Source organism: Lactuca virosa, chromosome 2 (assembly GCF_052849685.1).
Source record: "Lactuca virosa cultivar CGN04683 chromosome 2, Lactuca_virosa_CGN04683_v6, whole genome shotgun sequence".
Lineage (NCBI taxonomy): Eukaryota > Viridiplantae > Streptophyta > Magnoliopsida > Asterales > Asteraceae > Lactuca > Lactuca virosa.
Window position 1 is genome coordinate 152,069,100 of NC_136427.1, and position 72,089 is coordinate 152,141,188.

Sequence of the window (72,089 nt, forward strand, 5' to 3'; positions counted from 1 at the left end):
TGTCTTCTCATTTCATAGATCTTCTTTTGGGTTTGTTCTTAGTCATTTTAGCCTCTGTTGGGTGGTTCTTGTGAGTTTTAGTTGTTTCAGAAGTTGTTATTGTGGATCTGGACGTTTTGGGTGTCCTAAAGGCATAAAAATATGATCTTTATGGTTTACTTGGACTCATGCATGTGTTAAGACCTTTCATTAAGCTCTTTTGAGCTCTAGCGTCCCACTAAGCCATGTATATAAGTAAAGTTGCCAACTTTACGTATTAAGTCATCCATGAGAATCAGATCTGAGAGTTTGGAGCAATCACTTAATTTATTAAGTGCTTTTGGAGATGGTTGGGATCCAGAGGAGTACATTGGGCGTACCCATCTGGTATGCTGCGCGTATTGGCCCCAAGGGGTGTACGTTGGGCGTACCAGCTGAGTACGTGGGGTGTACCCGACCAGGTTGGACTATCTTGTTTTGTTGACCTTTTGGGCTTTGGACCTTGGACCAGGAGTTGACTAGGGTTGACCATTCAATATTTCAGGCCTTTTTGGATATTGGGCCTTCTTGGGATAGGTCCATGATGGATTTGGGCCTTATTGGGCCTTGCGGTGTCATCTCGTGTTTGGGATATTATTTGGGCTTGTGGATTGTTGGACCAGCTCACGATGTAGGTTTGGATTGGGAATAAGTTATTGGGCTTTAGGGTAAGGCCCATGTAAGGGTTAAGCCCAATTTGGAAAATTGGGCCATTAGCAGACCTTTATGGATCTTAGAGTTTTGGTTCATGTTGGGTCAGGGGTAAAATGGTCATTTTACCCCAAATATGGATTATAGATCATAGTTTGGAACCCAATCGCTAAGTGGGTGATATTTTGGTATTGATAGCTCGGGAAGTCGCCAGGGCAGCAGCTAAGGATCTATTTTTGAGAGCTTCTACATTCGAGGTGAGTCTCCCTTCGTAGAATACGTGGGTCGAAGGCACCAAGGCTGGCCCACTTATTACATTATAGTTTGATGATTGTCTTTGTGATAATTATCGGTTGTGCATGTATTTCCTCATGCTTTCTGTGTGATATTATGCGGTAGTGGTAGGGGTGAAATAGACCCGACATCCGGTTGAAATAGACCGAAGGGGTAGGTCGGGCTCCCAAATATGCATGACAGTATGTTATGTATGATATTATGTGGTAGTGGTAGGGGTGAAATAGACCCCGTAACCGGTTGAAATAAACCGGAGGGTAGGTTGGGCACCCAGATATGCCTAGCAGGCTAGGTCGAGCACCCAGATATGCTCTGAAGGTAGGTTGGGCACCCAGATATGCCTGACAGTATGTTTGTTTGGTATGTACACCAGCTTTCAAATGAAAGAGCTCGGGACGATCGTAGCGCGTACACCCATGTTTTCCGCAATATGTGATCTTTGGGATCGAACTCTGATAATTTTTTTATTTGAAATGCTTTTCGATGTTTTGAACAAAGATACAACAGTGTTTTGATTATGATAAAAATGAAATTTTACCTTGGATTTTTGGGTCGTTACATCTCCCCCACTTAGGGTCCGAACCCGAACCAACTGCTGCTTACAGTCGATCACTGCCCCATTAGGGCTCAACCAATCCATGCCCACGATAACCTTGTTCCCACGCAAAGGAATGCGAACCAGATCCACCGGATACTGCTCGCTGAATAACTGGAGAGTACAACCTCTATGAACCCTCGCAACCCGAATAGACCTATCATCAGCAATCTCAACATCTAGCGGACAATCCAGTTCCCCCGGAGCTCAATCAAATCTCTTGCTAAGCGCAAGAGATACGAATGATCGGGTAGACCCCAACAAAATAATACTAAAGCAGAGATACCGTTCACAAGGAACGATAAATAAAACACATAAACATAAGCAATACTTCAATATAAATAAAATAGATAACGAGAAGATACATACCCGTCACACCATCGGGAGCTGCGCGCGCCTCCTCTACTGTCAGCTGGAAAGTCCTGCTCTTCGCCGCAGGCGCATCTGCCCGGCCCTGGCGGCTGCCAGTGATCAGAAGAGTCGTAGGAGCAGGTGCTGACACCGGTCCTGCTGCAGCCAAAATCGGACAATGAGCATTCTTGTGTCCCCTCTGATTGCACTGAAAGCAAATCAGATCAGCTAACAGGATGATGGTGGTGGTAGCAGTACAATCCCTATTGATATGACCAGTCTGGCCGCACTTGAAGCAACCAGAACCACCCACTCTGCACGTCTCCTTGTGCGACCTACTGCACTTGCCACAGCAGCCTCGGCCCTGCTGACCCTTCCCCCTCGTATCAACCACCTTGGGCCTCTTGCCCGAACCCTCAACACTAGACACAGAATCTGGCTTCCTCTTTTTCTCCATCTCCAAATCAATCTCCTTCTCTCTAGCCTTCACTATCATGTCTTCCAGCGTCTTGCAACTGGATCGGCTAACAAACTGTCGAATATTACTCATCAGCATCTCATGGTACCGTTCCTTCTTCATCTCCTCATCCGCCACATATTGCAGAACGAGAAGTGCCCTCTCCCTGAACATAGCGGTGATCTCAGTCACCGTCTCCGTAGTCTGGCAGAGATCCTGGAACTCTCGCACCAGCTGCTGCACCTTAATCACCGGTGCAAACTCAGCTCGGAATCTAGTCAAGAAATTACTCCATGTAATTGAATCAATAGCATCATCATCTCTGATAGCATGTCCTACCTCCTCCCACCAATCACACACCCTATCCTTCAAGAGGCAGGAAGCTAGTCTGACCTTGTCCCCCTCGGGACAACGGCTGGTACGGAAGGTGTTAGTAACATCTGCTAACCACTTGCTGCTCGCAATGGGGTCCCTCGCCCCATGATAATCTGGAGCTCCACATGCCCAAAACTCCCTGAAAGTCAGAGAGAGTGTCCCGACCAAAGCCACAATCTCAGCGCGAAAGGCGCTCAACCGCTCATCAAGAATCTCCAAAATGCCCTCCTTAACCGATCCAAAGATCACAGGAGTCTGCTCAAGGATACCTGCACGTAATCTTGGATGAGATGAACTCCCTAGTCTGGTCATCAAGCTGCCCGGCTCCAGAACCTGAGCCTGAACCCTCCCCAGCACCGGAACTGCCCACTGGCCTGCATCGCAATACCACCATACTGAAAATAGACCATATAAACCATCAGAATACGCATCAAATATACACATTGGGGAAATCACAAGTCCACAAACTCCCTGGCTTCATTACAGCCCTCCTTGAATCGAGTACGGATCCTCTGCTTCCAGTAGTACGGGCCCATACTACCTTCCACATCTATCCATACTTTCCTTAAGAAGTGCCTTAACTCAGCCAAGTTACTCTATATCCAACAATTCCCTCACAGATAAGGCTCCCATCACTAAATCTCATCCTAGGTTTTCCTAGGGCAAACTCCACACCACTCTCCGCCATCAGCTGCAGAAGGAACTCCCGCTAACTTCCTCTAACTAGCCCACGAATACAATTACATATTACAAAAACTAGATAATGCTTCGAATGAGAGGTCTCACACTCGGTTGGACTCAAACAAGAGTTGTGCAATAGAATTAAAACCTAACCCTCTAAAATTATTTTGTTTCCATAATATGTAACTTAGCATATTTGTTTACTAGTTAGTTAAAGCTAGTTAGAATTCCTAAAAGCACAAAGCAAGCAGCATTTGACATAAGTTACTTGAGCTCGGCTGATCGGTACTAGCATTCAAGTAATCAAAAACAAGCATAACCTAATCAGGCCATTCTATTACTGACCGATCAGTACTAGTATGCAAGTCTATAGGCTCATACAGCAGGCATAAAAAGGCATCTCTCCTAGATCCTTAGCCCTAATCTAGCATGCGATTCACAAATTCGCAATTCAAATAATATATAAATATGTATGGGTATTTTGGGATAACTTACTTGAGCTCGGCTGATTGCACGCACCTCACCCTTCTTATTTTAGAAAACATTTTCTTAAAATTATTTAGCTTTGAAAACTTTACCAAATCCTGGGTTTGAGTTCAGACACACCTGAGAGTGTGCCCAAATACCTCAAACCAAGTCTCTGATACCAACTTGTAACATCCAAAAATATGGTCCTAAAAATTTCGTTTTTATAATAATTAAAATAGTATTTTCAAATATCATCCATACATCTCAACAAAACCAATGTATCAAATGTTATCAAAATCAGAGTAAATATCAAATGTGGAATCCTAATGGTGTGTGCAATGCAGTTAACTCGAGCTCTTCCCATTGGAACCAGAAGTACCTGAAACACAAACTAAAATCCGTAAGCACAAAGTTTAGCGAGTTCCCCAAGATACCGCATACTAAACATATCACATAATGGGCCCCACCCAAAGAGATACGGGCCCCATCCACACTCGCATAACGGGCCCCACCCAACAAGATATGGGCCCCGCCCACACTCGCAATACGGTCCCCGCCCAATAAGCATACATATACAATCACATACAAGTATCACACAGACAACAAGTATATCAATATAATCATCAAGGGTCGGCCTTAGTGCCTTAGAACCGCTAAACCTGGTGAGGAAAACTCACCTTGAAAAGCTAAATGAAACGAATGATCCCTGACTGCTGGTCCTACAGCTCCCCGAGCTATCAATTGCCAAAAACAATTAATTAAAATTTGGGATCTACATCATAACCAAGACCCCTACTTGGGGTAAAAAGACTATTTTACCCCTAACATCACTTTGTCCAAGAATGAAGTCCACAACCACAATCCAATGGGCCCAAAGCTAAACAATCCAACAAGGCCCAAAATATGGCCCAATTCCCAATTGGGCCCAATCCTTCCACATGGGCCCTAGCCCAAGGCCCAATAACATATTTGGCTCAAAAACTACCAAAAACAGATGGCCCAACTAAAACCTAACCTTCCAACCCCAAAACAAGGCCCAAACCGAAAGTCCATAACTGAAATGCCATCAGACTGAGTACGTTGGGCATACTCAGCTGGTACACTAAGTGTACTGCATTGAAGGCTTGTACGCCCAATGTTCTCAACCAATTCAGCCAACTTCGAGATTAAGCTCCTACTCCGCTAAGACTTTGCTCCATAATGCAGATCTAACCCCTTTAAGCTGAAATACCATGTAAAGTTGCTAACTTTATGTCCATGCATGACTATAAGAAGCTATAAAGCTCAAAGAGGACTTAATGAAGGACTTAATGGATGCATGAAGCCCTTGAACTCCATAAAGTTGGCACCTTTAAGCCAAAGGAGTCCATGAAGACCTTAGATATGAAGGAATAAGCATTTGGGACATCCTAATCCCAACATCCATCCAAAACATGGCTAAAAACATACAATCTAACCCAAACAGATATCTAAGCATCTAACAAGCAAGATGATAACTTGATACCTCAAAAGCTTGGCAAATAAGGTAGAGTTTCTGGATCCAAGACCTCCTCTTCAGGCTTAGCAACTTCTAGCTTCTTCAAATCCTTCAAAATGCACAAAGATGAACACCAAAAGCTTTCCAAAAGCTCACACACTCAACAATGGAGGATATGACTCGATTTTAGGGTTTCTAGACATAAGAGGCTAATACTTGGGACTTAATGACATTATATAGGGATTGCACCCTAAAAATTAGGGTTTTTGGTAATGACCATGTACGCTGCGTGTACCGCTTCGTACGCTAAGCGTACGTGCATGCCTCCGTATTCCTTAATGATTTACTTACTCCCCGCGTTCACCAGGCTAGGCTTACGCCGAGCGTACGGCCTCAGCAAAGCCCGCTCAATAAAACCCAATTCAACTAAGCCCACACAACTTGCATAATTAGAAAAATAAATAAATTATTAAATAATTAAATAATACCTTGGAACGATTGGGCGTTACATACACGGACCACAAGAGTTTGAGATACCTGATGGATCAGCAAAATCTGAACATGAGGCGGTGCAAGTGGGTTGATGTGGTAAATGATTATGATTATAAGATACTTTATCACCCTGGGAATGCCAACATGGTGGACGATGCTCTTAGCTGCAAGACGGTTGGCTCACCAATCAAGGATGTTTGTTTGATGATGACTGTGATTACCCCACTCTTGGAGCAGATTCGAGAGGCTTGGGTCGAGGCTATGAAAGAGGATCACCGAAAGAGTGAGCGCATAAAGGGCTAGGTGTCCTCTTTTTATTATGATAGCTAGGGATTATTGACCCTTTCATCGAAGAGTTTGGGTCCCATACTTCGGGGGTACGTGACAAATTTTAATGGAGGAAGCGCATAAGTCGAGGTTTTCTATTCATCCGGGAGCAACGAAGATGTACAGAGACCTCCGGCTTGATTAGTGATGGCCCTGTATGAAGCGAGATGTGGCCTAGTATATGGAGAGGTACTTGACTTGCAGGAAGGTCAATGTAACGCCCGTAGATCCGGGCTAGTCAATTTAGAGATAATAGGGGTCAAAAATGACTTTTTGACAAAAGATCATTTAGAATAAATAATCTTAACCAAGTTGTAGAATACGTCTCAAGGGTTCCGTACATATAAAGAACGTTGAAATCCGAGTTATAACGAACAAGTTATGGTCCGTCGAAGTTTTACGGCAAAACCGGCACGACACCGGGAGACGTAAATAGTGAATTTACGATGGAGGACATTTTAGCCTTAGAAATCTAAACAAAAGTTGTAGTATACTTTAAACCGAGAACATACAAAAAAAAAAAAGAACGCCCAAATCTGACTTCGTATGAGGAAGTTATGAATTTTCTAAGATTTGGCTATGCAGTGCACAGCCCGAAACTCGAATTTTAGATCGAGCGGTTTTTGGCCTACGCGACCTAAATGAGAATTGAAGATCTCATTAATAGGAACTCAATTGTGAAAAGACAGACGAAAACAGAGTCTGTATGTAGAAGTTATGAATTTTACGCGGATATTTAACAGTATAATCGCCTCATACTGTTAAATTTAAGATCGGTCGAGAATTAGCCGACGGAGTCAAAATGAAAGTTGTTGATCTTATTTTTACCTACGCGTGGATATAAAGAACGTCAAAAACGGAGGTCGTATGTGAAAGTTACGGATTTTAGAAGTCGGAAGTGTGCTGTGCGAAAATGGGTGATGTGGCACAATCTTGTCCATTGCTTTCTCCTCAAGTCTTGCCACTAGATGGTGACATGTGGCACCAAGTTCAGCCATTTTTCACCCAACAAATAGAACCTCTCCCACCCTCATTTTCTTCACACCTTTCTCATTCTTTCTTCTCTTTACTCTCTCTCTAGAACCTCTCTCTAGCCCCGAAACCCCCCGAAAAGCCTAAGGAACCTCCCTAGCACGAGGCGGAAGCCCCGGAGTGCTCGACGGCTCCGAGAAGAAGAGCTTTTCGGCTCGGAAACGCTGCTCCAAGCAAAGCCCGATTTTCTATAAAACCCGCTGTAAGTGAGCTACGCCTACGCTATTTTTAATATATTGTTTATTTAATTATAGTAACGTTATTAGGAACTTATAATAAGTACTTGGGCTATTATTATGGGTTATATAAGTATTGTTTAACACTTATATAATAGTAATAATAGCTAGACTATTAATTAGTCTCGGCGAATAATAGACTAAACTCTAGTGGTAATAATACTAGGTTTCGTCGAAGGAAATTATTTTTAAGAAGCGAAGCGCTGTCTGAGTTCGGATTCACCACCTTTTCAAGTGAGTGCATAGTTACTTTCATCTTACACATAGATATGAAGTATTTTATATAAATTACGTGTTATGTGCGCATATAACCTGTATACTTGCTATCTATGATGGATGAACGATTTTATACATGTTTTAAATAATTTAAACTGTATATGTATTTTATATCTACGAATATGTTGGGTAAAACATGGGTAGATGAATGATGAGAGATGAAAGATGATATGAGTGAACATTGGCAGCTATAGACTTAGTGCCTAACAAATAACATCGGCAGCTATGGACTTAGCGCCTATAGAATAAACATTGATAACTATGGACTTAGTAATTGTTAAATAAACGTTGGTAGCTATGGATTTAGTACCTATTAGCTGAACACCGGTAGCTATGGATTTAGTACCCGATGAATGAACTTTAGCAGCTATGGAATTAGTGCTTTACGACAAGCATTGGCAGCTATGGACTTAGTGCTTATCATATAAACCCTGGAAGCAATGGGCTTCGAAATGAACGAATGCAGGATAGATGATTCTTAGGGTAGATCCTTAAGAGTAAGGAAGATAATGGGGATGGGTAATTGGGTTGATTGTTTGATGTTTAAACATAATAATTAAATTATTGTGGGTTGAAAACCCTATGTACTCACCAGGTTTCCCAACCTGACCCACTCAAGCTTATTTGTATCACAGGTGTCGATATGAAGCTACTTTACACTGAGGGATTTAAAAGAGATGTAGATCACTAGTGTAAATGAATGTAAGTTCTGTTTATGCTTATGTTTCTATATTGACGATGACATCCCAAATGTTTTAAAATGGATAAAAATACATTTCTTCGGAAATGCTTTGATAACGTATTTATCATGTTTTTCTGGGAACAAATTCCGCAACATTTTTATTAAAAGAGATACTCTGATTTTTATAAAGCATAAACAAAATCGGTTTTTTCTGGCCTTGAAAAATGGGGATGTCACAGTTGGTATCAGAGCATTAGTTTAAGCGAACTAGGAATAAGGATTTATTTCTAGACTTAAACTTAGAATGCTAAGCGATGATCGTGAGGAGTGTATCTAATATATTTTAGGAAGTACACCTGAATAGACACAAGCACTAGCTTAATTAGGGAAGATGCCTAAAATGCTTTTATGTGCTAAATGATTTGTGATGCTTTATGCTATCGTTTGATCGGATCTATGGTCTGTTGCCGACCAGATCTGGAAATTTTATGTGCTCAGGTTTCTAAACGTTTAATTACGATATTAGTACTGGCATGTAACTTTTAGGAGTAATAAGGAGGAATACGCGTCTAAATCTTCTCTATCTATATTCTCGTCTCGCTACACTGAACGCATGCTTCCGTGAACATAACGTTTTGGTGAAGACTCGTAGCGAATTGAATAAATGGAGGAAATGAGAAGGCTTACGATAGTGAATGATACCTATCAGAAGATATCGTAAGAGTGATATCTTGTCTTTAGAATGTGTTTAATAACTAATACGTCTAGTACGGGAGAAGTACAAATTCGATTAGCAGAAAGAAATATTTTTGGTATAATCCATGAAGTTATCCCATCGTCTGACATTTCCATCACCAACCGAGTTGAAGCAGAGTTGATGATTGAAGATACGCATGGAAGAAGTCCTAGTAGAGTCTAGGGAAAATTATATGATTCTTTGGACACATTTGTATGTGTTAAAATTGTTTTTTTTTGTGATAATCACTTGGAGGACTGCGAGACAATACTTGGGACGAGTATGAGTAGGTGTGAAAGGTAGTAGAGGCCTATACTACCAGAAGCACAGGACTCACACTTGGATCAGGGAAAGTCACAAGGTTACCAAGGAGCTAGTAATCGATTTCGTTTTATTCAAGTATGTCATTACCATCGTTTCGGTAATGACTAAGAAGATGATTGTTATTCCGACCCTAGTGGTCATATCAAATTGAGTCCAACTACGCTGAGTATGTTATGTGGTTCAGAGAATCAAGTTCGATGTAGCATCTGACTTAAAACGGAAGATTGAAATAAAAAGCGATCAGTAGAGATATCGCGAAAAGTTGCATGTAGCTAGAAATGCTACCTTTTAAGATGTGAGTAGAACATGAAGAAATGTATAGTCTGTTCTGGAAGACTCTAAGAGACCTGAGTCTAAGCGTGGGAACATACGATGATAAGTCATTAGAATATGACACATCGGTCCATTTTAGTAATAAAATAACTTATCTTAAGTTTGTTAAGAAGAAGAAGCAGTCTCCAGTAAGGATCGAGATTGTGACTTGAAGGTCATAATTTGGAGTCTAACGTGACATAGGGAGCAAGTGCAAGATCGAGCACCGCCTGCAATCAGGAAGTCTTAGAGTTAGATATTCGTTCGAAGAAACATCAAAGTTACGGTTATTACTTAGGATGAAGAGATAACGTATGGAGTCATCATGTGAGCCCTATTTCGTTGATGATCCCGGGACGTAATCATCCTAAGGGGGAGATAATTGTAACACCCGTAGATCCGGGCTAGTCAATTTAGAGATAATAGGGGTCCAAAACGACTTTTTGACAAAAGATTATTTAGAATAAATAATCTTAACCAAGATGTAGAATACGTCTCAAGGGTTCCGTACATATAAAGAATGTTGAAATCCGAGTTAAAACGAAGAAGTTATGGTCCGTCGAAGTTTTACGGCAAAACCGGCACGACACCGGGAGACGTAAATAGTGAATTTACGATGGAGGACTTTTTAGCCTTAGAAATCTAAAAAAAAAGTTGTATTATACGTTAAACCGAGAACATACAATAAAAAGAACGCCCAAATCTGACTTCGTATGAGGAAGTTATGAATTTTCTAAGATTTGGCTTTGCAGTGCACAACCCGAAACTCGAATTTTAGATCGAGTGGTTTTTGGCCTACGCGACCTAAATGAGAATTGAAGATCTCATTAATAGGAACTCAACGGTGAAAAGACAGACGCAAACAGAGTCTGTATGTAGAAGTTATGAATTTTACGCGGATATTTAACAGTATAATCGCCTCATACTGTTAAATTTAAGATCGGTCGAGAATTAGCCGACGAAGTCAAAAAGAAAGTTGTTGATCTTATTTTTACCTACGCGTGGATATAAAGAACGTCAAAAACGGAGGTCGTATGTGAAAGTTACGGATTTTAGAAGTCGGAAGTGTGTTGTGCGAAAATGGGTGATGTGGCACAATCTTGTCCATTGCTTTCTCCTCAAGTCTTGCCACTAGATGGTGACATGTGGCACCAAGTTCAGCCATTTTTCACCCAATAAATAGAACCTCTCCCACCCTCATTTTCTTCACACCTTTCTCATTCTTTCTTCTCTTTACTCTCTCTCTAGAACCTCTCTCTTGCCCCGAAACCCCCCGAAAAGCCTAGGGAACCTCCCTAGCACGAGGCGGAAGCCCCAGAGTGCTCGACGGCTCCGAGAAGAAGAGCTTTTCAGCTCGGAAACGCTGCTCCAAGCAAAGCCCGGTTTTCTATAAAACCCGCTGTAAGTGAGCTACGCCTACGCTATTTTTAATATATCGTTCATTTAATTATAGTAACGTTATTAGGAACTTATAATAAGTACTTGGGCTATTATTATGGGTTATATAAGTATTGTTTAACGCTTATATAATAGTAATAATAGCTAGACTATTAATTAGTCTCGGCGAATAATAGACTAAACTCTAGTGGTAATAATACTAGGTTTCGTCGAAGGAAATTATTTTTAAGAAACGAAGCACTGTCTGAATTCGGATTCACCACCTTTTCAAGTGAGTGCATAGTTACTTTCATATTACACCTAGATATGAAGTATTTTATATAAATTACGTGCTATGTGTGCATATAACCTGTATACTTGCTATCTATGATGGATGAACGATTTTATACATGTTTTAAATAATTTAAACTGTATATGTATTTTATATCTACGAATATGTTGGGTAAAACATGGGTAGATGAATGATGAGAGATGAAAGATGATATGAGTGAACATTGGCAGCTATAGACTTAGTGCCTAACAAATAACATCGGCAGCTATGGACTTAGCGCCTATAGAATAAACATTGTTAGCTATGGACTTAGTACATGTTAAATAAACGTTGATAGCTATGGATTTAGTACCTATTAGCTGAACACCGGTAGCTATGGATTTAGTACCCGATGAATGAACTTTAGCAGCTATGGAATTAGTGCTTTACGACAAGCATTGGCAGCTATGGACTTAGTGCTTATCATATAAACCCTGGAAGCAATGGGCTTCGAAATGAACGAATGCAGGATAGATGATTCTTAGGGTAGATCCTTAAGAGTAAGGAAGATAATGGGGATGGGTAATTGGGTTGATTGTTTGATGTTTAAACATAATAATTAAATTATTGTGGGTTGAAAACCCTATGTACTCACCAGGTTTCCCAACCTGACCCACTCAAGCTTATTTGTATCACAGGTGTCGATATGAAGCTACTTTACACTGAGGGATTTAAAAGAGATGTAGATCACTAGTGTAAATGAATGTAAGTTCTGTTTATGCTTATGTTTCTGTATTGACGATGACATCCCAAATGTTTTAAAATGGATAAAAATACATTTCTTCGGAAATGCTTTGATAACGTATTTATCATGTTTTTCTGGGAACAAATTCCGCAACATTTTTATTAAAAGAGGTACTCTGATTTTTATAAAGCATAAACAAAATCGGTCTTTTCTGACCGTGAAAAATGGGATGTCACAGTCAAGGATGAGCATCAGCGACCTCACGGTAAGATGGAGCCATTGGGTGTTCCCGTTTGGAAATGGGAAGCGATTACGATGGATTTAATCATGAAGCTACCACGGACTGCACATGGAGTGGATTCGATTTGGGTCATCGTGGATCGGTTGACCAAGAGTGAGAAATTCATCCCTATTCAGGAAAGCATTTTCATCGAGAAGTTAACGTATATCCGGGAGGTTGTAGCACGACATGGGGTTCCAGTCTTGGTGATTTCAGATCGGGATGTTCGGTTCACTTCCAGGTTTTGGAAGAGGTTTCATGAGGAGGTGGGTACTCGTTTTGCACTTAGCACAACTTTTCATACGCTGACCGATGGTCAGAGCGAGTGGACTATCCAGACCTCGGAGGATATGCTATGGGCATGTGTGTTGGATTTTGGTGGTAGATGGGAACTACCATGCCAGTATTGATTGATCTCCTTTTAAGATGATTTACGGGAGGAAGTGTCGGACACCGATTTGTTGGGGTGAGGTCGGTCAGCGAGTTATAAGTAGCACAGAGGTGGTGCTCTGGATTACCGAGTTGATCCAACAAATGTGTTGAAGATTGCAGACCACGCAGAGCCGATGGAACAGTTGTGCTAATAGATGTCAGTCATATTTGGAATTCCCGGTTGGGGATATGGTACTCCTGATGATGTCACCTTGGAAAGGTGTCATTCGGTTCAGGAAGCGGTGTAAGTTGGGCCCCAAATATTGTTGGATTAGGTGTCTAAGACCATAACTATTATCGGTATATACTTGAATTGATAGTAACACAATCCTTTTGGGTTGCCTTCAAACCTAGCAATTGTACATGATAATTTTTGGAGAGAGAGTTGATTTATTATTTTATTAATAAATTGAAATAAATAATTTATTAATATATTATTAAAATAATATATTAATTAGAAATAGTAATATTTAATTAATATTTAATCAGAAATTAATTGAAATTAATTTTGGGGTTAAAGAAATTAGTTAAAAGTGCATGGTCTAAAGTGCAACTGTTCAATAGTTGAACAAAAGGCTCCAGAACGTTCCACCAGGAGGGTGGACGGTTTTAGGGGTTAATCTAGGGTTTCTAGATTATCCCATATGGAGTTGGATAATTACCAATTTGAAATATTATTATTATATTCATACTAGGGTTATCCAGGGCTTCCTTGTACCACTATATAAAGGACCCTAGCCCTTTGATTTTCGGCCATCACTTACTTCCCAAGGGAAGGCCAAAGTTTTGCTCTCCCCTCTCCTCTCTCCATAATCTTCTTCTTGCTAGCTTGGGTGTGAACCATTAGAGGCACGACATTTGTGGTGATTGCTTCCAAAGGTTCTACATGTCAAGGATAATTGTTATTTACTATAATAACAATAAGGTATGTAATCCTAAACCCTTTTCTTGTGTTTTTCGAAAATTACCTAGGATTTCTAGGGGTCTTATTTTTATGTTCTTAGTTATAGGTTTAATAGTGAAAACATAGATATTGTTTAGGTTGCATGCACACTTAAGAGTTTTAAGTTTGTTTTGTTATGCCAAAAACTCATTAGTGGTATCGGATCGTTTGGTTTGTTTTCAATTGAATTTTCTCTAATTGTTGAATTTGATCAAATTAGGGTTTATTTAAATTAAACCCTAAAAGGCTTATATTTCAAAATTAGGGTTAGGGTTTTGAAACCCTAACCTTCCTCCCCAAGCAAATTTCGAAAATTTATAGGTTACTCGGGTTTTTCAAATTTTGGTAATTATCATTTTACTTGCCTAAAAAGAGATAATTAAAATAGGATAAATCCTATACCCTATATTTTCAAAATTTTAGATGATAAGGATTAGGATTAAATTATTTGATTAATTTAATTAGATAATCCTTATTTGATTTTATATATTTAATTAATTGTTAATTAAAAGATAAATATTAAATCATTTGGTTTATTTTTAATTTAAATTAGTTATTAATTTTCGAAATTTAATTATAAACCTAGGGTTTTGAAAAGTTTTAAAATACACCTTATACTATATGTAAAATTAAAAGTTTAATAATTACTATATGTATAAGACTAAGTCAGTCGAACCGCTAGTACGCCTCATTCACGAAACTAGTCTATAAGGGGGTATAAGGAAACTGCCTATAAAATGGTAGTTGAATAGGTGTCTACTCTCACCAACCGCTTCATTGATTAATGGAGGGTCGTTAGCCGAACGGGTTTGATAGGAAAATTAATTCTCATTAAAAGGATAATGATATTAAAAAGTACTAGAACCTTTTTTATTAAAAATCCCAAAGTCAGTGGAGCGTGTGTGGTTAACTGACACACTAATAGGGACTGATAAAGAGTTGTAATGGGTATCTCATAAATTATCATTGTTGATGGAGCGTGTGTGGTTTACCAGTACATCAATTGATGATAAATGACAATGAGGTTACCAAGCACATTTGCTTGGATATTCACATCTTGTTTGTGATCCTCAGTATCCCAGTCACAAATATAAGAGCATAATATGATATTAAACATGCCATTGAATAGTTTCAATGAATCTCAAAAGACCTAGGAATTTCATCAAAACTTAATTTCCTTTTCTATTGGTGGAATTGGTAAATCGTCAGTTACCTACCTTTATAAAATTTACAATTAGATTACGGCATCCCATTTCTAAGTCGTAAATTATATAGTTGGATCCTAGCCTTAATGTTTCATTTTGGGTTGCTATATTAAGGATTATTCTTATCTACAAAAACTACCTTCCTTTTACATATGTCTACTCCAAATGATGCTTTTGGTTCCTCCTCCTCCAATCAAAACTTCTCGTTGTTGAACATCTTCTCAAAGGTGACACTGGATGGCACCAATTACAATAACTAGATGCGCAACATCAAAATGGCCCTTCGTTTCAAGGACAAGGAATATGTCCTTTAGAAAGAACTAAATGAGATTGACAAAGAGAAGGCCACTCCTGAAGAATTAGCTGCCTACAAGAGGCACTACAATGTTGCAACAAAATTTTGCTTGCATCATGGTCGCTACGATGACCCCTGATTTGCAGAGATTCTATGAGGATTACTAGCCGTATGAGATGAACAAGGACCTTGTGGAGAAGTACCATCAGCGAGGTCGTCAAGAAAAATACGAGGTGGTAAAGTCGCTCATGACATGCAAAATGAAAGAGGGAGAATCTGTCTGTGGCCACATACAGAGAATGCAACGCTACATGGAGCGCCTTGTTAGGCTTAATGTGCACTTTGATGAGGAATTGGCTATTGACATAGTCTTGAACTCCTTACCTAGTTGTTATGATCAGTTCGTCTTGACCTATCATTTGAACAACCGTGAGACCACCTTGGCTCAATTGCACAACCTCCTACAGACAATTGAAGCAAGAATGAGGGGAAAAAGTATTGCCTCCACTCCTGGTAGTGCACCCATTCTAGCCATTGGACAGGGAAAAGGTAAAAAGAGGAAAGGTCATCCCAAGAAAAACTGGAAGGGAAAGTCTCATGCAGGGTCATCCAGTAGTGGCCCTAAAGGAAATTCCAATTCTGATCAACCACCCTCTTCTGATTCCAAATAGGCTATCTGCTTTTACTACAACGACAAGGGGAATTGGAAACGAAGTTGCCCGAAATATGTACATGATATCAAAGATGTCAAGGTGAATCCAACTTCTGCAGGTATATACACTATTTCATATAATAACTCATCATCTTCTAGTTTTTGGGTCCTTGATACAGGATGTGGATTTCACATTTGCTCTGATTGCAGAGGCTAAGAAGAAGTGAGGAAGTGGAGCACGGTAGAATGAACTTGATCATGGGGAATAGGCGATCTTCACCTATTACCAAGATTAGAGTTTATAGTCTAGTTCTTAGTAATGATGTTAGTCTAGATTTGAGGAATTGTTGCTACTCGTCAAAAATGACAAGAAACATTATCTCTTCTCAAGCATTGTTTAATTAAGGGTTTAGATATTCATTTGGTGATTTGAATGGTTCTATTTCTACATATAAAATGGTGTTTTTTATTTTGAAGCTTTACCTTGTGACGGTGTGTATGAAACTGTGACATGTGTAGACAATTTAGGTAATAGTGTGTTTCAAATTGATTCATCTAATGGTATAGACAAAGCATGCTTGTGGAATTGTCGTCTTGGACACATCAACAAGAAACACATCGCCCAACTCCAAAAGGATGGAGTGTTGGAATCATTGGACCTGAGGTCGGATGAAGCATGCGAATCTTGTCATTTGGGTAAGATGAAACAATCACCTTTCACTGGTTCTTGTGAAAGAGGTGAAGGTTTTTTGGACCTCGTACACACAGATGTGTGTGGACCTTTCAGATCATCCACAAGGGATGCTAATCGATTCTATGTGACTTTAACTGATGATTATAGCAGATATGGTTATATCTACTTAATCAAGCATAAATCGGAAACCTTTGAAAAGTTCAAATAGTTTAAACATGAAGTCGATAATCAATTTGCCAGGAAGATAAAGATGCTCCGGTCATATAGAGATGGAGAGTATCTTAGTATCGATCTCCATGACTACCTCAAGGAATGTGGGATAGTTTCACCATTGACCCCTCCTAAGACACCACAACTTAATAGTGTGGCTGAGAGGAGCAATCTAACCTTGTTGGACATGGTTCGTTCCATGATTAGTCAAGCTTCTCTTCCAATTTCGTTTTGGGGGTATGCCTTAGAGACTGTCATCCATATTCTTTATCTTGTCCCAACTAAGAAGGTTGCCAAAACACCTCACGAGATGTGGACAAGGAAGATTCCCTCGTTAGCACATATCAAGTTTTGGGGTTGTGAATCTTTCGTTAGACGAGAGACTCATGAAAAGCTTGAGCCTCATAGTGAGAGATGTAATTTCATCGGCTACCCACGGAAGTCCTTTGGATATTTGTTCTAGAGATCTACTGAGAACGTGGTCTTTGTAGCAAGAAGAGGAGTCGTTTACGAGAGAGATCTCATATGCAATGAGGAAAGTGGGAGTACCATTGAACTTGAAGAGATTCAAGAATCAAACGATGAAGGAACCTCTGAAGACGCTAGGGTTCAACCAGAGGAAAAGATTCCAGTTGAACCAGTTGACAAGTCATTACCTCTTAGGCATTCCAGTAGAGTTAGCATGCCACCAGGGTTCTATGGTTCCCATATAATTAGAGATGGTGATACGTTTATCAATGATAGTATACTGGTAAATTTGGATGAACCTGCTAACTACAAGGAAGCAATGGCAGGCCCTAAGGCAGCCAAATAGAAATAGGCAATGGATAGCGAGATCAAGTCCATGTATGACAACCAAGTTTGGAATTTGGTTGATCTTCAAGAAGAAGACTGACATGGATGGTAATGTGCACACATTCAAAGCATGAATGGTTGCAAAGGGCTTTACTCAAAACCCATGGGTTGACTATGATGAGACTTTCTCAACAGTGGCTAAGATAAAATCTATATGGATCATGCTATCCATAGCTGCATTTCATGACTATGAAATTTGGCAGATGGATGTCAAAACCGCGTTCCTTAATGGGAAGTTAGCTGAGGATGTTTACATGAGTCATCCAGAGGGTTTTGTTGATGCAAAGTTTTCCAATAGAGTGTGCAAGCTTGATAAATCCATCTATGGGTTGAAAAAAGTTTCTCGCAGATGGAATCTTTGTTTCGATGAGAAGGAAAAAGAGTTTGGATTCTATATAAGTGAAGATGAGTCTTGTGTATATGTCAAAGCTAGTGGGAGTATAGTAACCTTCCTAGTATTGTATGTTGATGACATACCTCTTATACGAAAAGACATGGCAACTTTGCAAGAGGTTAAGTCTTGGCTTGGAAAGTGTTTCGCTATGAAGGATCTAGGAGAGGCTACTTATATTCTACGGATAAGAATTCTAAGACATAGGAGTAAAAGAATAATAGGACTTAGTCAAAGTACATATTTAGAAAAGGTGCTAAAACGTTTTAGTATGGAAAGATCCAAGAAAGGAGAATTGCCCATCCAGAGTAATACCAAACTGAGTAAGACTCAGAGTCCGAGTACCGATGCAAAGATAGCAGAAATGAGTAGAGTTCCATACACTTCCACCGTTGGATCTATCATCTATGTTATGATATGTACTCACCTTGATGTGTCCTTTCTTTAGAGCATGGTCAGTCATTATCAGGGAAATCTAGGTAAAGCTCATTGGATAGCAGTCAAGAATATTCTCAAGTATCTGCGATGGACTAAGGACTGGGTCCTGGTACTTGGTGGCAGTGATATGTTGAGAGTAACTGGGTATATTGACGCCAGCGTTCAAACAGACAGCGACAACTTTCGTTCTCAATCTGGTTGGGTGTTTACCTTAAATGGAGGAGCAGTTACTTGGAAAAGTACCAAGTAAGAGACAATGGCTTATTCTACCTGTGAATCAGAGTACATAGCGGCAAGCGAAGCATCAAAGGAAGCAATTTGTTTGAAGAACTTCATAGGAGATCTTTGAGTTATGCCAACCATCAAGGAGCGAATGGAAATTTTATGTGATAATGAAGGAGTGGTTGCCTTGACAAAGGAACCAAGAGATCATGGCAGATCAAGATATATCGACATAAAATACCATTTCATCATACATAGAGTAGAAGAAGGTCACCTTGTAGTGAAGAGGGTATCATCTCAAGAGAATCCTACAGATCCACTCACAAAGGGTTTGAGTATGGCTAAACACATTCAGTATGCTAGGAGCATTGGTCTGGGGGATGATATTAGTTTTAGTAGTTAGATAGCTAGTTTGAAACTTATAACAAAGTAAATGTAATTGAATTTTGGTGATTAAATAATATAGAATTATTTATGACTTTGTTTACTACCTTTTGTCAATTGTTTATTCTTGGGTTTCATTTTTGCATGTTTTACTTCCCAAATATTTCGATTTTTCAAACTCCACAGTCTATCATGCTTTTGGAAGTAAGTAGTGAATCAAGACTGTCGTGAATTGGATTGTAGATTGTGTAAAGAGTTTTAGACATAGCAATAGTATTGCTACAATGTTCATGAGTACTTAGAAATGGATATTTAAGTATTGGATTAACCCATGCTCAGAGAATTACTTCATGGAATTTATCACGAATAATTTTGAGACGATAATATCTTATAACCTTAAAACGGAGATATATGAGTTGTGGTTTACAAGTTAGTTGTGCATTGATGATACGTAAACGCATCAATAACTTGATGTTAGAAAACGTATTGTTATCCATGATTTGATGAGTAAATGGTGCAGACATATAAGTCAAATTTTATTCGTTCCTTTTTCCCTAATGGGAAAAGCGATATCTTTGGGCCCCTTGGTGATTTGGTGTTGACTTATAGTGTCGGGCCCGAAAAGGACTAAATTGATGTGTTCAATTAGAAGTTCTATGTCATTACAAAATCAGAAATTGGGAAACAAAGTATTGGACAATGAGATTGATTATATTCCATGTCTCATGTTCGGATGATATCTTGCAAAACAGAGGATTATATGATCACTTATCTTAGGACACGTAACTGGTTGGGTTAGAGTCCGACAACGGATTTTGGAAGCTACAATTTGCAGATCAATTTGGAAGTTATGCTGGCAATTATAGGTATAGACTTATCCAAGTGGGAGACTGTTGGATTAGGTGTCTAAGCCCATAACTATTATTGGTATATACTTGAATTGATAGTAGCACAGTCCTTTTGGGTTGCCCTCAAACCTAACAATTGGACAATATGATTTTTGGAGAGAGAGATTGATTTATTATTTGATTAATAAATTGAAATAAATAATTTATTAATATATTATGAGAATAATATATTAATTATTAATAGTAATATTTAATTAATAATTAATCAGGATTTAATTGGAATTAATTTCGGGGTTAATGGAATTAATTAAAACTGCAGAGTCTAAAGTGCAATTGTTCAATAGTTGAACAAAATGCTCCAGAAGCTTCCACCAGGAGGGTGGACGGTTTCTTGGGATAATATAGAGCTTCTAGATTATCCCATGTGGATAAATTTGGAGCTGGATAATTACCAATTTGAAATATTATAATCATATTTAGATTAGGTTTATCGAGGGCATCCTTGTGCCACTATATAAAGGACAATGTCCCTTTAATTTCCGTTCATCACTTCCATCCCAAGGCTTGGTCGAAGTTTTGCTATCCCCTCTCCTTTCTCCATAATCTTCTTCTTGCTAGCTTGGATGTGAACCATTAGAGGCACGACATCTGTGGTGCTTGCTTCCAAAGGTTCTATAAGTCAAGGATAATAGTTATTTACTATAATAACAATAAGGTATGTAGTCCTAAACCCTTTTCTTGTGTTTTTCGAAAATTACCTAGGGTTTCTAGGGTTCTTTTTTTGATGTTCTTAGTTATAGGTTCAATAGTGAAAACATAGATCTTGTCTTAGGTTGCATGCACACTTAAGAGTTTTAAGTTTGTTTTGTTATACCTACAACCCATTAGATATATCGGTTCTTTTAGGGTTATTGCTCGAGTGGCCAGAGTTGCTTATCGTTTTGAGCTACACGACGAGCTAAGTCAGATTCACAACACTTTTCACATCTTTTAGTTCCGGAAGTGCTTGGTTAATGATTCCACAGTGGTTCCTTTGGAGGATATCCAGGTGGATGGGCGCCTGAATTACATAGAGAGACTGATTGCGATCCTAGACAACAAGACGAAGACTTTGCGAAACAAGGTTGTAGGTCTAGTGAAGGTGTAATGGCAGCACCAGAAGGTTTCAAAGTGGACATGAGAGCCTGAGGAGGAGATGCGGGAGCATTACCCAGAGTTATTTGCATAAGCAAATTTCGAGGACGAAGTCTAATTCAAGTGGGGGAGAATTGTAACGCCCGGTTCCCAGATTAATTCCTTAAAATTCTAAGTGTTTATTTATTTTTGCATAATGGCCATTATGTTGAGCGTAATTATGGGTACGCGGGGGTACATCGTCGAGGATTGGACACGGGCTTCCTCCCCAGTATCATTGGCATACCTAGAGTGCACTGGGCGTAGTCGAGTCAGGGGAAACCCTAATTTTTTGCTTATGGACCCTATAAAACCTCATCAACTCCCTTGAGGCGGACCTTATCGTCAGCCTCCATCCTCAAAGAAGCTTTCCTCGAAACCCTAGCCCACATTGGAGTGATTCTTGAGCCTTTGAGTGGTTTCGTGTGTTTTTGGTGCATTTTGAAAAAGAATGAGCTTACTGAAGGTTTATTGTTTGGCTTGAAGCTTGTGGATCCACAATATATTCATCTTCATCATCTTCCAAAAGGTATAAAGTCTCAATCTTGGTGATTCTTTGTTTGGATCTAGACTACTTAGGGTTTTTGGCTTGTTTTGGTTTCATGGGTTGATGCATGTGAGTAAGAGCTACTCCAGAAGTTTGGGTTAATATTTCTTGATGCTTTTGAGGTCCCTTGTTCACTAAAATAGCATCTTAATGGCTTTAACTCAACCATTCAATAGTTCATGTTCATAATGTGGAGTTAGAAGGTTAGAAATTAGTTTTGGGCCTCTTTGATCCATGCAAAGGTATCAAGTTGATGACTTTATCATTTAAGATATTCCCAAGAGCAAGATATGTGATTTGGATGTTTGGTCTTAAAGAATTAAGTGCTCAAAATCAATTTTTGGACGTCAGTGGCGTGTGCCGAGCATACCTTCCAGTTACGCGGGGCGTAATGGGCTTCGCCTGAATTCCTTTTCGAGCGTGGTCTAGTACGTTAGGTGTAAAGGTGGTACACACGACGTACTCACCAGAAATCCATTTAGGCCATTTTGGGCCTTAAGGTTAGTTTGGGCCATTTTGGGCCCTGGGGTTACCTTTGGCCATTATTGGCCATGACTTGTTGAGTCTAGAGTAGGAAGGGTAAAAGGGTCTTTAACCCTTTGTGATGGGGATAATGATTTGGACTTTTAGTTGTGGATTATTACTCTAAATAGTGATTAGGGTTGGTTTGAATGTGTTTAGAGTGAGGAGTTGTTGTGGCAGCAGCCCGAGAGTATGATTGCGCATCTTCAGATTGAGGTTATTCTCCTTACTGTACTTGTGGGTGGAAGGCACCAATGTCGGCTCACTGGATTATGTTGTAGGATAGTGGTGGTCTTTGTGACAATTACTAATATGCTTGTATGTACTTGTTGTCTTTGTGACTCTTGCTAGTATAATCGTATGCTTAGCGGTAGGGGTAAAATAGACTCGTACTGGTTGAAAGATACCGAAGGAGTTGGAAGGGACTTAGTGGGTCGGATGGGAGTTAGGGAGTCGGAAGGGACTCAGGGGTAAAATAGACTCGTGATATGTTATGTATGATATGTATGTATGACGTATGGTATGTGGTATTTGGGAAACTCATTAATATTTGTGCTTACGGTTTAAGTTTATGTTTCAGGTACTTCTGGTTCGAAAGGGAAGGGTCAGACCTGATCGCAGCGCATCCACTCGTGTTCAACATTTTAATGATTTTGGTATTGTACTCTGATAACTATTTCACATTGATGTATTTCTGATGGTTTGATATGGATACTTGATGGTTTTTGGTTGACTTAAAAATGAAAATTTTTACTTATGATTTTTGGGATGTTACATTTACACCCCTCAAAGTTTGACCAAAAGTCAAACAGGTCAAAATTTAACGATCAATGGAAAAAGCCAACCCCCAGCCAACACCCACGTCGTGACCCTCCATTGGTCTTGTCGTGGCAGCTTCACGACAAAACAATCGCGGTTCCAAGCACCGCCACGTCGTGGAAAACTCTAGGCCACGTCGTAACTTATGGCGGAATACCAAAATCTTCATTAAGTGCTTAATTCCTTCAAATCAAGGTCCGTAAGTTCATATATACTCTTTCATAATGACTTAATGGATAAAGTTTCCAATTTTATCCATTACGACCACACCAAAAGACAAGATCCTAAACCTTAAGTCCATAATAGAATAAAACCTTCCCAAAACATGCATGGCTTCCAGAACAAGATAAAAATGCAAACTATCCTAGACCAACTAGACTATTAGGTGATAAAATAAGCTCAAGAGGTGCTGGAGTTCACCCAACTACAAAGCATAAGCTTACAGGGACCAAAAGGGACATATATGATCAAAATATAAGATCTAACAAACTAAATGTCAATATGGAAGCTTTTTACTCACAATAGTCTAGAAATGAAGTCCATTTGCTACATATACACTTAAGCTCTCCACCAAAACACTTTGCAAGAAACTTGGTCTTCAAGCACCACATCAAAATATGAGAAATGAGTCTTCAACGGCCAAGAACACTAAGAACACTCAAAGGGGATAGGGTTTTCGAAATGAAGAGGTTGGAGGCTAAAAAGGATGCCCTAACTTGAAGTTAAGGTGTTTAAATATGGGGAAAAACCTAAAAATCATGGGCTTATGATGAAGTTGTTGTCACATTGTGACCTTCCTTTCGTCACATCGTGACTGCTATCCCGGATACGCGTTCTTCATTTGGGGTGCCACGTCGTGACACCTTTCATGTCATGTCGTGGCATATGATTTTCCTCAAAAACATTCCTTTGACTCCTTTATACCATCCACTGATCCATTTTGGAAAACGGTGTTACAACGTGTTGATAATTCTTTTAAGCTCAATGATTGATAAGAAACCAGGTTAGAGTACCGAGTGAATTGATAAAGTAAAATAGAGTGTGTGTGGAAAAGCTTAGATGAAACTCTAACCTACAACACTATTTATAGGCAACATGCCAAGTGCCCTTGACTAAACACAAAACACATGTGTAGACTTCAACATTTAGATAACCACTATAATGCTACACATGATAAAAAAAGATATATTGAAATGATGACCATTTTGATATAGACAACTATACTAGACAAGTCTTCGACATTGGGTCTTCGTCATATGTTGCTTGAAAGATACCTTCGACATTTATGATTCTTCACAAAAAATAATACTCTACAGGGTGAATTTGTTTTAAGGACACTGTGTTTAACACATCCCTTTGTAACAATTTTATGTTTTTTGTTCTTTGGTACATTTTTCTTATATTTTCCTAACAACATTTTGGAATTTACAACCCACAAATCATAGTCTTTCATATGAAAAAAATGCATGCATGAATTATTAAAATCTCGTTTAGTGAAAAGGGCAAATATGTCAATTTTATGGTTCAACAAACACATATTTATAGCTAAAATACTGTATACACAGTTTAATAAACTTTTTAATTTAGTCACTCATAGTTTAATAGAAAATTCATAAAAAATTCTACACTTAATACAATACATTCATAACTTAATATAGTATATTCACAGTTTAACACAAAATGCATACACAATTTACAACTTAATACAATATATTCACAAATTAAAACTTACATATTACTTGAGATATTTCATCAAACACCTTATGTACATTATTCGTAGTTTCAAGTTTAAAACAAATCTGATAAATCCAGTGGTCGTTTGATAGTAGAGAAGAAGCATTGGTGGTGTTTAATGATGCAATAGATATGGTGGTGTTTGGCAGTGGTTGTTGGAAAATTGGTGTTAACCAATTTATAAAAATGGGTTTTTCCCATTTTTTTAACAAATCCAAAATGGATTTATATGAATGAGAAATTAATCCTTAAAGTAAGGGTGTTGGAAGAAGTAAATAAAAGAGTTTAATGGTTAGGAGAAAGAAAATAAAAGTCTAGGGACCTTTCTTGCAAATATTTCTTTCTTTCGTAACTTAAATTGTAACTAATATTATAGTTTACTTACATATTAAACACACATTAATCTTGTGATTAATAGAAGTGTTTAAATGAGAGGTTATAGATTGTGTAGTATAAATACTACTACTCTACAACCATTTGAGTACACCAATAAGAATACAAAAATTCTCTTCTTCTCCAATTCATGTTCTTAGTTTTCTTGCTGAATTAAAGGTAAAATTCAGGCCTAATGAAGGTTCGGGTGGTCTAGAAGAACCACTTCTAGTTGTTGTATCATGGGAAACAAACACTCGATAGCGGACGAATTTGTTTTAAGGACAATGTGTCAAACACATGCCTCAACTTTTTCCTATTTCTTGTTTGTTTTCGTAAATTACCGGAATATTATTCCTACAATCTTAAAACAAATTCATTTGTACAAAACGAACTAGAAATCGGAAACAATTTACGTGCATTATTTTGATATTGTACGATTTTCTTAAGGAAAAAAAATGATTTTTTCTGTTTTTGAAGCATCTTTGGTCATTAAGTCATTAAGACATGTATTTGTTTTTAAGTATTGAATTTTCCAGCTTCGGTACTGATTCTATTAAGTACCTAATGGGTTAAGAAGCTACCTTAACTCAAAAACACAATTTACGTGTTGCTGTGAAATGCTCTAATCTGTCCCAATATTTGAAAAATCATAACTTAATCATGGATGCTCATTTTTGGTTGAAACCAATTATGAAAGTTTGGTATATGAGTCTACTTCGTTTCATTAGTTTTGGCCAAAAGCTGTAAACAATTCTAACTAGGGTGAAAAATATGATTTTCACTGATTGGTTAGATTTTAACAGCTATGATACACAGTTTTCTAAAATTCATAATAAATTGTAGAAAAATCGTATGCTCTTGTGCAAGTAGTCCCTGGAAAGATAAGAGACAAGCCTACTGGATTATGAAATTAGATTTCAGTTTTGACAGGCTTAAGTGGGGCTAAAGGAGTCGTGAACAGACTGTATTGTTTTTGAAAAACAAAAGGCTTTGTTTAGTCAAAAACGAGTTCAATTTTATGTAAAATAGCTTTGGAAATCAGAAAACAACTTAGTTTTACTTAAAAACATCACATTTTAAATAGTTTTGTTGAAATAAAACATTAGTTTTCTGATATCATAATTTATGCATCAGTTTTCTACATGAGAAATCAAATTTTAGAATTCCTGCATCAGAAATCAAGTTTCATAATTGTTCAAATATAAATTTTAATAATGTTGAGTTTTGCCCAAAGCAAGAGGCAAACATATTTTCTGGAAATTAGAATTCTAAACATTTATATTTAGTGTATAAATGATATCAGAAATGTCATCATCCAAAGTGGAATGATTTCCAAAGTAAACTCTATGGATGCTAACTCCATTGTGTGATGGATTGATATGGGTGTTACACGCCATGTGTGCTCAAAGTGGGAGTGACTCAAGAATTATAAGGTTGTCCAAGTTGAGGAAAAATTTTATTCTTGAAATTGTGATTCTAAACACTTAAATTTGGTGTTTAAATCATTCTAGAAATTGTATAACATAGAAAAGAGCTAACACGTAATGATGTGTTGTATGTTCCATAGAAAAACTTAGTGTTTGGAATGTTTTTGAACAAACATGGATTTTGTTTGGTGTTTGAGTCCAATAAGTTTGTACTAACCTAAAAAAAAGTATGTTTGTAGGCAAGGTCTATGAGGATGGTGGAATGTTTAAATTCCATATATTGGCTAATGAGTCTAATATCAATGAGTTGGATAACTCTTCCGCTTACTTGCTTAAATTTCTAATGTGTGACATGCTAGATTTGGACATGTTAATATTGACACGTTAAGAAGGTTAATCAAACTTGAACACATGTTTGACTTTCATATAAGTCAAAATATGGATGCAACACTTGTGTTGAGTCAAAGTTAACACACCAATCATTCAAGTTCGTTGAAAGGACAACTAAACCACTTGGATTAATTCACACAAATGTGTGTGCTATGAAGTCGAATCCATATAACAGTGATATAAGTACTTTAGCACTTTTATTGACGATTGCATTAAACTTTGTTATCTTAATTTCCTTAAAAGTAAAGATGAGGCTATATACAAGTTTAAATTGTACAAAAGTAAGGTTGAGAATCATCTCAACAAAAAGAGTGAATATAGAGGTGAATATGCATCACCATTTGAGGAATATTTTGCCAGTCATGGTATTAAACATGAGCTTAAGGAACCTTATTCACCATAACAAATGGCATCATCGAAAGGAAACATCATATCTTAAATGAAATGATGAATGTCATGTTGTTGCTTATGTTTTGGGTTGCCACACTCAATGTGGGGGGGAAGTTGTGTTGTCAACTAGTTACCTTTTAAATAAGGTACCCCAAAAGAAAACGATAAAAAAATACCATCTAAGTTATGGTCGGGTATAAAATCATCTTACAAATACATTTGAATGTGGGGGGGGGGGGGGGGTCTCGCAAAGGGTGTTATACCTAACGCAATGGTTGTAAGGATTGTACATTAGATTGTTGGTTGCATGTTTATTGGTTATGCACAAACAATATAGTTTATTGTTTTCTTGTACACTAATGGAATCAACAAATACATCATACTTTGAAAATGTGTCTCCATGTCTTGATAAATAAATGACAAGTTCTCCAAAACAATTGGGCACAAAGAATCCTTTCATGAAGAAGAGAATGGAGGAATAAATAGATCATGATGGAGTAAAAGGGGACAAGTGAGAAATCATTTGGATATGATTTATGTATGTATAGAGTTGAAAGAGAGCCTCAAACTTTCAAAAAGGAATTCACTTCATTTGACAAATCTTAATGAAAAGAGGCAATTAAAAGTGAAATGGATTCTATCTTGCCAAATCTCACATGAGAGCTAGTGGATGTACCTATAGTATGTAAAACACTAGGCTATAAATGGACTTTCAAGAGGAAAATGAAAGCAGATAGATCCAAAGAATATGAGAATCAGTTAGAACATAGTGTTTATGATATATGCACTGATTTCTTGTTTGGAAATTTAGAATCAAATGATACTTCTATACTCCAAGAAGCTATTTCCATTAAATCCAATAATATTGGTTGGAATTCATCAAAACAAGATAAAGGTTTTGATGAATATTAAGATATTGAACATGAATTTGAAAGGACTATGAATGGAAATATGAGTATTCTAAGTTTGGAATCAAATAATCGTTTCTTAAAAGATCATATTGGATTAAGTTGTAAAAACTAATAATGGTTCTATCGTTTGAACAATTGAGTTTGAGAAATCATTGTGATTTAGTGGGTTTCCAAATGAGAAGTAAGAGCTGATGACATAATTGAAATATATGTTTGGATTACAAACATAAGAATGTCTTGATTAATTTCATGCTCTTATCATTATATGTGGTTGCAACTTCTCGAAATTTGGAAGTATATCATTCTGATATGAAACTAAAACTTCTAAACAAAGTTTTAGAAGTATAAACATACATGGAGCTGCCAAGCAGTTATCTTACCCGAGGGAAAGCAACAAAATGTGTGAGTAATAAAGTTATTATATGATTAAAGCAAGCTTTGGAACAACGGGTATCAAAAGTTTGAATATGTCGTTCAACATCAATGGATGTGACGAAATAGATCCATATAAATGGCACTTTAAAGTGATATTCTATTTTATGACATAGTAGGATCCTTGAGATAGGATGCCTAAAGAATTTTACATGTTAGAAATTGCATGGAAAAATACGATATTTGCATGAAAACTCATGTATGGAATATTCATAATTACATCTGGCCAATGTTATTGTGAAATCACAAATACATGTAGTACATATGCTTATCGTATTATGTTGACATAATTATGCTTATTCAATAGTGGTAACTATGGTGTAGCTATAACGATATTGATAATGGTCAACATTTGTTGGAAAATATAGGAGACAAAAAATTTGCAATTTTATCCAAGGTTGGACAATAAACTAAAGGGCTTTGTAAGTTCTTGGGAGACGTCCCATGATGAGCCAATAACTCCTATATATATGTACATGATGATGTAAATAATGGTGAGTCTAGATATATTTGTTAAAGACATAACACCATTCAACAATGACTCTCAAGATGAATGACTACATAAATTCAAAATCAGATTGCAGATCCACTACGAAATGCTTGGAATGAGAGGTCATTAGGAGGAATGATACAAAAACCCTTAGATCAATCAGTTATTGCGAAGGAAAACCCAACCTAGTTGACTAGAGATCCCAAGATCTAGGTTCAATGGGACAACCTACTTGCATATAAAATTTGTGAATCACTGTGTGGGTTAACCCCAACCCATTCCTAAAACAAACAGTGATGCAGGTTAAACTTATAGCCGAAGATGATAAGTTGGAAATCATCATGCATTAGCTTTTAATGATTATGATGGAATCACCTATGTGAGAGAGAAGTGGGGTCGCTTCAAATGGAATTGTATGGGCACATTCCTAAGAGCTCTTACAGAACCAGGCAAGTGTCCATGACCATAACGGACACATCAATGAGAACCTAACTAGGTTAAGGAGAATCATGTGAGACACATATTGATTATTTACACAAACGGCAGAACAGTTCAAGGACATCGAGTCTACTGGTCTGCTAGTAAAATAAATATGTATCTTAAGGGAAGGTTCAAAGGGTAACACCTACATATCCTATGCATGATTCAACTGTTGGATTTTATCTAGGTAGCTTGAAAATGCTTGATCAATTTTCATTCATGTGGGGGATTGTTGGAAAATTGGTGTTAACCAATTTATAAAAATGGGTTTTTCCCATTTTTTTAACACATCCAAAATGGATTTATATGAATGAGAAATTAATCCTTAAAGTAAGGGTGTTGGAAGAAGTAAATAAAAGAGTTTCATGGTTGGGAGAAAGAAAAGAAAAGTCTAGGGACCTTTCTTGCAAATATTTCTTTCTTTCGTAACTTAAATTGTAACTAATATTATAGTTTAATTACATATTAAACACACATTAATCTTGTGATTAATAGAGGTGTTTAAATGAGAGGTTATAGATTATGTAGTATAAATACTACTACTCTACAACCATTTGAGTACACCAATAAGAATACACAAATTCTCTTCTTCTCCAATTCATGTTCTTAGTTTTCATGCTGAATTAAAGGTAAAATCCAGGCCTAATGAAGGTTCGGGTGGTCTAGAAGAACCACTTCTAGTTGTTGTATCCTGGGAAACAAACACCCGATAGCGGGCGAATTTGTTTTAAGGACAATGTGTCAAACACATGCCTCAACTTTTTCCTATTTCTTGTTTGTTTTCGTACATTACCGGAATATTATTCCTACAGTGGTGTTAGGTAGCAGATTTGGTAGTGCTCGCTAGCGGCACTAGTTCTCCAGCAAAGTCAACGCCTTGAGCTGTCAGGATTCCGACGAGATCTAGTGCTTCGGCGAATGCAACCTCAAATTTTCTTAGGGTTCCGAAGAAGTTGGCTAGGGTTCCAAAATTGGATCTGGAACAAGGGGTCGCGATGTCCGATAACAACAGCATCAGGCTGAACAAGAGATAACGTCGCAGGTCTAGGGTTCCGCCTAGGGTTCCGAAACGGGAGCCAACGAAAGGAATGGGTCAAGTGTGGTGGTGTTAATGACCTTTGTTGAAGAAGGTGAAGTCGGCCGAGAAGGTAACACCACATCGCAAGAACGGGAGGCAACGGAAGATCAAATTCTTAAACCACTTTCATAAATATACAACTATATCTTAGAAAACTTGATCTAACGTATTTCTCATTCTCTCATCATTCTCAAAAGTACATCAGTGTTTTAAACGGAATATAATATGTTAATATGTCATTTACTTGACGTCATAACTTTATTTAGTAAAGGTTGTTTAATGTCACGATCTTTGATTAAATGGTTGTACACAATCAAAACGAACACAAAGAACGAAACTAAACTTTCAATATGAAAAATTCGGGAATAAAATTCAAAGTCCTCAAACAACATAGAAAAATGTAATATATATATATATATATATATATATATATATATATATATATATATATATATATATATATATATATATATATATTAATTCGTAGCAACTCGAAATTGATTAGCAACTCGAATTACATAAATCAAACATAAAATTTAAATATGGGAGCCAAGTGGTTAATGTCATAAAGCATCTAATAGTACTAGTAATTTGCGTCAAAACTTTTATACCATTCGTCAATTATTTTTAAGTCCCGGTGGGCATGTTTGGTTTTGGAAGCGTTTGGGTTGAGCTTGTGCCGTCTAGATCGTATGGTTTACTTTTTTCTTTATTAGATAGTTTCTTTTATTTATGAATTCAACTGTGTTCGGTTCTTATACGTAACAAAAAATATATTTAAATGATTTATTTCATTTTTTCGAACCACTAAATATTACAACAAAATATAATAATTATTCTATTAAATATTTAAATGATTTATTTCATTTTTCCCGAAAGTATCTTACAAACAATGTTATGTAACAATAAACTGTTTAGTATTTACTTAAATATTGGAAGAATGTGGAAATAAAATTCGAAGCTCTTGACTCTTATTTTCATTTTAAAGTTCAATTCAGTCTTCATATTTAATTTTAGAGCAACCACTTCGTCCTCTTATTTTCTTGGTCAAAGCTCTTGACTCTTTTGACAAATGGGATTTAAACTTTATGGTTAAATTTCACAAAATAATTAGATCAAAACCATTCTTTTGTCTCATTTCTTAGTGTTATGACGTTCTCGTCTCACATAACAAAATCCTAGTTTATTGCGTACATTTGAACTATGGTGCATGATTCATACATTATTTTTATCCATTTTCAATCGATAAATATATTTTCTTGTGATTGTAAAACCTTAGTCTGAAATACATTTTACTCCCTCCGTCTCAAAATTATTATCCACGTTTGATTTTTTAAGTCTCTTTTGTTCAACTTTGACTTTAAATAATTTATTTTTTGTTATATAATTTTTTATGTAATATATATGAATAGATTGTTTTTAAATGTATTTTCATTATTATAAGTTTCATCAAAAATTATATAACACAAATAAAGTTATTTATGGTCAAAATTGATATGGAAAGATTTCAAAAGTCAAACGTGGACAATAATTTTGAGACGGAGGGAGTATGATTTATGATGAATACCTAGATCATCGAGGTAGTTTGCGACTCCAAAAAAAAAAATTCATTTCAGTGTCATTGATACCTAAAACAAATAGGTTAAATGTATTCTCAAATCGGAACCAGGAAATACACCCTCTGATGCTAAAGTTAGTATATGCGGAGGTGAATAATCGAGAACCGAAGAAGAAATGTTTTGTTGGTGATTTTAGTGTTATCAATATATTTTAGTGTAATTGTTATTAATATTGAGATAGGACGAGTTCTATTTCACTCATTAAGATTCGAGGTGCGAGGTGCACATTCAGGGTGATTAGTATGAGCTCGGGATATGGGGGTCTGGGTGCAGCGCCCCAGGGTACGAGTTCCAACGGGTCGCGCCCCTTGGCGGGGTTTAGGGACAGCGACCCTAGCGGGGTCCAAGGGGCAGAGCCCCTGGTAGTTGGACAACGCCCCGAAGCCTAAACAGATTTCTATATCAAGTATGACTTTAACCATGTATTTTCCCACCAAAACTCATTTGATGACATCATGATGATGCAGGCGTTAGTTATGTCCAATAACTAGCTGTTTTGGCATCAAATCTACATACAACCACCAATAACTACATTTCCCTCTTGTATAAGAGCATGTTTTATGTTCCAGAAAAAGGGTTACAAAACATATACTCGAAATCTCTTCATTAAGGTGTTCTCTATCTCTCAAACACATCAAGCAAGGTATTCTGTGTTTCACAATTTGAATTACGTTTGTAATTCGGATTTGTTCATTCTTAGATTATCCTACTTCTGAATTCGTATACCCCAGAAAAAAGGGACGAATTACAGATTCTGAAAAGTGTTTGAAAACACGATCCTTAAATCTATCCAAGTTTGTATTTATTGTTATTTCTGATTCCCTAAATTCTAACATTTTTTAGTTTTTAGAGTTTGTCTAATGTAACAAGTTTGATGTCTTCCCCTTTGTATTTATAGGTGATTAATATTGAATACATGTTAGATTAAGATAAAGAATCTGTAGAATATTCCAAAGAATCCTTTTTTTATCTAATAGGTATTTATCACCTATAAATATGAAGGGAAAGACGTCAAACTAGTTACATTCGACGCACTCGAGAAACCTAAAACTCTTCTTTGGTTTTCGATTATTCACCTCAGTATATACTAACTTTAGCATCAAAATGTATTCTCTGGTTCCGACCCGAGAATACGCTTAACCAACTTGTTTCAGGTATCAGCGACAACGAAATTGTAATTATTTTGAAGTCGTAGACTACCTCAATGACCCAAGTATTCATCGATTTACTCAGTCATATATGTGGGCCACTTCTACCACGTAACATGGTTTCAATGTTTTTGTTTTCGAGCAATGTTTTCGTCCTTGTAGTAATTAATGGCCGGGTGATTGTGATCTTGTCTCCCTATATATGGGTTTGGGATTTCCTGCTAAAAAATTATTTTTCTACATTTTTGGTTGCATTTGATTTGATGAATGATCGTGTATCTAATGATTACACGATTTAACAAAAAAACAAAGATGTTGCTTTATATGTGTTGGAACAATTTAGTAACATGGTTTTGTGTACGTTCAACCTTTTATCATACCGCACTTTTGTATACAAGTACTCCATGGTCCATTTTGGTTTGTATCTTCGCAATTTAGAAAATAATGTTAAATCTTTAATCAATACGAATAAATAAATGTTAACCTTGTCTTTATACGAGCGTTTTTTTTAATACTTTATTAGAGAGAGTATATATAATCATGATTATATCTCCGGTTTAAAAGGAGTTTCAATCGTCTTAACCTATAACTACACAATCATATCAAATATATCATTTTATCTAATTTTATTTGATATCTTTCATAGTGTTGCATAACGTCGATTAATGCTTGGGGGTTGCAATTTGTAAAAAGAAGACGTGGATAAAATATTTGTGTGTTGAAAATGTTTGGATTTTTTAGTATTCATAATCGTTGATGATGACTACAATTAACCTATTTTTTTTTAAATCAAGACGATGTGGTGTAAAGTTTTCGCTATGATTATATATACAATTAAATCCCAATGTTCTTATGAATAGTGTCTTTGTGTCTTTTTAACCGGGATAAAAATTTTGGTCTGGTTTTTATCTATATATCGGATGGCTCATTTTTTTACCGGCTGCTTTTGTTTCGATTGAAGTGCAAGGAGCATACCGAGGGGTATTATTAGGGATGTAAAAAAGTCTCGTGGGACCCCGTTTCCGTAGGGGCCCTATCCCGTTTGGGGGAATATATTAAAAAAAGTCTCGTGGTGTAAAGATTTCCTTTTTACATGGAGATCTTCAAGAAGAATTTTTTTTAAAGCAACCTCTAAGGTTCGAAAATGAAGAATTTCCAAATCATATGTATCGTCTTGATAAAGTTGTCTATGGTTTAAAGCATGCACCTAGAGCATCACGTTGGTGAGTTATCTTCTCTCAAGTGGATACAAACGAGGAAAGTTTAACAACAGCTTGTTCATAAAGCATTCAGGATCCCATATCATTCTTGCTCAAGTGTATGTGGATGATATCACTTCGGATCCACTAATGAAAAGCTAAGTTCATAATTTGCAGAGATCATGGCCAAAAAGTTTGAGATGAGCATGATGGGTGAACTAACCTTCTTTTTGGATTTGCAGGTCAAACAACTAACTGAATGTATTTTTGTTTGCCAAGCTAAATATATTACAGATATGCTGAAGAAGTATGGATTCTCCGATTGCAAGCCGACAAAGACGCTGATTCTTCATCAGCATCTGTTGGCACCGATTCAAATGGAGCTGATGTGAATGCAACCCTATTTCGAGGAATGATAGTTTCTCTACTCTACCTTACCCCCAGTCACCCTGACATTATGTTTGCTGCTATTTTTTGTGCTCGTTATGAAACCAATCCTATGGAATCTCATTTTCTCGTTGTGAAAAGGACCTTTTCTTACTTAAAGCATACACCCAATCTTGGGTTATAGTACCCTCGTGATTCTGAGTTCAATCTAGTGGGATACATTGACTCTGATCATGGTGGATGCAACATTAATCGCAAAATCACTTCCGAGGAGCTCAAATGCTTGGAAATAGATTGGTAAGCTGGTCCAGCAAAAATCAGACATCAGTGGCTTGCTCTATCATTGAAGCTAAATATATAGTCGTTGGGAGGTGTTGTGCTCAGATCCTATGGATCCAAGAGCAACTGTTAGATTATTGTCTAAACTTCAAAAAGGCTCCCATCAGCTGTGACAACACCAGTGCCATTCAGATGATACAGAATCCAGTACAGCATTCCAGGACCAAGCATATTGACATCTACCATCATTTCATCAGGGACATAGTTCAAAAGGGAAAAGTGGAGTTGTTCTACATTCCATCCACAGATCGGCTAGCTAAAATTTTTTCAAAAACATTGGACGAGAAGGCTTCCCATATCATTCTTGCTCAAGTTTATGTGGATGATATCATCTTCGGATCCACTAATGAAAAGCTAAGTTCATAATTCGCAGAGATCACGCCCAAAAAGTTTGAGATGAGCATGATGGGTGAACTAACCTTCTTTTTGGATTTGCAGGTCAAACAACTAACTGAATGTATTTTTGTTTGCCAAGCTAAATATATTACAGATATGCTGAAGAAGTATGGATTCTCCGATTGCAAGCCGACAAAGACGCTGATTCTTCATCAGCATCTGTTGGCACCGATTCAAATGGAGCTGATGTGAATGCAACCCTATTTCGAGGAATGATAGTTTCTCCACTCTACCTTACCCCCACTCACCCTGACATTATGTTTGCTGCTATTTTTTGTGCTCGTTATGAATCCAATCCTATGGAATCTCATTTTCTCGTTGTGAAAAGGACCTTTTCTTACTTAAAGCATACACCCAATCTTGGGTTATAGTACCCTCGTGATTCTGAGTTCAATCTATTGGGATACATTGACTCTGATCATGGTGGATGCAACATTAATCGCAAAATCACTTCCGAGGAGCTCAAATGCTTGGACATAGATTGGTAAGCTGGTCCAGCAAAAATCAGACATCAGTGGCTTGCTCTATCGTTGAAGCTAAATATATAGTCGTTGGGAGGTGTTGTGCTCAGATCCTATGTATCCAAGAGCAACTGTTAGATTATTGTCTAAACTTCAAAAAGGCTCCCATCAGCTGTGACAACACCAGTGCCATTCAGATGATACAGAATCCAGTACAGCATTCCAGGACCAAGCATATTGACATCTACCATCATTTCATCAGGGACATAGTTCAAAAGGGAAAAGTGGAGTTGTTCTACATTCCATCCACAGATCGGCTAGCTAAAATTTTTTCAAAAACATTGGACGAGAAGGCTTCCCATATCATTCTTGCTCAAGTTTATGTGGATGATATCATCTTCAGATCCACTAATGAAAAGCTAAGTTCATAATTCGCAGAGATCACGCCCAAAAAGTTTGAGATGAGCATGATGGGTGAACTAACCTTCTTTTTGGATTTGCAGGTCAAACAACCAACTGATGGTATTTTTGTTTGCCAAGATAAATATATTACAAATGTGCTTAAGAAGTATGAATTCTCCGATTGCAAGCCGACAAAGACGTTGATTCTTCATCAGCATCTGTTGGCACCGATTCAAATGGAGTTGATGTGAATGCAACCTTATTTCGGGGAATGATAGTTTCTCTACTCTACCTTACCCCCAGTCACCCTGAAATTATGTTTGCTGCTATTTTTTGTGCTCGTTATGAATCCAATCCTATGGAATCTCATTTTCTCGTTGTGAAAATGACCTTTTCTTACTTAAAGCATACACCCAATCTTGGGTTATAGTACCCTCATGATTCTGAGTTCAATCTAGTGGGATACATTGACTCTGATCATGGTGGATGCAACATTAATCGCAAAATCACTTCCGAGGAGCTCAAATGCTTGGAAATAGATTGGTAAGCTGGTCCAGCAAAAATCAGACATCAGTGGCTTGCTCTATCGTTGAAGCTAAATATATAGTCGTTGGGAGGTGTTGTGCTCAGATCCTATGGATCCAGAAGCAACTGTTAGATTATTGTCTAAACTTCAAAAAGGCTCCCATCAGCTGTGACAACACCAGTGCCATTCAGATGATACAGAATCCAGTACAGCATTCCAGGACCAAGCATATTGACATCTACCATCATTTCATCAGGGACATAGTTCAAAAGGGAAAAGTGGAGTTGTTCTACATTCCATCCACAGATCGGCTAGCTAAAATTTTTTCAAAAACATTGGACGAGAAGGCTTCCCATATCATTCTTGCTCAAGTGTATGTGGATTATATCATCTTCGGATCCACTAATGAAAAGCTAAGTTCATAATTCGCAGAGATCATGGCCAAAAAGTTTGAGATGAGCATGATGGGTGAACTAACCTTCTTTTTGGATTTGCAGGTCAAACAACCAACTGATGGTATTTTTGTTTGCCAAGCTAAATATATTACAGATGTGCTTAAGAAGTATGAATTCTCCGATTGCAAGCCGACAAAGACGTTGATTCTTCATCAGCATCTGTTGGCACTGATTCAAATGGAGCTGATGTGAATGCAACCCTATTTCGAGGAATGATAGTTTCTCTACTCTACCTTACCTCCAGTCACCCTGACATTATGTTTGCTGCTATTTTTTGTGCTCGTTATGAATCTAATCCTATGGAATCTCATTTTCTCGTTGTGAAAAGGACCTTTTGTTACTTAAAGCATACACCCAAGCTTGGGTTATGGTACCCTCGTGATTCCGAGTTCAATCTGGTGGGATACACTGATTCTGATCATGGTGGATGCAACATTGATCGCAAAAGCACTTCCGAGGAGCTCGAATGCTTGGAAATAGATTGGTAAGCTAGTCCAGGAAAAATCAGACATTAGTGGCTTGCTCTCTGGCTGAAGCTAAATATATAGTCGTTGGGAGGTGTTGTGCTCAGATCCTATGGATCCAGAAGCAACTCTTAGATTATTGTCTAAACTTCAAAAAGGCTCCCATCTGCTGTGACAACACCAGTGCCATTCAGATGATACAGAATCCAGTACAGCATTCCAGGACCAAGCATATTGACATCTACCATCATTTCATCAGGGACATAGTTCAAAAGGGAAAAGTGGAGTTGTTCTACATTCCATCCACAGATCCGCTAGCTAAAATTTTTTCAAAAACATTGGACGAGAAGGCTTCCCATATCATTCTTGCTCAAGTGTATGTGGATGATATCATCTTCGGATCCACTAATGAAAAGCTAAGTTCATAATTCGCAGAGATCATGGACAAAAAGTTTGAGATGAGCATGATGGCTGAACTAACCTTCTTTTTGGATTTGCAGGTCAAACAACCAACTGATGGTATTTTTGTTTGCCAAGCTAAATATATTACAGATGTGCTTAAGAAGTATGAATTCTCCGATTGCAAGCCGACAAAGACGTTGATTCTTCATCAGCATCTGTTAGCACTGATTCAAATGGAGCTGATGTGAATGCAACCCTATTTCGAGGAATGAGAGTTTCTCTACTCTACCTTATCTCCAGTCACCCTGACATTATGTTTGCTGCTATTTTTTGTGCTCGTTATGAATCCAATCCTATGGAACCTCATTTTCTCGTTGTGAAAAGGACCTTTTCTTACTTAAAGCATACACCCAATCTTGGGTTATAGTACCCTCGTGATTCTGAGTTCAATCTAGTGGGATACACTGACTCTGATCATGGTGGATGCAACATTGATCGCAAAAGCACTTCCGAGGAGCTCAAATGCTTGGAAATAGATTGGTAAGCTGGTCCAGTAAAAATCAGACATCAGTGGCTTGCTCTCTGGCTGAAGCTAAATATATAGTCGTTGGGAGGTGTTGTGCTCAGATCCTATGGATCCAGAAGCAACTCTTAGATTATTGTCTAAACTTCAAAAAGGCTCCCATCTGCTGTGACAACACCAATGCCATTCAAATGATACATAATCCAGTACAGCATTCCAGGACCAAGCATATTGACATCTACCATCATTTCATCAGGGACATAGTTCAAAAGGGAAAAGTGGAGTTGTTCTACATTCCATCCACAGATCGGCTAGCTAAAATTTTTTCAAAAACATTGGACGAGAAGGCTTCCCATATCATTCTTGCTCAAGTGTATGTGGATGATATCATCTTCGGATCCACTAATGAAAAGCTAAGTTCATAATTCGCAGAGATCATGGCCAAAAAGGTTGAGATGAGCATGATGGGTGAACTAACCTTCTTTTTGGATTTGCAGGTCAAACAACCAACTGATGGTATTTTTGTTTGCCAAGCTAAATATATTACATATGTGATTAAGAAGTATGAATTCTCCGATTGCAAGCCGACAAAGACGTTGATTCTTCATCAGCATCTGTTGGCACTGATTCAAATGGAGCTGATGTGAATGCAACCCTATTTCGAGGAATGATAGTTTCTCTACTCTACCTTACCTCCAGTCACCCTGACATTATGTTTGCTGCTATTTTTTGTGCTCGTTATGAATCCAATCCTATGGAATCTCATTTTCTCGTTGTGAAAAGGACCTTTTGTTACTTAAAGCATACACCCAATCTTGGGTTATGGTACCCTCGTGATTCTGAGTTCAATCTGGTGGGATACTCTGACTCTGATCATGGTGGATGCAACATTGATCGCAAAAGCACTTCCGAGGAGCTCAAATGCTTGGAAATAGATTGGTAAGCTGGTCCAGCAAAAATCAGACATCAGTGGCTTGCTCTCTGGCTGAAGCTAAATATATAGTCGTTGGGAGGTGTTGTGATCAGATCCTATGGATCCAGAAGCAACTCTTAGATTATTGTCTAAACTTCAAAAAGGCTCCCATCAGCTGTGACAACACCAGTGCCATTCAGATGATACAGAATCCAGTACAGCATTCCAGGACCAAGCATATTGACATCTACCATCATTTCATCAGGGACATAGTTCAAAAGGGAAAAGTGGAGTTATTCTACATTCCATCCACAGATCGGCTAGCTAAAATTTTTTCAAAAACATTGGACGAGAAGGCTTCCCATATCATTCTTGCTCAAGTGTATGTGGATGATATCATCTTCGGATCCACTAATGAAAAGCTAAGTTCATAATTCGCAGAGATCATGGCCAAAAAGTTTGAGATGAGCATGATGGGTGAACTAACCTTCTTTTTGGATTTGCAGGTCAAACAACCAACTGATGGTATTTTTGTTTGCCAAGCTAAATATATTACAGATGTGCTTAAGCAGTATGAATTCTCCGATTGCAAGCCGACAAAGACGTTGATTCTTCATCAGCATCTGTTAGCACTGATTCAAATGGAGCTGATGTGAATGCAACCCTATTTCGAGGAATGAGAGTTTCTCTACTCTACCTTACCTCCAGTCACCCTGACATTATGTTTGCTGCTATTTTTTGTGCTCATTATGAATCCAATCCTATGGAATCTCATTTTCTCGTTGTGAAAAGGACCTTTTGTTACTTAAAGCATACACCCAATCTTGGGTTATGGTACCCTCGTGATTCTGAGTTCAATTTGGTGGGATACACTGACTCTGATCATGGTGGATGCAACATTGATCGCAAAAGCACTTCCGAGGAGCTCAAATGCTTGGAAATAGATTGGTAAGCTGGTCCAGTAAAAATCAGACATCAGTGGCTTGCTCTCTGGCTGAAGCTAAATATATAGTCGTTGGGAGGTGTTGTGCTCAGATCCTATGGATCCAGAAGCAACTCTTAGATTATTGTCTAAACTTCAAAAAGGCTCCCATCTGCTGTGACAACACCAATGCCATTCAGATGATACATAATCCAGTACAGCATTCCAGGACCAAGCATATTGACATCTACCATCATTTCATCAGGGACATAGTTCAAAAGGGAAAAGTGGAGTTGTTCTACATTCCATCCACAGATCGGCTAGCTAAAATTTTTTCAAAAACATTGGACGAGAAAGCTTCCCATATCATTCTTGCTCAAGTGTATGTGGATGATATCATCTTCGGATCCACTAATGAAAAGCTAAGTTCATAATTCGCAGAGATCATGGCCAAAAAGGTTGAGATGAGCATGATGGGTGAACTAACCTTCTTTTTGGATTTGCAGGTCAAACAACCAACTGATGGTATTTTTGTTTGCCAAGCTAAATATATTACAAATGTGATTAAGAAGTATGAATTCTCCGATTGCAAGCCGACAAAGACGTTGATTCTTCATCAGCATCTGTTGGCACTGATTCAAATGGAGCTGATGTGAATGCAACCCTATTTCGAGGAATGATAGTTTCTCTACTCTACCTTACCTCCAGTCACCCTGACATTATGTTTGCTGCTATTTTTTGTGCTCGTTATGAATCCAATCCTATGGAATCTCATTTTCTCGTTGTGAAAAGGACCTTTTGTTACTTAAAGCATACACCCAATCTTGGGTTATGGTACCCTCGTGATTCTGAGTTCACTCTGGTGGGATACTCTGACTCTGATCATGGTGGATGCAACATTGATCGCAAAAGCACTTCCGAGGAGCTCAAATGCTTGGAAATAGATTGGTAAGCTGGTCCAGCAAAAATCAGACATCAGTGGCTTGCTCTCTGGCTGAAGCTAAATATATAGTCGTTGGGAGGTGTTGTGATCAGATCCTATGGATCCAGAAGCAACTCTTAGATTATTGTCTAAACTTCAAAAAGGCTCCCATCTGCTGTGACAACACCAGTGCCATTCAGATGATACAGAATCCAGTACAGCATTCCAGGACCAAGCATATTGACATCTACCATCATTTCATCAGGGACATAGTTCAAAAGGGAAAAGTGGAGTTATTCTACATTCCATCCACAGATCGGCTAGCTAAAATTTTTTCAAAAACATTGGACGAGAAGGCTTCCCATATCATTCTTGCTCAAGTGTATGTGGATGATATCATCTTCGGATCCACTAATGAAAAGCTAAGTTCATAATTCGCAGAGATCATGGCCAAAAAGTTTGAGATGAGCATGATGGGTGAACTAACCTTCTTTTTGGATTTGCAGGTCAAACAACCAACTGATGGTATTTTTGTTTGCCAAGCTAAATATATATATTACAGATGTGCTTAACAAGTATGAATTCTCCGATTGCAAGCCGAAAAAGACATTGATTCTTCATCAGCATCTGTTGGCACTGATTCAAATGGAGCTGATGTGAATGCAACCCTATTTCGAGGAATGATAGTTTCTCTACTCTACCTTACCTCCAGTCACCCTGATATTATGTTTGCTGCTATTTTTTGTGCTCGTTATGAATCCAATCCTATGGAATCTCATTTTCTCGTTGTGAAAAGGACCTTTTGTTACTTAAAGCATACACCCAATCTTGGGTTATGGTACCCTCGTGATTCTGAGTTCAATCTGGTGGGATACACTGACTCTGATCATGGTGGATGCAACATTGATCGCAAAAGCACTTCCGAGGAGCTCAAATGCTTGGAAATAGATTGGTAAGGTGGTCCAGGAAAAATCAGACATCAGTGGCTTGCTCTCTGGCTGAAGCTAAATATATAGTCGTTGGGAGGTGTTGTGCTCAGATCCTATGGATCCAGAAGCAACTCTTAGATTATTGTCTAAACTTCAAAAAGGCTCCCATCTGCTGTGACAACACCAGTGCCATTCAGATCATACAGAATCCAGTACAGCATTCCAAGACCAAGCATATTGACATCTACCATCATTTCATCAGGGACATAGTTCAAAAGGGAAAAGTGGAGTTGTTCTACATTCCATCCATAGATCGGCTAGCTAAAATTTTTTCAAAAACATTGGATGAGAAGGCTTCCCATATCATTCTTGCTCAAGTGTATGTGGATGATATCATCTTCGGATCCACTAATGAAAAGCTAAGTTCATAATTCGCAGAGATCATGGCCAAAAAGTTTGAAATGAGCATGATGGGTGAACTAACCTTCTTTTTGGATTTGCAGGTCAAACAGCCAACTGATGGTATTTTTGTTTGCCAAGCTAAATATATTACAGATGTGCTTAAGAAGTATGAATTCTCCGATTGCAAGCCGACAAAGACGTTGATTCTTCATCAGCATCTGTTAGCACTGATTCAAATGGAGCTGATGTGAATGCAACCCTATTTCGAGGAATGAGAGTTTCTCTACTCTACCTTACCTCCAGTCACCCTGACATTATGTTTGCTGCTATATTTTGTGCTCGTTATGAATCCAATCCTATGGAATCTCATTTTCTCGTTGTGAAAAGGACCTTTTGTTACTTAAAGCATACACCCAATCTTGGGTTATGGTACCCTCGTGATTCTGAGTTCAATCTGGTGGGATACACTGACTCTGATCATGGTGGATGCAACATTGATCGCAAAAGCACTTCCGAGGAGCTCAAATGCTTGGAAATAGATTGGTAAGCTGGTCCAGTAAAAATCAGACATCAGTGGCTTGCTCTCTGGCTGAAGCTAAATATATAGTCGTTGGGAGGTGTTTTGCTCAGATCCTATGGATCCAGAAGCAACTCTTAGATTATTGTCTAAACTTCAAAAAGGCTCCCATCTGCTGTGACAACACAGATGCCATTCAGATGATACAGAATCCAGTACAGCATTCCAGGATCAAGCATATTGACATCTACCATCATTTCATCAGGGACATAGTTCAAAAGGGAAAAGTGGAGTTGTTCTACATTCCATCCACAGATCGGCTAGCTAAAACTTTTTCAAAAACATTGGACGAGAAGGCTTCCCATATCATTCTTGCTCAAGTGTATGTGGATGATATCATCTTCAGATCCACTAATGAAAAGCTAAGTTCATAATTCGCAGAGATCATGGCCAAAGAGTTTGAGATGAGCATGATGGGTGAACTAACCTTCTTTTTGGATTTACAGGTCAAACAACCAACTGATGGTATTTTTGTTTGCCAAGCTAAATATATTACAGATGTGCTTAAGAAGTATGAATTCTCCGATTGCAAGCCGACAAAGACGTTGATTCTTCATCAGCATCTGTTGGCACTGATTCAAAAGGAGCTGATGTGAATGCAACCCTATTTCGAGGAATGAGAGTTTCTCTACTCTACCTTACCTCCAGTCACCCTGACATTATGTTTGCTGCTATTTTTTGTGCTCATTATGAATCCAATCCTATGGAATCTCATTTTCTCGTTGTGAAAAGGACCTTTTGTTACTTAAAGCATACACCCAATCTTGGGTTATGGTACCCTCGTGATTCTGAGTTCAATTTGGTGGGATACACTGACTCTGATCATGGTGGATGCAACATTGATCGCAAAAGCACTTCCGAGGAGCTCAAATGCTTGGAAATAGATTGGTAAGCTGGTCCAGTAAAAATCAGACATCAGTGGCTTGCTCTCTGGCTGAAGCTAAATATATAGTCGTTGGGAGGTGTTGTGCTCAGATCCTATGGATCCAGAAGCAACTCTTAGATTATTGTCTAAACTTCAAAAAGGCTCCCATCTGCTGTGACAACACCAATGCCATTCAAATGATACATAATCCAGTACAGCATTCCAGGACCAAGCATATTGACATCTACCATCATTTCATCAGGGACATAGTTCAAAAGGGAAAAGTGGAGTTGTTCTACATTCCATCCACAGATCGGCTAGCTAAAATTTTTTCAAAAACATTGGACGAGAAGGCTTCCCATATCATTCTTGCTCAAGTGTATGTGGATGATATCATCTTCGGATCCACTAATGAAAAGCTAAGTTCATAATTCGCAGAGATCATGGCCAAAAAGGTTGAGATGAGCATGATGGGTGAACTAACCTTCTTTTTGGATTTGCAGGTCAAACAACCAACTGATGGTATTTTTGTTTGCCAAGCTAAATATATTACATATGTGATTAAGAAGTATGAATTCTCCGATTGCAAGCCGACAAAGACGTTGATTCTTCATCAGCATCTGTTGGCACTGATTCAAATGGAGCTGATGTGAATGCAACCCTATTTCGAGGAATGATAGTTTCTCTACTCTACCTTACCTCCAGTCACCCTGACATTATGTTTGCTGCTATTTTTTGTGCTCGTTATGAATCCAATCCTATGGAATCTCATTTTCTCGTTGTGAAAAGGACCTTTTGTTACTTAAAGCATACACCCAATCTTGGGTTATGGTACCCTCGTGATTCTGAGTTCAATCTGGTGGGATACACTGACTCTGATCATGGTGGATGCAACATTGATCGCAAAAGCACTTCCGAGGAGCTCAAATGCTTGGAAATAGATTGGTAAGCTGGTCCAGTAAAAATCAGACATCAGTGGCTTGCTCTCTGGCTGAAGCTAAATATATAGTCGTTGGGAGGTGTTGTGCTCAGATCCTATGGATCCAGAAGCAACTCTTAGATTATTGTCTAAACTTCAAAAAGGCTCCCATCTGCTGTGACAACACCAATGCCGTTCAGATGATACAGAATCCAGTACAGCATTCCAGGACCAAGCATATTGACATCTACCATCATTTCATCAGGGACATAGTTCAAAAGGGAAAAGTGGAGTTGTTCTACATTCCATCCACAGATCGGCTAGCTAAATTTTTTTCAAAAACATTGGACGAGAAGGCTTCCCATATCATTCTTGCTCAAGTGTATGTGGATGATATCATCTTCGGATCCACTAATGAAAAGCTAAGTTCATAATTCGCAGAGATCATGGCCAAAAAGGTTGAGATGAGCATGATGGGTGAACTAACCTTCTTTTTGGATTTGCAGGTCAAACAACCAACTGATGGTATTTTTGTTTGCCAAGCTAAATATATTACATATGTGCTTAAGAAGTATGAATTCTCCGATTGCAAGCCGACAAAGACGTTGATTCTTCATCAGCATCTGTTGGCACTGATTCAAATGGAGCTGATGTGAATGCAACCCTATTTCGAGGAATGATAGTTTCTCTACTCTACCTTACCTCCAGTCACCCTGACATTATGTTTGCTGCTATTTTTTGTGCTCGTTATGAATCCAATCCTATGGAATCTCATTTTCTCGTTGTGAAAAGGACCTTTTGTTACTTAAAGCATACACCCAATCTTGGGTTATGGTACCCTCGTGATTCTGAGTTCAATCTGGTGGGATACACTGACTCTGATCATGGTGGATGCAACATTGATCGCAAAAGCACTTCGGAGGAGCTCAAATGCTTGGAAATAGATTGGTAAGGTGGTCTAGGAAAAATCAGACATCAGTGGCTTGCTCTCTGTCTGAAGCTAAATATATAGTCGTTGGGAGGTGTTGTGCTCAGATCCTATGGATCCAGAAGCAACTCTTAGATTATTGTCTAAACTTCAAAAAGGCTCCCATCTGCTGTGACAACACCAGTGCCATTCAGATGATACAGAATCCAGTACAGCATTCCAGGACCAAGCATATTGACATCTACCATCATTTCATCAGGGACATAGTTCAAAAGGGAAAAGTGGAGTTGTTCTACATTCCATCCATAGATCGGCAAGCTAAAAGTTTTTCAAAAACATTGGACGAGAAGGCTTCCCATATCATTCTTGCTCAAGTGTATGTGGATGATATCATCTTCGGATCCACTAATGAAAAGTTAAGTTCATAATTCGCAGAGATCATGGCCAAAAAGTTTGAGATGAGCATGATGGGTGAACTAACCTTCTTTTTGGATTTGCAGGTCAAACAACCAACTGATGGTATTTTTGTTTGCCAAGCTAAATATATTACAGATGTGCTTAAGAAGTATGAATTCTCCGATTGCAAGCCGACAAAGACGTTGATTCTTCATCAGCATCTATTGGCACTGATTCAAATGGAGTTGATGTGAATGCAACCCTATTTCGAGGAATGATAGTTTCTCTACTCTACCTTACCTCCAGTCACCCTGACATTATGTTTGCTACTAGTTTTTGTGCTCGTTATGAATCTAATCCTAAGGAATCTCATTTTCTCGTTGTGAAAAGGACCTTTTGTTACTTAAAGCATATACCCAATCTTGGGTTATGGTACCCTCGTGATTCTGAGTTCAATCTGGTGGGATACACTGACTCTGATCATGTTGGATGCAACATTGATCGCCAAAGCACTTCCAAGGATCTCAAATGCTTCGAAATATATTCGTAAGCTGGTACAGCAAAAATCAGACATCTGTGGCTTGCTCTACCGCTGAAGCTAAATATATAGTCGTTGGAAGGTGTTGTGCTCAGATCCTATGGATCCAGAAGCAACTCTTAGATTATGGTGTAAACTTCAAAAACGCTCACATCTGCTGTGACAACACCAGTGCCATTCAGATGATACAGAATCCAGTACAACATTCCAAGACCAAGCATATTGACATCTACCATCATTTCATCAGGGACATAGTTCAAAAGGGAAAAGTGGAGTTGTTCTACATTCCATCCACAGATCAGCTAGCTGAAATTTTTACAAAAACATTGGACGAGAAGGCTTTAAGCAAATTGATTGCATATCTTGGCATGCTTTCAATAACTTAATTGTTTTTAGAACTCTTTTTATTTAACGTTGTCTCTGTTTGCTTTCACAAAAACACAAAAACAAATGTTGCTTTTATTATAGATTTTTGCATAGTTTGTTTAAGTCTTGTTTCAAGTATTTACAAGTATTCTTCTTTTTCTTCTACCTATCTTCCAGGCTTATCTAAGATTTATCTGCATCTTCCTTCTTCAGAGTTTGTGTGAACTGGAGTCATCCTGAAAGATCTTAATGCTCTTAGTGTTGAGAAAAAGAGTGGCATCATGTCCTCTTATTCTTGAGAATGTCCCTTTTCTTCTCTACTCACTATTATGGATGCAAGGAGCAACCATTAATGTAGTAAGCCTTGTTTTCATCTACTGACTCATAATCCACTAAAACCTTGAATTTCTTCGTGTTGATCTTGAAAACATGTCACACCCCCAAACCGGGATGGCGGAAACATCCGGGGGTGGATGACTTCATGTATAGTATCATAACAAAGAGTATAATAGTGAGCAAAGTAAACACAACCATCATAAATATAGTTGAAAAGGTTACATTGTAGTACGAGTTACATGTTTCAAAATCAATTACATTATGATGATAAAATGGTTTGTCTGACGCCCTAGCGTCCCATCCTCAAAAAGTTGGTAGTTACCTGTTGTAATGATTACCTGAGAATACAAGTAATTTTAAAAGGGTGTCAACAATTAAGTTGGTGAGTTCATAAGCTTTTGTATGTAGAGTTGAATTCCTTTCTTTGTAAAGGTAGTGTTTGCTCCAGAAAAATCCAATATTTTCCTTGTAAAATGAGTTGTAGTCTTAAAATCCAAAGACCGAAATGTACAAGTATTTTCCATACTTATGATAGTATATGCAGTTTTAAGTTATATAAAACCATTTTGAGTGTAAGAATTCCCGTAAACTATATGTATCGTTGTTTCCCTATGTGAGTTATTATAACCGTATTAATGACATAGATGTCCTGTTACGACGTTCTTCAGGCGTCGAAATGTTATGACATTTGCCACCCCAGACCTGACGGTCTAGCTGTTGCAAGCAGCTTAGGTGGGGGATTGTCAGTCCCAATATAGATCTATACACAACTATCACGCTCTTTTACCTGAGACTTTTTGTTACAATACATGACTTTTGTAGGTACTCTAAAAGTGTACGTGAAGACTTTAGCCCACAAATTTGATTCAACGAGTTTACGTGTAATGGAAATGAAAAACCATTTTTGTAACGGAATAGTAACCTTTCATAGTAAGTTCTTAGAGAAAAATGACCCATAAACTATACATATTATAGTTTATCATAAATGTTTTGTAGTGGTGAGGAAACCTTTATATGCATGATTTACACATTTTCACGTAATAAAATAGCACGAAATAATCAACATACATTTCCTTAATGTTACACACTTTGCTCAGCATGTTACAAAGTGTTGATGCAGCATAAACCCTTCTTAAAGTGTTTATTTTACTGTTTGGTTCAAGATGTTCATTTTTCTAGTTTTTAACTTTTCTGTTCATGTTTTTAGAAAAATTATAGAACACTCATCGTAAGTTGAAATCTGGATCTGTAAACTCTAAGTGTTTAGAAAACGAGTCTACTTTATCCATAATTTTTATCATGGCCTTTAGCTGTCTCTAACCAGTGTAAAAAGGTCTATTTTCACTTATTGGTCTGAATATCGTTCTGAAATGATAGGCAGGTTTTTAAAAATCACCATAAATTGTAGGAAAATCGTATGAATGCGTGCGAGTAGTCTTTAGAAATATGTAGACCTGAACTACTTGAAAATTGAACAGTTTTGAAAAATATTGAGTTTAATATGGGTAAAACAGTCCGTAAACATATCACAACTTTTCTATGAAAAGCTGATCTTTAAGTTTAGGTTATGTTTTGGTGATTTAACTTGCATTCCCCCCTAAAACTTGAAGAAAACAAGAAAATATAGGGGTATGAACTTACCTTATGTGATTTCTTGTTGTGTGGAAGGTGGGAGATGAGGAGTTTCAAGTCGAGAGCACTTGAAAGATACTTGGAGATTTGATGATCCTATGGACAAAATATATATATTTATATATATATATATATATATATATATATATATATATATATATATATATATTTGTGTAAATGATTCACGATTTGCATAGAAGGTGTAGATTGTTTAGAAGTTGAAGGAAAATACTTACCAAAAGGAGGGAAGACTCAAGAACACTTCTTGGAAGAATGTAGCTAGAGAGAGAGAGATTTCTTTTGGAGAGAAAATGAAATCTTGGATGAGAAGAAAGAAAACCTCCTAGGAGTGTTTATATGGATTTGAATAAAGTAATTTGATGGGCTGTTGGGAGAAATTATGAGAAGGACAATGATTTGACAAGAGGGAGACTAGCTAGAGTTTGAATATTGACATAAAGTAAACATAAAGTAGACACAAAGGCGGCTTGTGTCATAACTTTATGTAAAAAGTCATAAAGTACCTTTATATCATTTAGATATTTTTTTTTAAACAAAAGTATGATTTATATTTAATAAATCTTCAATATGTGGATAAATATGACTTTAGGCGGTCTAAGATGTGAAAAATATGAGTTTGATGAAATCCCACGTCAAAAACTCCAAAAACTGAAGAAAAATGCGAAACTGCCAAAAATCTGGAATGAGACGTGAGAGGGTTCGCTGCTGAGAGGGTTTCGCATCCTGAGAGGGTTTCGCATCCTGAGAGGGTTCGCATCCTGAGAGGGTTTCGCATCCTGAGAGGGTTTCGCAGAGAACTTGTCGGATCCCATTTTCTCCTCCCGTATCAAGTGGTTTTCAACAATTTTAAGGGTTGGGATGGTACGGGTGTTTATGAAAAAATTGAAAGAGGTTTGAGAGAGATTTGGGAGAGACTTGGGAGAGATTTGAGAGAGATTGGGAGAGAGAGAGAGAGAGAGATAGATAGAGAGATAGCAAGAGATTTAGTTTGAAGCCTTTGCTAGGGTTTTTACCCGTAGTGTTAGGATTTATGAACTCCACTACGCCGTGTTATGAGTGTTACTTATCCCCAAAGGATACATAATTCAATTTATCGAGTTGTTACGTCACTCACCCTATTTTAGGGTTTAGATTTTCTGAACATTAGAACTTCCGAGTGACACTTTGTATTAAATTTGCAAGTTGTACATTAGGAAACATAGAGTAAACCCTAACATACTAGTACTAGCTGAGTTGCCCAAGTTGACTTGTTAACTTACTTGACCAAAATTTGACGGTTGTCACAAAACACGATGGTTGTATGGATTTGAGTCAGTTAACTTGTTGGTTACAAAGACTATTTTATGCTCTTCTTTTCCTCCTGATGAACATGAAGCTTGGAATCCATTTGCAACACTTCAATGATAAATGGCTTCATCACTATTGATTTATAGTGAGATGTTTTGTTTACTGATGAGTTTATCTTTACTTGTGCTCTCTTGTTATAGCCACAATTCAATGGCTAGATATCTCAGAAAATAGAAGTACAATTATGACCATTCAATTCAAAAGGTTTAATGGAACGAGTCTTTATCACCTTTTTGAAAAAGTTGCACAAATTTCGTTGTTTAAACTATTTTCTTGTTTGACTAACTCTTTTGTTTGGATTTGTACATTATTTTCTAAGGGAATCTGATGGAGGCTATTTTAAGCCTAGTATGAAAATTTTGACACATCATCGTCCCTAGAAGCATGCTGTTGTATGTGACTAAAATCTCTTTAATTTTCTCATCGGCGAGACCATCTGCTGAGAACATTGAGTCACCCCCTCATGCTGACTGTCTAGCATTGTCTAAACTTTCTAAGTGAGATTGCCTGGTTCAAATAAAAAATGATAGAAAGGCTTGGATGTTTATCTTTAGTTAACTACCTTACCTGACCCTATCCCCGGAATCATGCTTGTGGTATGCATCAAGTCTCATGTTCTGCTGAAACATTGAGCATAACTCAATGGATTATACTCATTGCACAGTCATCAGCATAAGAGTTACTTTTCTGGTCCTAAAATGACAAAGGGTTGTTCATGTCCCTGACCTCTTAGTCCGAGATATGACATGGTATCATTACGAATTAACGGTGAATCTTTTATTCTAGACTGAAACGTACTTTATGATACGGAAGTTTAAAAAACTTCTTGTTGATGAGTAAAACTGTTTATGATTCACGCTGATTTCACCTCAGCGTGACTGAAGCAACCCATTCTTTCGTCAAGTCTTCTTAGTAAAACTTGATGATTCATTGTGCAATACCACACACTGATAAGAGTTTGAAACTTTGTGCTGATGGTTAGTCTATGTATTGTAGGCTATCACATGCACCAACCCATTCTTGCCCTTATATTCTTCTTTAAAGTTTTATAATTCAGCTTAATGTACCCTATGCTAATGAGAGCTTGACAAATATATGTCAATGGTTAAGCTAAAACACCACAAATTATCGCACACATCATACCACTCTTGCCCTTTTCTTTTAATAAAAGTGATTAATGAATCAGCGTATGAAACCACACGCTGATGAGATCTGGAAATACTATGTCGGTGACTGGTAGTTCAAACCCATACTATCAGGAGACGTCACAAACCTATACTAGACTACAAATCTACTCTTGTCCTTTTATCCTGCTGATATCAAAAAGGGGGACAATAATCTTGCCAAAGCTGAAGAAACTACTAAATATTCATCCAAACACAATCTCAAGAGGAGTCAAGCTGACATCAACACAATCTCAAGGGGAATCAAGCTGACATCAGCATTATATGTCGTCCGCTGCTTGATCATCATGAGAAGTCATTCTTATTCTCATGGGGAGCATTCGTTAAAAATGAAGACTTAAAACTTCATTCTACATAAAACTTCATTCTTATTCTCAGGAGGAGCTTGAGCTAAAGAATTCATCGGAATATTAGTTTTGAGATCATCAGATTGGGGGAGATTGTAGGGTCACACCTTATGATCTGATGAGTCAAATAATCTACACATTCGTCAGCGTCAGCGTCTACAACACCGACAACGCCAACGTATCAAGCCTATCAGCGTCAATGCTTAGTATAGTTATTCTATGTAACCTTTTGTATACTACGTAATGATATAGATGAGTATAGAATAGATAGCAAATCCGATATCTTTTTTATAAAGATCGGTTCTAAGTATAGATAAGATATAATCCCTTAAATCATGGGATTCATATGTATAGATTAGTATACAATCTACATTATAGAAAACCCTAAGATATAGAGTTTGGCTTTGTGTCAATCGTCTTTGTGACAACCTGTCTTCTTGGTGAAGAAAAAACTCTTTCTTGGTGAAAGAACAATTTGGAGAACTCTCTGTGTTATTTACTTTATGTTCTTTGTTTTTATTATATTAGTTTATTTTCGTTTTTTTACTTGAAGTGTATCTGATCGATACAAACCTTCAAATATATGTTCATATATGAACATACGTTCATAAATGAATATATGTTCAGATATGAACATATTTTCATCTATGAGTGTGTTTATTTTCAAAAATTAACATATGTTCATATGTGAACATATGTTCATATATGAACATGTGTTCATAAATGAACATGAACATATTAATATGAATATGATCTATCTTCCCCTTTATGAACATATTTTAGTTATGCTATGTAAATTTGAGCTTATTTTATTTTCGGATATTTTATGTAAATTTTAGCTTATTCTAAATACAAACTTATGATATGTTCATTTATGAACATATGAACATATGTTCAACATTAGTCTACATTAAATTTGAATCTTCTCTATATTTTTGTAAATTTGAGCATACTTATGTTTATTTATGAATATATGTTCATATATGAGCATATCTTCGTCTATGTTCATTTATGAACATATGTTCATAAAATGAACATAAAATTTATTGACCATCGTACAAACTTAGTGTAAATTTCAACATCTCATTTATGAACATATGTTCATTTATGAATAAATGTTCATATATGAACAACAAGTTTGTTTTACCATCATATCATTTTTCCCTTAAATCGATCTAACGGTGATGTAAGTGGTTATGTGGTTAGACAATGTTTTTTGGTTATGTGTTAAACTCACCCATATATATATATATATATATATATATATATATATATATATATATATATATATATATATATATGTTGTTATATGTGCTTGGGACTTAACACCGTCACTTGATGGTTTCGACTTGGTAGAGTTTTGTGATCACAAAAATGAAGAGATAACGTCAGTCGACGTCCGTGAGGTGGTCCCCAGGACGAAGCTACGACGGTCTAGTTAGTATGTGTCTAAGAATAAGGTGATTAGGGTTTTGGATAGAGAGAAGGTGATCCCATCTTCTAGGGAAGAAGGGTCCTTTTATACTTGTTGTTCTCTACACATGATCCCAATGGTGTCCTTTGTCCCGTCTAGGTCGACAGGATGTGGAGGATTCCTATAGGTGGATCATGCACCACTAGTGATCATCTGCTATTGGTGTAGAATAAACAGACGACAGTACCCTGAGCGCTACACTTGTCGCTCTGGGAAACGACCAGTTGTGTTTCATCTTATTATTGACTGAAGATTGTCGTCAGGAATTAGACCTGGGCGCGAGGGTGCCAAGCATGAGGGTCCCAGCACGAGGGTGAGGGCCCAGTTCTGGCGCTAGGACGGGTTGTGACCGTTAGCTAGGTCGTCCTAAAGATAGAAGTTTTGTTATCTTTAGCGTATTCCTAGTAGGATACGTTAACAAGTCCCTTAGGCTAGTAGACGTCAACGTTGGCCTAGGGTAGCTGAGTTGTTCTAGCTTAGATCAAGACATGTGTTTGGAGAAGATGGTCATGACGTATGCTAATGTGATGGAGCCGTCAGCACAGGCGGTTTCATCATGGTAACTATTTGATATTCTTGCTTTGCATTGAAAACTTCCTTTATCAAGGACGGTTTTACTCTTTACACTTGCCATTCTTCAACTGCTTCTGTCTTTTCTTTGCATACCCTCCTTTCCATCCTGTTCTTGCTCCAAGAGAAAATGGCAACACAGTTATCCGGAATCGAGCCAACCCCAAGCGAGTTCGAGGCTCTTTAGACCTGGTTCGGCTTCTTGCTTGAACATGGGGTGCAATATCCCAGGAGAGGGGCGATCATTTCTTGACCACCAGAGGGTAAGGTTGGAGTCCCCATTCTGATATTCTAGGCAGGTCTGAGGCTACCAACAACTGATTTTTTGGACGATATCATTGAAGGGTTTTGAGCATTCTAACACTCTTATGGTGTACATGCAACCCTAGAAACCTTGGATCTATGTTTTATCTATGATACATGCAAATTTGTTTTTCCAAGGTTTATAACCTATCTAGCATACATAGGGAACTTTTAAACATAAAAGATAGTAAAAAATACATACCTTTAGTTGCTTGGATTCCTTGGGAACGTTGTGAGCCTAGCACCTCAAGTTTGATGCCTCAAATGTCTCACACAACACCAAATACATGTGGAATAACCTAGAGAGAAATGGAACACTTCTAAAATCGGCTATGCTCTCTTGTTTTCACTTAGTGCCAATTTTGGTTGCTCACATATTCCTTTTATAGTGTGTCATAAGTAGGGTTACGCCATGTAAACCCTAACTTGACATGGCTCTTCATTTCCATGATCCATGGGTTCAAAGACACCATGGAGCATCCTATGGGTTTTAGCCCAACTTGATAATCCATGGAGCATTAGCCCAATATACAAGTATGGGTGATTTACATAACCAACCCATATATTTAATTAGTCTCTTTTTGATCACTTCATTAATTTCAAATTAATTCTTTGATCAATACTAATTAAATAATATTATTAATATATTAGAACTTATAATATATTAATAAACCTTAAGTGTTATTTCTCTCATTTTGGTCTATCCAAATGCATGATGCCATGCAACCCAAATGGACCATGCTAGTCGGGTCAAGTACATTCCAGAAATAGTTATGAACTTAGACACCTAATCCAATAGTCTCCCACTTGGATAAGTCTAATAACTATATCTGCAAGAATAACTTCAGGAACCGATCAGCAATCGTAGCTCTTTCAAGGTCTCATGGAACTGAGATGATGCTCATACGCCATTTAAGATAAGTGATCACATAATCCTCTGTTCTAGATATCAGCCGGACAAATACATGGAACAATGTCTTACTTATTGTCCAGCAGTTTGTTTCTCGATTTCCGATTTGTTTGACATAGAACTTAATTGAACAAATCAACTTAGTTCTGACCGGGCCCGGTACATGGGTCAACACAAAATCATCGAGGGGCCCAGATATCTCTTCTAATCCAAGAAGGAACAGATAAACTTCGACTCATATGCTTGTTCTACTACTTGTTGAATCATACACAAAGGCACGTTTTATAACATCGAGTTACCAATGCATTTATGTGCAATCAATGTATAACCAACTCATAGGCAACAAGTCATATCTCTAGGTTTGAATACTTATATGATATCACCGTCTCACGATCACTCGAGATAAATTCCATGAAGTGATACCAGTGAGCGTGGGTTGAATCCAATACTTAGAACTTATGAGCACTCATGAGTGTTGTAGCACCACTTTGTCCAACATCTTAGACCTCTACAATCCAACCCATGACAGTCTTAATTCATATCTACTTCCAACATATGACCGACTATGGATGGTTTGAATAACTTAGCCATTCAGGAAGAGCGACTTAGTTATTCTAGAAGTCAAAACATGCAAAGTGAAACACAAGAATAATCGAATCAACTATGGTCTCAGAACTTATGAATATAAATAAAAACACCTTTTATTTATCACCATATTGATTACACATTATTCATTGTATATTGTTTCAAACTATCAACTTTATACTTGAATTAAAACAATAGTTGTCCCATGCTCCGAGCATGTACACTATGTTTTCTAAACACTAGTCATGCCATACACCAAGTATGCACACTAAGTTTTTCCAAACATTAGTTATTCCATACACCAAGTATGCACACTATGTTTGTCTATGATCTTTACTCTGTGAAATAGATCGATTGAACATAATTCCAATGATACTCATTTCACAATCCCAAATCCTAACCGCAAATGCAAGAATTCCAAATTCCTGCCATTTACCTAAATCTGTTAGATTCTAAACTTATATGCATTGGTCCTCTTGTAATGATTATGCACAAAGTCACAAAGACTTGTCAACAGAAATTACAGAGTATTCCAGTGGAGATCAACTCCATGGAACCGAAGTCTCATATTCAAAGTTCATTGCATTTGAACATTCTTCTTGCATTAAGTTTCCTAATCTTACATAGATTTAATGAATAACTTCCACCTATGGGAATATTTCCATATTCATATTTTGACTATTACTTCTGACCAAGAGTTGCCTCTTTTCATAATATGTCAATGTGATCCTTCCAAAATTAATACTATACTTCCAACTGTCCCTGAGCAACCAATCTTTGGTAAACCTTAGATTGTCCTCAACAATTGCTTAATCAAATTAGTCATATCCAGTTCTAGTACTTTTCCCTCTTAATGCTCTGGGAATTTTGAAAAATTTAGAACAGATGAATATTATAGCACATGCAATCGATCCTATATCCGAAGCATATAGGACACGATTAATAAAGACATGATACTGGACCAGTCTTTTGCTATAATATTTCTATTTCTATTTGTCAAGTTCTCATAATTCAGATTATGAAAAGGGATACCGTAATCATAATCGAATTTTAGAACGCAAATAATGGGCTCATATATAGAATTTCCTTATGTTCAGTCATTCCAACATAAAATTCATATATATATATATATATATATATATATATATATATATATATATATATATATATCCTTGACTAAAGATGATTAAAACCTCAATCTAAGCTTTTAGAATTAAAATGAAGTATAATTTCCTCTCCCTTAATTATAGCAAAACAACTTTTTCCCAATTGAAACCTTTTGTTTTCTATAATTAACATTGCTAACTTGCAACACTTATTATAATTATCATGCTCCCACTTGCATGATGATTATTAGCATGAAGCTTATGCTCCCACTAGCTTTGACATGTACTCAGAAATCTACTGGACTTCTAGAAATCAATACTTTATTGACATTCTTAACAAAGTTCATATTTCTGATACGAAATGCTTTGATAAAACCTTATCAAAATCATACACCTTTCCCTAGATAGCACACATGTGTGTCTAAACAATTTCAGAACTATGAAGAGGGATGCCGTAATCATAGTCTCAATTGTTTTGACCTTTGACATTCCTCATAATTCCATGTTAGTGTGCCGGTTAACCACACACGCTCCACTAACGACTTTGAGAATGCAAATATCACACTTTCTATCTACCTAAAATCTACTTAGTAAAAGCGTTTCCTCACCATCATTTTCATGAATCGGAGAGAAACCTTATGACACTTAGATTTTCTGGTGTATGTGTTCCTATCCATGTGAATTTTTCAAAACCATAATCACAAGACAAGGTTAGTGACAAATCCAAACTCTTATGGATTGAACTTGTGCAGTCTTAACTTCTTGCCACCTGGCAGCACAAGGGCTTGCCATTGCTTCCAAGTTGTTATGCAACCAATTGAGAACTCTTAGAACTCATATGCAAAGCCAACTTTAACTGGAATGGGCACAGAAATAGGAATATGTCAACACGATAGGTTATAAACCTCAAGTCGTGTGCTAGTGATAAACTATAGGTTTTTACTCTTGATTAGATCTAGAAGTTTTTTCAAGATCTTTAAGACTCTCACTGTCCTCTTGACACATAAGACTCACTTGCCAAATATTCAAGAGATAGTACGGATTCTTTATCAAGACAAACACTTCACACAATTGGCCTTAGTTGGTCTTTGTTTTATCCAAAACATCACAACTTACCGATTTCAAATGTACAAGAGTAGGACACATTTTACTCTTACATTTGACAAGTGTTATAAACCTTTATTTAAGATATGTCACTCAAGTTACAATCTTGGAGTATGACTCTAAGATTTGTTTTTGGAACGAAGTATGACTCATCTTCTTGATTTAACCACTTCAACAATTCATGATTCCTCTTCTTAGCCATAAGAATGCACTAAGATGTCCTTAGAGGACCAATTGTGATATGGTTTCTTAATCATTAAGATGATCACTAAACATGATACTAAAGTACTCTCCCATCTTTTCAGATTTGAGAAACTTTTATCTTTCTTCCTAATTTGATTCTTCTCATTCGTCCTACAATACATCGAAACTTTTCCAATGTTTCAGAATTATACTTAAACTGGTAAGTATAACCATATTTACTGAATTTTAGTAAATCATGGCGAATCGATCTTTTGTGGTGGACTTGACCAGTGCACAAGAATGTGTACTCGATCCCTTAGCCCTTCACTTGACTCACATATAAACGTGAACAAGGAATTAGCCTTAATTTTCTAAAGATGAAAATTCTCATTCATCATACTATACAACTTGTATGATTCCAAGTTTCTATCCAACTGAAAAATTGGGTGATGAGAATCTTTCCTTATTTGGTAAATTTAGACACTACCACAAATGAAAGAATCAAATTCATATTTCCATTATTGCTATCACTGGAATCATATAAACAACAATTTTCCACAGATGCCATTGTGAGGATACTCAAAATAAATAAAAACAGAAATTTCTTTTATTTTAAACTTGTGGAAAAACTTATCCTTAAAATGAAAATGCATATGAAAACTATGTTGTTATATATGCTTAAGCAATCTATCACAACTCTTAAGCAGCAGCTCAAAAATTCTGATCACCAAACCATGCGATTGAAATCCATCTTCGCGATCAGAATCAGCTTACTCTTCTTTAAGCTTCCTCTCTTTGCTTGATTCTGAAGCAGAATCAAACTATCTGACTAGACCTTCTCTCAGATCTTTCAGGTAGTTAGGGCAGCTTTGCAACCAATGCCCCTTCCTTTTTGGCAATAGAACCATATGGACCCTTTGGGAATGGTACACAGGATCAGACTTATCCTTTCTCTTTACCATTTGCTCAACCGAGTTGACTATGGCCGATCCCTTTCCATTGGGAAGAGAAAGCTTTCTGGATTTCCAATGTCACCAATTTGTCAATGTCCATGGTAGTTTGGTAAGTTGATCTACTAATCAACTTTGCTTTACCAGAGCTCCAAATCATTTCTGATTCAGCAGCACCAAGCAAATAGATAAGATCATTAAGGGACATGTCATGGTCTTTTTCATAGTAGTCCCAAAGGACACTCACTATGTGACTTAGAAAGTGATTGAACAACCAACTTCCTCAAGACTTTGACACCTAACTCTCCCGGCTTGTCAATATGTGACTTCATCTCCAAGATGTGATCACCTATAGACCTTGCTTGCCAATAGGGCTTGAGTGACCTTTGAACTATTCAAGAACTTGTGGGTTAGGGAGAATGATTGTAGGAGGTGGAGGAATTAAAGTATGATTTCCATGATCCTGTCACGGGACATCATCTTCATTAGGAAAGCCTATTCCAAGAGTTTTGGGAAGATCATAATTGTCTGAACCAGACATCTTTTGGGAGATATTCAAGATAGTTGATTTAAAGTCCTTAATATAACACCCAATATGAAATATTAAGGCTAGGACCCAACACAATATTTTATAACTTGCAAGAGGGATGCCGTAATCCAAGCTATAGAATATTTGAAGGTAGGCGAATGACGATTCACCAATTTCAACCATGAAAAACGAAATAAATTATTAGGTTTTAATTGGATTTGAAACTCCTAGATCTTTTGAGATTCATTGAACTTTCAATGGCATGTTTCAATCTTGAGTGTGCCCTTCAGGTTTTGTGACTGGGATGCCGAGGATCACAAAACAAGGTGTGAAGTAACCATGCAATTTACTTGGTACCCTTAATGTATTACCCCTCAATCGATGTGCCGGTTAACCACACTCGCTCCATCAATACTATGATAAACATTAAGTTACCCTTTGCCTACCTTGTTAAGTCTAGCTAGTGTGCCGGTTAACCACACGCGCTCCACTAACCGACTTAAGCAAAGTGCAAAGTGTAATTTCATGGGTTAGCACCTTATTCGCTTTTTCCTAAAGCAACTAAGATTGGGAATTTATAAAAAACATTTAGTTACTTTATATTCATCATACTTTTAATGAAGATTTAAAGTCCTTGTCTTGCCCGTTCGGCTAACGACCCTCCACCGATCAAGGAAGCGGTGGGTGAGAGTGGAAACCCATTAAGCTGCCATTTTATAGGCATCAACCTTATACCCCCTTATATATCGGCTTCGTGAATGAGGCCTACTAACGGTAAAACGACTTTTTCTTATACATATATAATTATTATTAAACTTATAATATTATAAAGTATAAGGGTTGAATTTTAACTTTTAAAATTCTATGGGTTGGAACTAAAGTTTTTAAGGTGACTTTACATGTTCCAAAACTTGAGGGCAAGTTTTGTAACTTTCAAAACTTTTCATCTTTCATAACTTATGAGTTAAGTGGTTTATTAAAATGAGAGACTTTTCATTTTATGTAACCTATGTGTTTAATAATGGACTTTAAAAGAGTGACTTTTGGTAATCCATAACTTGAGGACAAATTATGGATTCCATTAAAACACATAATGATCAAGAATTAAACTAACAAGTAAGTTACAAATAATTCCTATGATCTTCTAAACTCATAAGTTCATGAATATGCATATCAACAATTTCAAGAATCATAAAATTAAACCATACAAAGCTTGAAATTTTGATAATAACCATTTATTTGGATGAGAATAAACATTACCATAACATCAAAATCAAGTTTTATGAACAAAAACACTTTGTGGTAATGATTCTAATCCAAAACAGGCCAAAAACTAAATTTTTTTTCACTGAACAGTCACCACCTCGTGGTCTAATTTACCACCTCGTGGTAAACTGGCAGATTCCAAAAAAAACTGATTTTTCTTGCAAATAGCATCAAGTATCAAGAAAACAAACCTAGGCTCTGATACCACTGAAGGGTTTTGACCATTATAACACTCATATGGTGTACATGCAACCCTAGAAACCCTGGATCTATGTTTTATCTATGATACATGCAAATTTGTTTTTCCAAGGTTCATAACCTATCTAGCATACATGGGGAACTTTTAAACATAAAAGATAGTAAAAAATACATACCTTTAGTTGCTTGGATTCCTTGAGAACCTTGTGAGCCTAGCACCTCAAGTGTGATGCCTCAAATGTCTCACACAAAAGCAAATACATGTGGAATAACCTTGAGAGAAATGGAACACTTCTAAAATCGGCTATGCCCTCTTGGTTTCACTTAGTGCCAATTTTGGTTGCTCACATATTCCTTTTATAGTGTGTCATAAGTAGGGTTACACCATGTAAACCCTAACTTGACATGGCTCTTCATTTCCATGATCTATGGGTTCAAAGACACCATGGAGCATCCTATGGGTTTTAGCCCAACTTGATAATCCATGGAGCATTAGCCCACTATACAAGTATGGGTGATTTACACAATCAACCCATATATTTAATTAGTCTCTTTTTGATCACTTCATTAATTTCAAATTAATTCTTTGATCAATACTAATTAAATAATATTATTAATATATTAGAACTTATAATATATTAATAAACCTTAAGTGTTATTTCTCTCATTTTGGTCTATCCAAATGCATGATGCCATGCAACCCAAATGGACCATGCTAGTCGGGTCAAGTACTTTCCAAAAATAGTTATGAACTTAGACACCTAATCCAACAATCATGCGTCAAAACGGCTTCTCCGTGGATGATCTGACTCCCAACATCGTCAACAAGATTATGGGCTTTGAAATGGCCTATCGAGCCCTTAGAGTGTTGCCTCAGTTCTGGGCTTCCAAAACCTATTTCAACTCTTCCACCCAATCTGCCATCCATTCCTTTTCTCAAAGGGGAGGCATCCATGCGTTCATCATTAACCAGAAAGCACACAAGAAAAACTGGCAAGACAAGTAGCTTTGGGTGAATCGCAACCTGTTGGTTGCGGCTACCGCCAGGTGACCATCTTTTCTGACTGGTCGCGTCAATTGTGGGGTGCCATCCTAACCATGGTGCAGGCGTTGAGGGGTATCTTCTTCAACGTGGAAAACTAGGAGAATCACATCCTAGCCGTGGTAGGGATGAGTTCAACCTGGAGGGCTCGATGGATAATACCCCAATACTTTGTGGAGAAGGACGGTAAGTACCCTTCTGCCCCTCCCCCCTCCCCCCCCCCCCCCCCCCCCCGCGGTGACATCCTCTATTTTTCAAAACCAATTAAAACTTTTCTTTATGCTTTAAAAATCATTTATTATATTTGTGGAAAATCCCAGTACAAAAGATCATTTACAAATGTTTGTTTCCAAAACATTAAAACCTAAGGATGTCATAATCAATATAGATACATAAGTTACAGTGTAAAGACTTGATGGTCCTGAATACTATTTCAGGTTGTCTCTTAATCACTCGACATCCTAATCAAGTTCCAATAACATAAGTCTTCATACCATTTGATGCATATAAACTGACTGGGTTAGGTTGGGGAAACCTGGTGAGAAACATAGGGATTTTAATCACACGATTATGATATGATTGATGGGTTTTGAGCACTATAATATCCCTATGGTGCACATACAACCCTAATGCTTTGGATCTAAGTTTTCTCTAGTTATACATGCAATAAACAATTCTCCAAAGCATGAAGCCTAACTAGCATGCAACTTGATATATGAATCATAAAAACTAGTTAGAAAATTACCTCTTGTTGTAGCTTGTTGATTTAGGCCTTTCAAGAGCTTAGCACCTCAAGTGTGGTGCCTCTAGTAAGTCACAAACACCACCAACAATTAGAGGACTTGAGAGAGAGAGAGAGAGGTTAGAAGCACCCTAAAATCGGCTATACCTTTTCTAGATCACACATGCCTCCGATTTTGGGGCCTAAGGGGTTACATATATAATGTTAGAATTACAAGAGTCATATGTAACCCTAATTCTTACACTTAGGCTTATGATCCATAACTCATGTGGACTAACTCTTCATAAAATTTCACATAAACTTAGTCCATCATGGATCATTAGCCCAAACCATATGTATGACTAATTTGCATAATTAGTCCCCGTTAATTTAATTAGTCTCTTTTGATCACTAAATTAATTCCAAATTAATTCTTGATCAATACTAATTAAATAATATGATTTCCCAATTAATATATTATACTTATAATATATTAATGAATCATAACTAACCTCTTTCTCAAATATCCATCCTATCAGATTGTTCTGGTGAAGGCAACCCAAAAAGATCATGCTACTATTAGGTTAAGTACATACCTACTATAGTTATGGGCTTAGACACCTAATCCAACAGTCTCCCACTTGGATAAGTCTAATAACTATAACTGTAAGTAAAACTGATTAGCAATCGTAGCTCTCAAAATCCGCTGTCGAATTCTGACGCGTCCTTTTGATAAGGGATCATATAATCCTCTGTTCTTCAAGATATCGTGCGGACAAATATATGGAACATAGTCATACTTATTGTCCAGCAGTTTGTTTCCCGATTTCCGATTTGTTTGACATAGAACTTAATTGAACACATAAATTAAGTTCTGACCGGGCCCGACACATAAGTCAAAACAAAATCATCGATGGGCCCAAGATATCGCTTTTATTCCTCCAAGGATAAAAGGAACATATAAACTTCGACTTATATGCTTATACTAACTATTCGTTAAATCATACACAATAGCATGTTTTATAACATCAAGTTACTGATGTGTTTTCGCACTATCAATGCACAACCAACTCATAGTCAACAACTCATACATCTTGGTTTGAAGACTATATGATATTATCGTCTCACAATCACTCGTGATAAATTCCATGAAGTGATTCATGTGAGCGTGGGTTTAATCCAATACTCAGACCTTATGAGCATTCATGAATGTTGTAGCAAACTTTTGCCATGTCTAAACACTCTAGACAATCTACAAGCCAAATTCATGACAGTCTTGCCTCAATACCTACTTCCAAAGTATGATCGACTGTGGATAGTTAGAATAATTTTATTATTCTGGAAGTCAAAACATGCAAAATGAAACAATGGTAAACAATTGACACAAGATAATAACTTTACTCATAAATAAAACTCCTTTTATTTAATCATCAAATGTCAATTACATTTTATCTATTACATGTTTCTAATCAGCTATCTAATCATTAAAACTAATATCGTCCTTTAGCCCAATGCTCCTCGCATGCTGCAAGTGCTTAACCCTACTCAGTCCCTTCGTAAGGGGATCCGCTGGGTTCTCCTCTGACGATACCCTCTTTACAACGAGGAGTCCTTCTTCCACCCGATGTCTTATGAAGTGATATTTTATGTTGATGTGCCTGGACCTGCCATTATTCATTGGTTCCTTGGTTAAGGCAACCGCACCCTCATTGTCACAGAAAATCTCCATAGGCTCCTTTACAGCTGGTACAACTCCAAGGTCTCCGATGAAGTTCTTCAGCCATATCACCTCCTTCGACGCTTCGCTCACTGCTATGTAATCTGATTCGCACATTGAATCAGCTACAGTCTCCTGTTTGGAACTTTTCCAAGTTATTGCTCCTCCATTCAGGGTAAATACCCAGCCCGACTGAGAGAGGAAATTATCTTTGTCGGTCTGAAAGCTGGCGTCACTATACCCTGTCACTCTTAAGTCATTACTCCCGCCGAGGGTAAGGACCCAGTCATTAGTCCTTTGCATGTACTTAAGAATGTTCTTTACCGCAGTCCAGTGAGATTTACCAGGATTCCCTTGATATCTGCTGACCATGCTCAAAGCAAAGGCCACATCATGGCGAGTACAAGTCATAGCATACATGATCAAGCCAACTGCGGAATCATATGGTACTCGACTCATCTCTATTATCTTAGCCTCTGTACTCGGACTCTAAGTCTTACTCAGTTTGGTATTGCTTTGGATAGGTAAGTAACCTTTCTGGGAATTCTCCATGTTGAAACGCTTCAACACCTTGTCCAATTAGGTACTTTGACTAAGTCATATTAGTATTTTACTCCTGTTTCTCAATATCCTTATCCCTAGAATATATGAAGCCTCTCCAATAGGATACTTTACATTGACAAAACCCTCTGGCTGACTCATGTAAACATCTTCAGCCAACTTCCCATTAAGGAAAGCGGTTTTGACATCCATTTGCCATATTTCATAATCATGAAATGCAGCTATGGCAAGCATAACCCTTATAGATTTAATCTTCGCTACTGGTGAGAACGTCTCATCATAATCAACTCCATGAGTTTGAGTAAACCCCTTCGCAACCAATCACGCCTTATATGTGTGTACTTTCCCATCCATGTCGGTCTTCTTCTTGAAGATCCATTTGCACCCAACTGTCTTACGACCTGGTACATTGTCAACCAAGTTCGAAATTTGATTGTCATACATGGACTGGATCTCGCTGTCCATAGCCTCTATCCATTTTGCAGACTCGGGGCCTGCCATGGCTTCCTTGTAGTTAGATGGATCATCCAAATTTACCAGTGTGTTATAACTAATAAACGTATCACCTTCCATAGTAATATGAACACCATAAAACTCCGGTGCCATCCTAACTCGAGAGGAACGTCGAAGAGGTAATGACTCGTCAATCGGTTCAACAGGAGTTTCCTCCTCGGGTTGAGCGCTAGTGTTTGAGGTTCCTTCATCACTTAATTCTTGAATCTCTTCAAGGTAAACTTGCCTCCCACTTTCCTCTTGGCATATGAGTTCTCTTTCACGGAAAACCCCTCTCCTCACAACGAAGACAACATTGTCACTCAGTCTGTAGAAGAGATATCCAAAAGACTTTTGTGGGTAGCCGATGAAAATACAACCCTCACTACGAGGTTCGAGCTTGTCGTGAGTCTCACGCCTCACGAAAGCCTTGCAACCCAAAACCTTGATGTGTGCTAACGAGGCAACCTTCCATGTCCACATCTCGTGAGGTGTTTTGGCAACCTTCTTAGTGGGGACTAGATTAAGGATATGGGTGGCAATCTCTAAGACATACCCCCAGAATAAGATAGGTAACGAAGCTCGACTCATCATGGAACGAACCATGTCCAACAAAGTTCGATTGCGCCTCTCATCCACACCATTAAGCTGTGGCGTCCTAGGTGGCGTCAATTGTGAAATAATTCCACATTCCTTAAGATAGTCGTGGAACTCAATACTAAGATACTCACCACCCCGATCGGATCGGAGCATCTTATCTTCCTACCCAATTGATTCTCCACTTCTTGTTTAAACTCTTTGAACTTTTCAAAAGTTTCAGACTTATGCTTGATTAAGTAGATATAGCCATATCTGCTTAAATCATCAGTAAAAGTCACATAGAAGCGGTTAGCATCCCTTGTGGCGGATCTAAAGGGTCCACACACATCGGTGTGTATGAGATCCAACAAACCCTTACCCCTCTCACAAGTACCAGTGAAGGGTGACTTGGTCACCTTTCCAAGCAAACAATATTCGCAAGTGTCATCCGACTTTAAGTCGAATGACTCCAACACACCAGCCTTTTAGAGTTGGACTATGCACTTCTTGTTGACATGTATAAGACAACAGTGCCACAAGCATGCCTTGTCCAAATTATTGGACGAATCAATATGCAATACATTATTTCCTAAGTTGTCTACAACCATCACAGTTTCATATACACCATTACAAGGCAATGCTTTAAAATAAAATACACCATTATAAAAAGCATTAATAGACCCAATTTCATTATCAAATGAAAATCTAAAACCTTGTTTGTACAAACCATGAAAGGAAATAATATTTCTCGCCATATCAGACGAGTAGCAACAATTATTCAAATCTAATTCTAACCCATTACTAAGCCATAAAGAATAAACTCCAATCTTGGTGACATGCGGCATTTTCCTATTCCCCATGATCAAGTTTATATTCTCGTGCTCCACATCCCTACTTCCTTTTAGTCCCTGCATATCAAAACAAATGTGAATACCACAACCTGTGTCAAGGACCCAAGAATTAGCATGTGATGAGTTATTAGACAGAATAGTGTAAATAACTGCATGGGTGGGCTTTATCTTCCCATCCTTGACATCCTGCAAGTATTTAGGGCAGCTTAGCTTCTAGTGCCCTTTATCATGACAGTAGAAGCACTCTGCTTCTTTTGGATTGGTAGAGTAATTAGCATAATAAACTTTGGTCCCACTAGAAGAGGATCCATCATGAGACTTTCCCTTGCGGCTCTTAGAAGGAGCCTTCCACTTCTTCCCTTTCCCATGTCCAATTTCCAGGACTGGGGCAGCAGCACTAGGAGTAGGAGTAGATACAACATACTTTCCTTTTAGACTACTTTTAGCAGTTCTCAAAAGGCCTTGAAGCTTGCTAAGAGTGACCTCCTCCTTGTTCATATGATAAGTCATACGAAACTGATCATAATAAGGAGGCAAAGAGTGTAGGATAATATTAATGGCCAACTCTTCATCTAAGTTAACATTCAACTTCAACAAGTGGCCCACAAACCTTTTCATTTTCTGCAAGTGGGTCGTGATGGACTCACCGTCCTTCATTTTTGTTGTAATCATGGAGGCGATGATTTCATACCTTTCCTGACGAGCACTTTGATGGTATCTTTCCATCAAGTCTTGGTGCATCTCGAAAGGGTAGTAGTCCTCATAGGACTTTTGAAGTTCTGCTGTCATAGTGGCCAACATGATACAAGACACCTTTGTGGCGTCCTTCTCATGAGTCCTAAATTCAGCAACTTTTTCAGGAGTAGCAGTTGCTTCATCAATCTCCTTAAACTATTTATCGAGGACATTATCCTTGTCCTCGTAGCGAGTGACCATCCTAATGTTCCGAATCCAATTATTGAAGTTCGAACCATCAAAGATGACCCTCCCACACAAGTTCATGAGGGAGAAAGAGCCAGAAGGGTTGGAGCTGGAAGCGGTGCTGGAAGACATCTGAAAAAGAAAGACAAAGTTTAGATTAGATAAGAATCCTTAATATAACACCCAAATGAAATATTAAGGCTAGGACCCAACACATTATTTTACAATTCGGAAGAGGGATGCCGTAATCCAATTGCAAAATATTTGAAGGTAGGTAAATGACGATTTACCAATTTCCACCATGAAAAACGAAATTGATTATTAAGTTTTAAATTGGATTGAAATTCCTAGATTCTTTTGAGATTCATTGAACTTTTCAATGGCATGTTTAAATCTCGATTATGCCCTTTAAGTTTGTGACTGGGATACCGAGGATCACAAACAAGGTGTGAATAATCATGCAAATGTGCTTGGTACACTCGATGTCATTTATCACTTAATCAATGTGTCGATTAACCACACACGCTCCATTTAGATCTATGACAAACATCAAGCTACCCTTTGCCACCCTTGGTAGTCCAAGTTAGTGTGCCGGTTAACCACACATGCTCCACTAACGACTTGGCAAGGTGCAAAGTGCAATTTCATGGAATAGCATCATTTTCACATTTTTCCTAAACTAACTGAGATTGAGAATTTAATAAAAGATTTAGTTACTTTATAATTATCATTATAATTTTAACGAGAATTAATGTCCTATCCTACCCATTCGGCTAACGACCCTCCACCAATCAAGGAAGCGGTGGGTGAGAGTGGACACCCATTAAACCACCATTTTATAGGCAGTAACCTGATACCCCCCTTATAGACCGACTCCGTGAATGAGGCCTACTAACGGTAAGACTGACTTGTCTTATACATATATATAATGATTAAACTTTTAATATTATAATAGTATAAGGGTTGAATTTTAAACTTTTAAAATTCTTAGGTTTGGAATTAAATGTTTCATAATTGAGACTTTACAAATTCCAAAACTTGAGGGCAAGTTTTGTAACTCTTCAAAACTTTTGGTTTCCATAACTTGTGAGTTTTAATGTTCATGAATGAGACTTTTCATATTTCATAACTTGAGGACAAGTTATGAAACTCTCTTCAAGAACAATTTAGATCAATTTAAACTTATTCAATTATCATAGAATTTGTTATTCATCAAGTTGATCTAATCTAACTCATACAGCAAGGCAATTCATATCAAATAATACAAATAATCAACTTATTATCCTAAAATTTGACAATTGTCCTTTAATTGGATGAGGATAATCATTACCATATCAGAAAACATGAATTTTATGATACAAAACAGTTTGTCGTAATGATCCTAATCCAATTATGGCCAAAAGGCTCAAAAATCTGCAAGAAGAAGGTTCTACTCGACGAGTGCATGAACTAGACTCGTCGAGTTGCCAGTTTGAGAGTGAACTCGTCGAGTCAGGTCATTGGACTCATCGAGTTCATCAGTCAGAGGCCAGAAATGTGACTTTTTCAGCTTTGAAAAACAACCAAGCATCAATATAACAGAAAACAATCATAGTCTCAGATACCACTGATGGGTTTTGAGCACTATAACATCCCTATGGTGCACATACAACCCTAATGCTTTGGATCTAAGTTTTCTCTAATTATACATGCAATAAACGATTCTCCAAAGCATGAAGCCTAACTAGCATGCCACTTGATATATGAATCATAAAAACTAGTTAGAAAATTACCTCTTGTTGTAGCTTGTTGATTTAGGCCTTTCAAGACCTTAGCACCTCAAGTGTGATGCCTTTAATAAATCACAAACACCACCAACAATTGGAGGACTTGAGAGAGAGGTTAGAAGCACCTTATATTAGTGTATATTTATTCCATATGAGTATTAGGTATTGTTAATCATTTATCTTCTCAATAATTCTACTTTGAATATTATTATATAATATTATCTGTTTATCCTAACATAAAATAGAACCATATATGGTTCTCACATAGCACCTTTTATATATATATATATATATATATATATATATATATATATATATATATATATATATATATATATCCTAACATATAATTCAGGCAATAAGCACATAATTCACATACGACTTCCATCAGATATTTTATATTTTAATTAATACTAATATTAAATCATGTTCATCAAAGAGACTATGCACTCACCTGACTTAGGTGGGTGACTGGTGATCTGGGCAGAGTTTTACCTAACACCTTAGATATTCCTTGATGTGACCTAAGTATAATTAATACTGAGTTTTAGTCTAATGATCCTGGAGACTAATAATAGTATAGATCCTCATTAATCCCAATGTCTACAACAAGATCTACTAAGTAAGGATCAACAAGGCAAGACGGTTGAGAGGTAGGATCATTTAGGCATTGTAGATTTTCTGAAATCCAACAACCAAGCCAATGTAACCGTTATAGACACCGCTCCTGTAAGTAGATCAATCAGTATAATGACTTTGAATTACTGATAAATCCTATTTATAGGTTCATAATAACGACTTATGACCATAAATATAAGTTACACTGAAAGTGATATAGCGTAGCTTTAACTTACAGACCTTTTAAGCGAAAACCGGCAATCTAAGTGTGCAGAATACTAACTTGGGATCTCTTACTCTAAGGCTTTTACTCAGATGAGTACTCAGGGGTGTCGCAGGGCTTTGCCGCAGGTCAAAAACGAGAGAAAAATGGCTTAAAAGGGTAAGATCGCTCGAGAGAGTAAGTGTGTAGGGTCTGTAGGTGAAAGCATGTACGAAACCGTCTATTTATAGGCAAGAAAATCCTTGCGCATCGTGCACTAGGGCCTGGGTGGCTCCATTGGGCTTCTGCCACGTGTCGCGTCGCCGTTCGCCCACCTCGCCCCCTTCTAGAAGGTGACACGTATCACACTCTTATGGAGCCATGTGTGGTGTTATTGTGGGGCCACGTTGACAAGTCTCTTGGAGGAAACAACTCTCGACCATGCCACATGGCGCCCTCTCATGGTTCCACATCATCGGTGTGTGCAACACACTTCGCGCGCTTGTGATTTTTCTGATTTTCAAAACACCATAAATTCTTCGTACGAGCTCTGTTTTTGACGTTATTTATATCCCCGGAAAGATCTTGATGAGATCTATAACTTTCATTTAGACTTCGTTGGCTAATTGATGTGGTGCAGACTATACCTTATCTAGCTTTAAATTTATAACCTAACTACTTATCTGTTATTGCACCTATAGGCAGTGTACCTAGTCAGTGTATAGCATAGTAAAGTAAGTTGGAGTTGAAAAAAGGGAACAGAATTAATTAATTAACCTAAT

At 37.5% G+C, this 72,089-nt stretch overlaps 8 protein-coding genes across 8 annotated transcripts; all 8 read left to right on the forward strand.

Moving 5' to 3' along the window:
• The first annotated feature begins 39,552 nt into the window (after positions 1 to 39,552).
• LOC145157880 (putative mitochondrial protein AtMg00240) lies at positions 39,553 to 40,058 on the forward strand. Its single transcript, XM_079076857.1, has 2 exons — positions 39,553 to 39,631; positions 39,700 to 40,058. The coding sequence occupies exons 1-2, from the start codon at positions 39,553 to 39,555 to the stop codon at positions 40,056 to 40,058; spliced, it is 438 nt and encodes a 145-aa protein (XP_078932983.1).
• Positions 40,059 to 40,474: 416 nt separating this feature from the next.
• On the forward strand, positions 40,475 to 40,980 carry LOC145157881 (putative mitochondrial protein AtMg00240). Its single transcript, XM_079076858.1, has 2 exons — positions 40,475 to 40,553; positions 40,622 to 40,980. Exons 1-2 carry the CDS (start codon positions 40,475 to 40,477, stop codon positions 40,978 to 40,980), a joined length of 438 nt encoding a protein of 145 aa, XP_078932984.1.
• A 416-nt stretch (positions 40,981 to 41,396) lies between these two features.
• LOC145157882 (putative mitochondrial protein AtMg00240) lies at positions 41,397 to 41,902 on the forward strand. The gene is made up of 2 exons (XM_079076859.1): positions 41,397 to 41,475; positions 41,544 to 41,902. The coding sequence occupies exons 1-2, from the start codon at positions 41,397 to 41,399 to the stop codon at positions 41,900 to 41,902; spliced, it is 438 nt and encodes a 145-aa protein (XP_078932985.1).
• Positions 41,903 to 42,318: 416 nt separating this feature from the next.
• On the forward strand, positions 42,319 to 42,828 carry LOC145157883 (putative mitochondrial protein AtMg00240). Its single transcript, XM_079076860.1, has 2 exons — positions 42,319 to 42,397; positions 42,470 to 42,828. The coding sequence occupies exons 1-2, from the start codon at positions 42,319 to 42,321 to the stop codon at positions 42,826 to 42,828; spliced, it is 438 nt and encodes a 145-aa protein (XP_078932986.1).
• Positions 42,829 to 43,244: 416 nt separating this feature from the next.
• LOC145157884 (putative mitochondrial protein AtMg00240) lies at positions 43,245 to 43,750 on the forward strand. The gene is made up of 2 exons (XM_079076861.1): positions 43,245 to 43,323; positions 43,392 to 43,750. The coding sequence occupies exons 1-2, from the start codon at positions 43,245 to 43,247 to the stop codon at positions 43,748 to 43,750; spliced, it is 438 nt and encodes a 145-aa protein (XP_078932987.1).
• A 416-nt stretch (positions 43,751 to 44,166) lies between these two features.
• On the forward strand, positions 44,167 to 44,672 carry LOC145157885 (putative mitochondrial protein AtMg00240). The gene is made up of 2 exons (XM_079076862.1): positions 44,167 to 44,245; positions 44,314 to 44,672. Exons 1-2 carry the CDS (start codon positions 44,167 to 44,169, stop codon positions 44,670 to 44,672), a joined length of 438 nt encoding a protein of 145 aa, XP_078932988.1.
• A 416-nt stretch (positions 44,673 to 45,088) lies between these two features.
• LOC145157886 (putative mitochondrial protein AtMg00240) lies at positions 45,089 to 45,594 on the forward strand. The gene is made up of 2 exons (XM_079076863.1): positions 45,089 to 45,167; positions 45,236 to 45,594. Exons 1-2 carry the CDS (start codon positions 45,089 to 45,091, stop codon positions 45,592 to 45,594), a joined length of 438 nt encoding a protein of 145 aa, XP_078932989.1.
• A 416-nt stretch (positions 45,595 to 46,010) lies between these two features.
• LOC145157887 (putative mitochondrial protein AtMg00240) lies at positions 46,011 to 46,516 on the forward strand. The gene is made up of 2 exons (XM_079076865.1): positions 46,011 to 46,089; positions 46,158 to 46,516. The coding sequence occupies exons 1-2, from the start codon at positions 46,011 to 46,013 to the stop codon at positions 46,514 to 46,516; spliced, it is 438 nt and encodes a 145-aa protein (XP_078932991.1).
• The last annotated feature ends 25,573 nt before the right edge of the window (positions 46,517 to 72,089 follow it).

Bases quoted from the DNA above. Each gene is read 5' to 3' on its own strand.
- LOC145157880 (XM_079076857.1), top strand. From the start codon at position 39,553: ATGGCCAAAAAGGTTGAGATGAGCATGATGGGTGAACTAACCTTCTTT. The intron at 39,632-39,699 runs GTATTTTTGTTT...TCCGATTGCAAG, and splicing joins GGTCAAACAACCAACTGATG to CCGACAAAGACGTTGATTCT.
- LOC145157881 (XM_079076858.1), top strand. From the start codon at position 40,475: ATGGCCAAAAAGTTTGAGATGAGCATGATGGGTGAACTAACCTTCTTT. The intron at 40,554-40,621 runs GTATTTTTGTTT...TCCGATTGCAAG, and splicing joins GGTCAAACAACCAACTGATG to CCGACAAAGACGTTGATTCT.
- LOC145157882 (XM_079076859.1), top strand. From the start codon at position 41,397: ATGGCCAAAAAGGTTGAGATGAGCATGATGGGTGAACTAACCTTCTTT. The intron at 41,476-41,543 runs GTATTTTTGTTT...TCCGATTGCAAG, and splicing joins GGTCAAACAACCAACTGATG to CCGACAAAGACGTTGATTCT.
- LOC145157883 (XM_079076860.1), top strand. From the start codon at position 42,319: ATGGCCAAAAAGTTTGAGATGAGCATGATGGGTGAACTAACCTTCTTT. The intron at 42,398-42,469 runs GTATTTTTGTTT...TCCGATTGCAAG, and splicing joins GGTCAAACAACCAACTGATG to CCGAAAAAGACATTGATTCT.
- LOC145157884 (XM_079076861.1), top strand. From the start codon at position 43,245: ATGGCCAAAAAGTTTGAAATGAGCATGATGGGTGAACTAACCTTCTTT. The intron at 43,324-43,391 runs GTATTTTTGTTT...TCCGATTGCAAG, and splicing joins GGTCAAACAGCCAACTGATG to CCGACAAAGACGTTGATTCT.
- LOC145157885 (XM_079076862.1), top strand. From the start codon at position 44,167: ATGGCCAAAGAGTTTGAGATGAGCATGATGGGTGAACTAACCTTCTTT. The intron at 44,246-44,313 runs GTATTTTTGTTT...TCCGATTGCAAG, and splicing joins GGTCAAACAACCAACTGATG to CCGACAAAGACGTTGATTCT.
- LOC145157886 (XM_079076863.1), top strand. From the start codon at position 45,089: ATGGCCAAAAAGGTTGAGATGAGCATGATGGGTGAACTAACCTTCTTT. The intron at 45,168-45,235 runs GTATTTTTGTTT...TCCGATTGCAAG, and splicing joins GGTCAAACAACCAACTGATG to CCGACAAAGACGTTGATTCT.
- LOC145157887 (XM_079076865.1), top strand. From the start codon at position 46,011: ATGGCCAAAAAGGTTGAGATGAGCATGATGGGTGAACTAACCTTCTTT. The intron at 46,090-46,157 runs GTATTTTTGTTT...TCCGATTGCAAG, and splicing joins GGTCAAACAACCAACTGATG to CCGACAAAGACGTTGATTCT.